The sequence below is a fragment of the Amblyomma americanum genome, chromosome 10 (genome assembly GCF_052857255.1).
Source record: "Amblyomma americanum isolate KBUSLIRL-KWMA chromosome 10, ASM5285725v1, whole genome shotgun sequence".
Lineage (NCBI taxonomy): Eukaryota > Metazoa > Arthropoda > Arachnida > Ixodida > Ixodidae > Amblyomma > Amblyomma americanum.
The window spans coordinates 44882442-44954530 of NC_135506.1; the positions used below are offsets into that span (position 1 = coordinate 44882442).

The 72089-nt window shown below is 46.7% G+C and overlaps 2 protein-coding genes and 1 non-coding gene across 3 annotated transcripts; 1 reads left to right on the forward strand and 2 right to left on the reverse strand.

The window, feature by feature from the left end:
* Positions 1–4825: 4825 nt before the first annotated feature.
* Positions 4826–14912, forward strand: LOC144107100 (uncharacterized). Its single transcript, XM_077640089.1, has 6 exons — positions 4826–5021; positions 7812–7957; positions 9516–9593; positions 10919–10957; positions 12824–12874; positions 14706–14912. The coding sequence occupies exons 1-6, from the start codon at positions 4904–4906 to the stop codon at positions 14736–14738; spliced, it is 465 nt and encodes a 154-aa protein (XP_077496215.1). The 5' UTR covers positions 4826–4903; the 3' UTR covers positions 14739–14912.
* A 557-nt stretch (positions 14913–15469) lies between these two features.
* Positions 15470–22555, reverse strand: LOC144108234 (uncharacterized). The gene is made up of 2 exons (XM_077641513.1): positions 21674–22555; positions 15470–15508 (listed from the first exon to the last, which is right to left on the reverse strand). Exons 1-2 carry the CDS (start codon positions 22502–22504, stop codon positions 15470–15472), a joined length of 870 nt encoding a protein of 289 aa, XP_077497639.1. The 5' UTR covers positions 22505–22555.
* Positions 22556–60834: 38279 nt separating this feature from the next.
* On the reverse strand, positions 60835–60906 carry TRNAS-ACU (transfer RNA serine (anticodon ACU)). The gene has a single exon. It is a non-coding gene; the product is annotated as a tRNA-Ser (tRNA).
* Positions 60907–72089: the final 11183 nt, after the last annotated feature.

Here is a 72089-nt window from a genome sequence, read left to right on the forward strand (position 1 = left end):
TTGGTTTTGCATTCTAACTGCTCTTAACATATTCGCAAATTTCATAATATTTTTGGAGAACTGCTGAAAGAGAACGTTGCCTTGATTTGTGGAAAAAAATGATCTTTACTGGCTGACCCGCCGCGGTGGCTCAGTGATTAAGGTGCTCGACTACTGATCGGGAGTTCCCGGGTTCGAACCCGACCGCGGCGGCTGCGTTTTTATGGAGGAAAACCGCTAAGGCGCCCGTGTGCTGTGCGATGTCAGTGCACGTTAAAGATCCCCAGGTGGTCGAAATTATTCCGGAGCCCTCCACTACGGCACCTCTCTCTTACTTTCTTCCTTCACTCCCTCCTTTACCCTTCCCTTACGGCGCGGTTCAGGTGTCCAACGAAATATGAGACAGATACTGCGCCATTTCCTTTCCCCCAAAATCAATTAATATATATTATTATTATTATTTACTGGCTGATTTTGAAATATTTCAATTAACATGGTTGAAGATTTACAGCTTTTTAGGAAATTTAAACCAGAAACACGAATCATCACTAACGTATAACCGCCACTGAAGGAGTGGCGTCTAATGTCATTTGTTAGAAGTGATACACCGTGACACAAGAATTAATGTCGGCCATTGTTAGAATCGAAAAACTCGAGCTAGAGCCCACATTGCCATTGTTCTCATAGCGGGAACTGCGATATTTTCACACGTCTTGGTTTGTCGCGCTCTTTATAACGCAATGTAAAAAAAATCGGGACACGTTTTGTGATACGCCAACAAAGGGCAGCCCAAGGCTGCACTCGGAGTCACAGGAAGTGCTGAGCTTCGGAAGTCAGTGCGACAGAGAACATAGTCCTTTATTCCTTTTCCACTGGGAACTGCACAACTGTTCCTCTTCCGAACACGCACGTTACTATGTCCACGATTTCATCATGAAGAACAACTTAGAACAAAGAGGTTGCGCTCTGTCACTGAGCTCTCCTAACGCGTAAGTTCATCGCCAGAAACAATACCACCTCCCTTCCGTACCCACCCTACTTGCCATACTTAGTACGTTGCAACTTACGCGATTGATTAGGAGTCGAACCTATACCAATGCATACAAGAGCCTCTGGCAAAAATTTTCGGCCCCCATATTCTTGGACGAGAGCTGGACTGTCCCCTTCAAATCGGCGTGTCATTTAGCACAGTATCGTTAGTCGCAACTTGCGTCATTCATTAGTCCACTGTCGAACCGTAAAGAAACATATGCAAAGGTGCCTATGCGAGCGGGTTCTTCAATGGATGTCCATGACATGGTCGTCTATGGGGAGCGGCCATGCTATCGCCTTGCCACATGCAGTCATGGATTGAGTGTCTCCTCATGGGGGTAATTTTTGCAGATGTACGGGGAATGAAGTTAACAAATTACTATCGATATTAAATGCGCCTTGTGCAAGACTGCTGTAATTATTTACAAGGTTTCTGTACAAAACTATGGACATTTGCGCACTTCGTGTCCTGAGTGGTACAACGGGCATTGCATGGTTAGCCGAAATATTCATCTCCTTCTCAAAGTAGTGCCCTGGATGGCTTGAGGTAAAACGTACATGGCAGGAGATAGTGCGCCATCTGTTGCTGCATCGTCAACGTGTGTTAGCAGTTGGGTGCACTCGCAAAAAAAAGGCGTCCGGCAAGGTACAGCTATAAATGGGCGTCACCACGTGAAAGGACTAAAGTTGAGGAACTTTTCTTCAGCATATGTTCGCAAACGTAAACAGCATGAGTATCTGTGTTCGTTGCGAAACTTGCCGAAAAATAGTGGAATAAAAAATCTCTTTAATCCTTCTCATTCCTGTGTGCGTCGTTTCCTTCTGCTTTCCTTCTGCTTATCCAAGTCGGGGCTTAACTTATTTTACTTTTTATTTATTTGAAGCACAAGAAACTTAACGAGGCGTCACCATCGCTAGGCGACACCTCAAGAACTTGAGATTGGCGGCCAAGAACCATGGCCGAATGTGGTGAACGCATGAGTACTTTCACACTAATACGCTTGAGGGTGGTAAATTGCCATCATGAATGACAGTTTACCAATATCCCTCACGAGAAAAATATACAACGGCTGTATCTTATCGGTACTCACCTATGAAGCAGAAACGTGGAGACTGACAAAAATGATTCAGCTTGAGTTAAGGACAACGCTGCGAGCCATGGAAAGAAAAATGATAGGTTTAATGTTAAGAGACCGGAAGCGGGCAGAGTGGGTGAGGGAACAAAGGCGAGTTAGTCGCATCCTAGTCGAAATAAAGAGGAAGAAATGGGCTTGGACGAGGCATGTACTGCGAACACAAGGTAACCGCTGGTCCTTAAGGGTAACGGAGTGGATTCCAAGAGACGGCAAGCGTAGCAGGGGGCGTCCCGGCTTCCGCTCTTTTTTTTTTTTAACTCAACGCGGTAGGTAGAAGGAGTCAACCAACGCGTCAGCCAGTCCCGTGGCGGATTGCCGCTATGCCATCGGCGGAGTGATACGTAAATCAAAAAGTCCAAGTGTATTTTTATTTCCGTGGGCCTAATTCGCGACTATATTGTCTGTGGCTGACATTGTTTATTCACAGAAACCTAAAAGACAAAATAAAAGTGAAAGCGGAGCCACCACGGGTCTGGCTGACGCGTTGGGTGACTTCGCCTATACCTATCGCGTTGAGTTCAAAAAAAGGCGGAAGGCGGGACTTTTAATCCGATTTAATTAGGGCAATCGGCAGCACAGGATAATATTTCGAAGTTTCTAAGAATTCCTGGAACGTGTAGATAGAGTTCCCGCTGTAAAAAGACGAGTTCTGATTCCTATTTAGTGCACCTTTAAGTTTCTGTACATTTTTCTGTTACTTTACAGTTGTTTATTTTTAAATTTTTAGTGAGTGTGACAGCACACCGGTAGCTAATAATGGTTTATGGGGGTTTAACGTCCCAAAGTGACCCAGGCTATGAGGGACGCCGTAGTGAAGGGCTCCGAAAATTTCGACTACGTGGGGCACTTTAACGTGCACTGACATCGCACAGTACACGGGCCTCTAGAATTTCGCCTCCATCGAAATTCGACCTCCGCGGCTGGGATCGAACCCGCGCCTTTCAGGTCAGCAGCCGAGTGCCATAACCACTGAGCCACCGCGGCGGCCCGGTAGCTAATAATTAGGCAGTATTTTCTTTTTCTTGATATCTGTGAATAAAAAATATTGCGCGCATGTGCAAGTTATTGTCGTGTTTTGCCCCGCTCTCCCGTACATCAAAACTAGACATTTTCGGTGGGTTTCTTTCTCTACACTCCTGAAAGCAACGTGTAGGATACAAAAAGAATTCCGATAAAAGGAGAGGTATCGTTCTAATCTTTTACGTGGCTCTTCTTGTGGATAATACCTTCCTAAAAATTTCACTTTTGGCAGTGTTTATCACTTAAGGGGCTTGTGGGCTATAAACAGACAGATATCAACTCTCTAAAAAATATATAAATTTGCTACAAAACTCACTACAAAAGCGGTCAAAGTCTATCCAGAAGCCACCCAAACGAATATGCTTGCTTGGAGAAAGAGCAGACGCATTAGCAAGAACTTTATCAAAGCACACTGAAAGCCATTTATTCTACTTCACTGGCTTGAAAACCAATATGATATTAAGTTAGAGTGTTATGAAGCAGTTTTTTCTTCAGAGTTACAAATTCCTGTGCGAAGTCACGTGCATCAGTGCGCCGTCAGTATCTACAACCCAAAGGGAACTTGAGCACCTATCTAAGTGAAGACCTTTCTTCTAGTCAGTTTAGGGGTGCCTCAATGCTACAGAGTGCAGGCTTTTCGTACTGAACCACTAAAACCTGCGATTTATAGCGGTCACTGCAAGTGGATGTTTTCTACCTCCGAATCAGTTATCTTTTGCTAGAGGTTTGAGCAGAAGACATTAGTAGGGCTCGAATTAAGACTGACAACCCAGTGCCACGGAACGGTCAGACTCCGACTTTCTTCTAACCTTCTATTCCCTTTCAACGAGATATAATTGTAGTTATTTTTGGATTTTCACAGATTTCAGTTGCCTCCTTATTTGCAATCAAGAAGAGATGGAATCATTTTGACCACCAACGCACTTTTTTATTTTATGCGTTCATGTAGCGTGACATGGCAGTGTCGTGACACCGAATAAGGAGAACACTCAGATAATACAGCCAGCTCATTGTTTTCCACTCAGAGAAAAAGCACGAAAGCAGCTGATACCAAAAGAATGATGCTATTCAAGCCAAAGCGTGCAGTGTACTGTAGTTGAGGCTATGGGCACGAAGAAATGAAAAAATCAGCCCTGACGAGGAGCTGAGTACGCAAAATAATTCATTCCGTTGGTACAGAATATATTGTACCCACTTTAACACCAAAATACAAAAAAATAAAAGCGAGAATAATCCCATATTGAAAAGAAATGCGTGACGAGGTAGCGTGCAACAAATAAGATGATTAGCTTCGAAGAACTGAAAAAGCGAAATAAAACGACGCCGCAGCGGTTACAAGGCAACGGAAACAAACTAGCGCACAAAACGAAAATACCGCAATGAAAATAACAGAGAAAGCGCAAAGCCAGCAGCAAGAAACGGTTCGTGCCGATACAGAATGACTGCAGATTCGCAAACGGCGCGAGATAAAAACGTCAGTCAGCTTTCCACTAAAGGCACTCTGCCATTCGCGACACGGTCTCGTATTTTATGAAACTAGTTTCCCAGAAGGCGAAGAAAACGCTTGCAACGTGAGACCGCAGCAAAGGAACACAAAGACACATATGCGTTCCGCATCCGTTGCCGGTGTGCTGGCTTCGATGGGCAGGAGGTTCATTTAAGGCGGAACGGTGCTGGGAGCCGAGCTCTTCCTGCAGCTGTGTTGAGGCGAAAAGACATCAGGGGAAGACCGGGACATGAAGCCCACATTTGTTATAGCTTTGGGCTGTGTCACGTTTGTTGCCCTCACTCGTGCTCAGGATGACGAAGAAACCGGGGATTTGGAGGGAGCAGCCAAGCGTAACCCGGATGTTGGTGAGTGGACAGAGGTTAAGAGACGCGATGGTGGGATTCGTATTTCCGAAGCAGCGCTCCTCAAAGAGTGTACAGTCAGGGGAATCTTGACCAGATCACGGACGACATCTTCATAATTCTGGTCGCAGGAAAGGTCGCGCTTATCTTCGTCTGGCTACATTCCATCGCTGTTACACCGCATGCACTTCTTGTATGCATCCATTCGGAGGAGACCTACAGTAAAGTCATCATGTGTCGCCAGCGCAATGCTTCGTTTTGGGCAGGATCATTTAATGTTCGAATCATTAAACAATTTCTTAGTCATGTATTACACCGTAATGCTTCGTTTTGGGCAGGATCATTCAATGTTCCCATCGTTAAACAATTGTGTCAAAGTCACATATTACACTGAAGTGAGAATTGCATCAAGCGGGATCACTGCAGCATGCGGAGACTCGCAGAATGCTCACAGCTCTCTGACAACGCTCCGGCATTCGTGCATATAAAGGAAACCAGATCAAGCAGATGTGCCCTCGGAGATAATCCATAACAGCGCGACAGACGGGACAGAGAAGAGAGGACACAACACAGAGCGCTGACTCACAACTAAAACGTGACGATGACGAGGAAGACGATGACGACTCAAAAGCCTGTATTCCACTCTACAATGGATGCTCTGTGATAGCAAAGAACCGCGAGACTCGCTAGCTAGAGAAATAATAGAAGCCCACCTGATAGCCAGGACCTCAGACCAATGTATCAGTACTCCCTCTGTAGCACTGTCAGATAACGAAAACCGTTACCTTGATTGTGAATGCTAACTTGTGAATGCAAATTTTGTGCTGGCTGTAGCGGTGATATCTCCCACGTATGACTCTTACCTGTTGACACGTGCCTGATGTACTGGCGTTTTTGAATGTCAAGCAAGTCAAGCGTGCTTGTTTCCTTCCCGGCCACCAGGGCAGTATTTATACTGGCTGGCGGCCAATAAACGTTTTAGTTGTAGTCAGCGCTCTGTGTTGTGTCCTCTCTTCGCTGTCCCGCCTGTCGCGCTGTTATGGATTATCGTGAGCACCAACTCACCCAACAAATGGTATTGTCGCCCTCAGAGAGCTTTACAGACCGTCCTAATTGTTTTATCGCCTAATCGAGGCACTGGAAAAGGCTTTACCAGACCGATTGGCACCGCTTCTCTCAGACGCGACAATACATTGTACTCTTCATACCCCGAAGCATATAATGTGTGATCAAAATGACACAGGAAAAGAGGTGTCGACTTCATAGTCATACTCACTAGCGACATAATATCCTCGACAAGACACTTGCCACTTTTTTTTCTGGCGTCACTCAACGGAGCCGTTCGTCCATCCCTTAGTTGTCTTCTTACAGGAAGTTAGGGAATCTGTTGGCAACGCCATAACCATTTTTTTGTGGTAATTTACTCTAAGAAGTAATCCACGGAAGTTTATGTTACACTTCAAGCAGCTTTTTGTTTTCAATTTTAGGTATTCTGCTCATTAAGGAACGTGTTAACAATCTGGAAGCGTTAAAGCATTTGAAATACTTTTTCTTCACACAGTGTAATGGCACCTACGTGGGATGCCAATATTATTTCATTAACTTTTACACATATCTTCCGATGCCTTTTCAAGGCAGCTGCGCTAAATTTCTAACCACATCCTTACCCGTCATTAAGTTTGGTGCTACCACTCATGTCAGATGCATCGAAGCAGTGTATAGGGTGAGTTCTGAGGAGGAATTGTATAATTGGTTTGGGGGGAAAGGAAATGGCGCAGTATTTGTCTCACATATCGTTGGACACCTGAACCGCGCCGTTATGGAAGGGATAAATGAGGGAGTGAAAGAAGAAATGGAGAAAGAGGGGTGCCGTAGTGGAGGGCTCCGGAATAATTTCGACCGCCTGGAGATCTTTAACGTGCACTGATATCGCACAGCACATGGGCGCCTTAGCGTTTTGCCTCCATAAAAACGCAGCCGCCGCGGTCGGGTTCGAACCCGGGAACTCCGGATCAGCAGCCGAGCACGCTAACCACTGGGCCACCGCGACGGGTGAGGGATAATTGCAAAATTAGTTTTGGGGAAAGAGAAAATGCAGTAACTGCCTCGTTATTCTGTGGGCATCTATGCGCAGGAACTATGCACAGATTGGCAGCGAGGAGAGGAACACGAATTATAGAGAAAGCAAAAGTCAGAATGAGGCCGGTTGGTTACCCTAAAATCACGTGACATTTTGCAGAAGGATTTTTATGCCGCGTGATGCTAGATCGAAATCGCTTAGCACATATCACATTTCGAAGCCTAAAAGCATACAGTAATCGTCAGGGTTATGCTGCCTCCTGAAAATGGGTCTCCAAGTAAATCTTTAAGCCTTCCTCAAACTGCAGTCTGACGTACACATCATGTTCAAATTTTGAACTCCTGTTAACTCGACGCCTCTTCAGCATGCTGACACTGGAAAAAGGAAGGGAAAATGAAATTTTTATTGCCACCAAGTGAAAACGTAAGGCAGGGAAGTCTCAGTCCGGAAGCCAGCGTTTCGACAAGACGACTTGACCAGGCGGAGACCAGTCATTTTGTCGAAACGTTGGTTGAGGAGTGAGGTACCCTCCAGCACATTGTAAATATTGTGCTAGGGTATACAACAAACATTTAGAGCTTTACGCATCCCACATTCAATTCGTGCTTCTGTTTTCTACTCAACAAGGATAGGATAAGAGCTATATGGCAGAGATTTGATTTTAAGGCGCATCTTAACTGAGCTGCTCTTCGGCATTCGTTTTTCCGGCGCAGTGGGAAATATTATATACGTCATGGGGAAACTGGGGGAGATGGTTGTGCCAGAGCCCAACGCTAGAAGGACCATGAGGGATTACCTGAGGAGAGCCGACAAATGCTTCAGGAGAGCTGATGGCCTGGAAATCAAGTATATGAATAAGGCAAGTCTCAACTTATGGCGTTTGCTGATCGCATGTATTGAGGGATGGAGAAATGTAAAAACTGAGTGCTGTTCAGAGAGAAGTGCGAGCGAATTTTTTTTATATCATCGCTTGTAATCAAAGATACCCTGATGGTTTAACGGCTAGTTTCGCTATTTTTGCGCGTAAACTAGATGTCTTAAACTCGAATTTGAGCTGCCTGAAGAGAGGTCTCTACATGAACGAATATGTTTGGGCGTGTTGGTTCATCGTTACTCAGAAAGCATAGCGCTGTAACTACAGAGGACGAGGCGGCCTCTACAGACTGTGTAACAACCTGACTGCACATACTTGTAAACGACAGATCCCTGTCAGGGAACTATGAGCCCAGCAGTAGATTCGCACAGCATCCACGCTTCCAGACTCTTTCATCCCCATCCTAGCAGCGCAGTATTAACGGTCTTTAACGCGCTGAGCTAAAGCACAAAGAGTTTCTAGTATGTATTCGCCCTCAGGTTTTCTGATGCCAGCTGTACCGCTCACATTGTACAAATTGTGAACGCAACAAGCTGAAGCGCGAAGTTCGGACTCAGCGTCTTTGTTAAATTGGCCGGCTAATTAGTTATTGACTTTCAAATTTTCTCCATGCGATATTTGTCCAAAGGCATTTGGCTACGCGACATTTTTCTTTGCGCTTTTAGCATGTCAAATCTTTACACTTCTAAATCTGTACACTTAGCTAATTAGCGCAACTTTATTTTGTTTGATTACAAGTATGTGCTCACAGTTTAACGCTTGGAGTTATTTCTAGTGTCATGAGATAATTTAAGCCTTTCAGAAAGCCACGTATGCTACACCTGAGCACAAATTTATTCTATCCTATCTGTCTAACTCTTTTAATGCGATATCATTAGGAGAGCCATGAAGGCGAAAACTGTCTAGTGGAGCGGCATCTGTGTGAAGCCCCCACCTGCTAGGTGATGTTTAGGGGCATTTGCCTCTCTCCACATGCCACCTGTCAACCGTCCTCCTCAGACCTCTACCCCGCTCCCTCTCTCCACTTGTAGGAACGAGGAGTAAGACGCCAGGCGAATAATGACCCAGCAAAAACGAGGACTTTGACATCAGCAGGCCTACGTGCAAAATATACAGCACCCCGGAGAACTATACGCGCAAAAATGAGGCTTACGGGACCTTTTAAGACTCGCTTTGCTCCGGAAGGGCAACCCGGGTTTCACAAGCCCCACAGCTGGCTGTTTTGCAAACAGCTACCTGCCAGTGCACAGGGGCATCGCTTAACTACTACGTCACTGCGCCGGTAGTGGCATGAGGATTAGGCGCGATCTAACAGTGTAACGCATTTTGAATATGTGAGTACACAGAAGGGGGCTTGCATCAGCACTAGAGTAAATTGGCGAGTTGAAAACAACGTACCCAGACCTGGATCAGAATCACGATTTGAATAGAAACCGACCTGGAATAGTCTGCCGAGTGAAAGAACAATGATATATAGCATTTCCTCCGCATCAGTTGAGTTGAGCGTCCCTAAAATGTTTGCATTTGATTTCTTTTTCTACAGTTCGTCCAAGGCATTCCGAAAGCAATGGACTGTCAACGAATGACCTTCTCTGCGAAAAACCGAAAGCAACAGCAAAAGGTAAGTATTTATAGAAAACCGTGCCGGAAAGGAATGAAAAATTCTTGACGCCATAATTGGCGGCAATGGCTACAAGGACAGTGTGTGTTCAGAATTGCGCAATACAACAAGAGCAGAATTTTAGAACAAATTTCCTGCGCTCAAGAATATATGAATCAGCGAGTAATGTCATTCACTGGGGATGAAACTATAAGGGTAAGCCATGGTTCATCTGCTCTATTAAGTATCAGAAATTTCTAAAAGAACCACCTTCCTACAGAAATTCTGCCTCTTAATTAGGAGCGGCTTTTCGCCAGTCTTGAAAGAAACAGATGTAGTCAGGCGAAAAAAGTAGTTTTTAAATAACAGTACAAAACACTTCGATGATATTCTTTTTCGACGTTAATTTTCCCTGCGAGCGCTTCACGCTGAAATGCCATAGTGTCTATCTATATCTATATATATATATCTATATATATATATATATATATATATATATATATATATATATATATATATATATATATATATATATATATATATATATATATATATATATATATATATATATATATATATATATACACTATGGCATTTCAGCGTGAAGCGCTCGCAGGAAAAAATAACGTCGAAAAAGAGTATCATATATATATATATATATATATATATATATATATATAATAAACACTAACTGAAACACATATGTGCGCTCATCGCTGCGAGCTTACTTTGTAAAAATGTGAACGCGAGCTTTTCTAATTTGTCCTAAGGAACAACGCCAGAGCTAAAGACTCTTAAAACTGCAACCACGAAAAAAGTTTCCGAAAATGCAATGTAACGTTGAAAACGTTAATATGACAGTTTGCGTCTCACCTAAGGTGACCATCGAAGCATTGGGTTTGCTCTCCGGATCGATGCTCTAGTAGCGACCAATTCAGCGGGTTCAAATCAAATCAAATCAAATCAATTTATTCAAACATCCTGGGATGCTTAGGGATGCCCTCTAAATACAATAGGTCACCCGTCTTTTGTGAAGCGTATAATTATTAATTAATTAATAATAATAATGAATCTCACTAAAACCATACAGTCATGTGAAAGATAGAAAGCCTAAATTATCCTATTGCTTCCGGTTTTCTAATACGTAGGTGGGTTTCGAATTAGAAATCTTTATTCTTGAAATCAAGTTAAAGATATCTCTAACACAGTCCGGACCTGTAGCCGTAGGCAACCAGTATTAGGGTTACTTGCTAATCAAACATCAACCACGGTTGCGCGAAATCAAATCGCTTGTTATTGATTTTGCCGCTTATCTAATCTTAACCTGATTTTTCACTTTTCCATAGGCCGTCCAATGCTACGTCAAGAAACTTGTCCAATTCCAGGTAGACAGTCTTATTAACTATCAATTTATTCCTTTAATGTCACTAAAACAGGCGTGCTCTACTTGAATGTTAGCCACTAATAGTGGGCTTGTTTTATTCACATTACAAGCAATTAACAGGTTCAACACAAATTTTACGAAAAAAAAAATTGATTCTGCAATCTGTTTTAGAACAAACTCGCTGCACGCGGAATAGTAGTACCAACCGAAAAATATAAATTATGTGTGCTTTGCTAAGAACAGGAAGAGTAAATGCATATCTCGAACCAATAATAAAAAAATGAACTTTTTGCAAATATCATACAGAATGAGCTGGAAGCGCCCCAAAAAACCTCAAACTAATATTTCAAAAATCTATCGAACAACTCACTATTGATGAAGCGCTAATATTGAGTTTCCCAGACAACGTTTGAAAACAAAGTTTACACGGAAGCTAGTTGTTGTAAGACTATATTAGTAAATAAGTTAGTGTGATGCTTAGAAATGGCTGGGCAACGTAATTGAGAGAACGCGGTACACACTACGGTTTTCAACTAGCAACTCCCCGCTGCAAGATCGTGAAATACGGGCGAGAAACGAGATGGCGCCACCGGTGCAATCGCTGTGACAACAGCTTGTTTTGTGTCGTCATCGCCGCAGACAATGCATATATTTCATTTATTCTCATCGATTCAGGCAAGTGCACCAAGCAGTTGTAACCTAAAAGAATTCTGCCGTCCAAATGCAACTTCTGTGTAAAATTTGAACTCAAACAGTTTTACAATTTAGCTTAGAGAAGCATTCTATGGAGCGCGTTTAATTGCGTAACAGTGTGTATGTTTATACGTGTTTGAAGTGTTCCACGCGTTCCTCGATACCGCCATGGGCGACGGAGTGAAGCAGATAGTTGCTAATTGCGCATCATTGTGTGTACTTCGTTGTCTCATTTACGTTGCCCAGCGATTGATAAGCGGCGCACAAACTTCTTTACCAACTTGCCGAAAGAAATCCATTCAAGAATGATGTAGTAAGATAGTGGTCAGAATTGCAGGGTAAGTAAATCACGCCGTGACTACTTGATATGCACCAACTTAACGCTGTGCGATTTGTGTGCAGGGCTCCGTTCTCAAGACAAGTAGTTTTAAACTGCTGTGTGTGGCAATGGTGTTCCCCATTCATGAAGAAAATAAATAATTTTAGCATCAACTGTGGCCCGTAAAAACTCTCGCAAGATGCGTACTCCATGCTCTGGAAGTTATGGGAACGAATGAACCTTGAAACATTAACGAAAAGCAAAGGAATATTTTTGTTCATATAATGCAGGAACTCTCATTCGTGCAAAAAATCTTGCCTTGAAATTGAGGTCCAGAGAAAATTTTATTTTTCACGGTTCTCGTGCAATGCAAATTTTTGCGGCCGGATGCTCATACACGGTAACATTCAGTCGGAATATGAATGTTGAAGAACCCTGCCGAGATTTGTGAAGCAAGACAAAATAATGCAAGAATTAGAATATACCTAGTTTGCTGCGGCGAGTAAATTTGGCAGAGAAACAATAAACAATTCCATACGAGATATGTTTTGAAAAAAAAAAAAACGTTCAGCAGCTGCTGCATAAGAAGAAGCTACAATTTTGAGCCCCTTGGTAAAGTCTCAAGAGAATTAAAGAAAAAGGAGAGTCAATTGATTTTTACTAACTAACATGAACCTTTCTGTGCAGAATTCGGTTAGAATCTATCACTTCCCGTATTAAGCGGGCGTGTTTAATTCGCGCGTCTATATAAAAAATTTTTGTCATACTAGCACATTGAAGGGCTCCTAATATACACGTCTAATATGTGTTCAATACATCACGATTTTATTTCTTGTCCTTGCTTCTCTTCAACAGAAAAGCAACAAAATGCCAATGGACCAAGTCAAGAAGCTGGGTGACATGGTTGTACGTACAATTTTATTACATGCTGTTTAAATGCTATGCTCGTTAAGGAAACAATGATAATTTGGCCCCCGATTTACTCTTGCCTGTCAAAGGCATCGCATGCTTTGCGCCCAAGTTAGAAACAGTTAACGCGGCATTACGCTCAATTACTTAATGCCTAGTAGAGCCGGTACAAGATTTCTCTCACAGTTTTGCAAGACAAGATTTTTTTTTATGGTTGTGCGCATGAAGCACTGAAGGAGAAGACACACTCGTCCTTATTGTTTTGAGTATCTTACCGTATCAGGAATTACCACATCACAATTTTACAATAAATCATTTGTCACGGTCTTAACAGATTTTGGGAATTCAGGTGGCCTTATATAGACAACTGGGCATACCTGATCATGTTTAGTTTAACTTCCAGTTCTCATTAGTTTGCAGCAACTCTTTTTTATATGTACTAACTTCGCAATTCAGAGTATAAACAGCGACAAAAAATAAGAAAAACTACACATGAGAATGCGCAATTGTTTTCTCTTGATTATAAAGAAAAATGTTCGCCTCACTAGAGCAGTTTTCTTCGCCATTTTTTTTGTTCAGATGTCCTTTGTATTCATTTCAAATTATATTCCCATTATCTGCGTTCCTGTGAGATTCGTGCCTGGTTTTGTTGTTATGACGTAGCGTGTCGCTGCAGCCGTTAGTGTTACTACGCTGCTTAAGCCTACCTACCTTACTCTTGTTTGGCTCCGTGTCTTCATGCGTAAAGTCTCTGAAAATAGCAGAGTGAAATATATGGAATTATAATATTAGGCCTGACCGTAACTTCGATACAGCTAAATGATAAAACTAATACATTTGCATGCAGATAGCAATTACATAATTCATAAAGCAACGACTATCGCTGCCTTTTAGCTGTGATCCGTGACGGTGGTATATGCATAAAAAGTGTGCGAATCAGAGTCGAGTCGTTGCCTGTAAACCTTATTTCCCTCACGACAAGAAAAACCATTTAATTCGTCTAGCATTGCCCGTATAATGAATTAGTCTTGACTTCCCAATGGCACAACATTTCCTTTCGTCTCCGCCTTTGCTACGTTGTGCTGTCTTGCATGCAACGCAAGGGATGAGTGGACTCACCTAATAGCAGGGAAAGTACCGAGCTCACAGTTATAAATGTGGCGTCACAGGATAGAAAGCAGCAATCGGTTCAAATTAGGCAGGTTTCGAGGCACATTCTTACTGCGTTATGTTGATAAATGCGTGCCCAGATTCCATCCTTGATTCAAACAGAAACGAACGAACCATGCTATGGGCAAACAGCATCAACTTGATTGATGCGAACAGTTGGGCGAGTCAGTGAATGTCGATCTGAGTCGAGGGCGAGCAAGCGCGCCTGTCATGTGTCATTTTTTGTTGTGATCAGCACTCTACGCCCATGAAACCACAACCTGATTCGTTAACGTCTGTTCGCCGAAAAGCAGGGATGAATACATATGCAAAACTATGTCAGCTTCGCATTTGGGCGAGAGACTTACGCTTTCCCGAAGTGATATTTACTGTCGTCAAAAGCATGGCTAGGCGATTTAAAAAAATTGTTCAGAAGACGCAAACAACACCCGACAGGTGACTGAACTGAGCCATGATTGAGTTTTGTATGCTCCATTAGTATCGACAAATAAATAATTTAATCAGAGTAGTTTAAATGACTTCTGATCTCCCACGGTATAGCCAACCAGTTTGCTATTGTAGACAAGGATTCCTAAAGCAGGATATATTTTCCAATCTTTGTCCAATAAATAAGTAACGAACTATTAAACTAATAAATAAATAACTGGTTCTCTTACAGGCCTGCTTGAAAGAAAGCTTCCTGATGGTGTGAACATGCAATGCTTTTGCGCTGTGGTGAACTCCTGCTGCACCTGGAACGAAAAGAAACAAAGTCACAAAAAGTGTGGTACGCAAGTAGGTAAAAACAGATAAGTTACAAAGTGAAAAGGGCAAGAACACCAGCAACACCGGGCAGTCAATAAACTGGCAAAACTAAAGGGCGACCTCAGGGATATGTTACTGTCGCCTTTCTTGCATGTAGTGCATGTTCACGTCCAGAGCACAAACACCTATCCTCCCGCTCAAGCTGCCATCTATGTAGTGTATCCGGTGCATACACACGTTTGCGTTCACCATTTTAAAGACCCTGGCAGTTTTTGTAGCCAGAGCTACTCTGGGCTACCAGTCGAGCATTTCGCGGTGCATGGGAGAGGCCAGTTTTGCGCATGCGCCGTTACCATGGCATCCGGAGAGAAGCAAGGTGCGGCGTGCGCTTCGCCTTCGACGCGGCCGCGCGCCCGCTCCACCGTCGGAGCCGGGCGTGACGTCACGCGGATGAGCAGTTGTGCGCATGCGCCGATATTACGGTTACCAGTGAGACCCCACAGCTGCGCCGCGTTCTTCGTCGCCGCCTCGCCGCTCTGTCACCCGGACCGCACGTCGCATGCGCAGCATTGCGTATAAAAGGCGGAAATGTGATGGGCGTCTGTATCACAACGTTTAACATGCATGCAGGGAAGGAGAGTCCAGCCGCTGCTAAACAGCGGTATAGACAAGAGAAGATTAACTCTTCCGATCCTGAGGGTGTCGCCTGGAAGTTGGCTGCTCAACAAAGAGAGAATGAGCGTAAGAAGGCGAACAGAGCAGCGGAGACGTCCGAACAGAGAGAGGAACGCCTTGCCAAACGGAGATGCCAGACTGCCGAGCGTAATAGACGGCGCATAGCCATCAAAATGGAGCCTATGGAAGGCGTCAGTCAACGGGAACCAACCGAAGAGGATAAGAAGGCCCGTCGTGTGACTGATCACACCATTCGAGTTTCCGAAAAAAAAAGCTCAACCAGGGAACGTACGTAAATCTCTCTACTTATATCCTGACAAAGCCGAGCTAAGCCGCTGCCAATTTTTATTGTTGTCCACGCGAGTTATGATGGCCTCGTTAATTGGGGGGAGCTTTGCAACTAAGATGCAGAACTTTTGCCGCTGAAATCTGGCTCGGGAACCACTGAATCCATTTCTGTAATAAATGTATATACAGTCAAACGAAAAAATAAAAACAAGCAGCTCGGTAATTGTCTCTGACATTGGTGATAGTTGAAGAGACACTGCTGGACATGGGAACGAGCTTGGAATCGCTCCTATGCTAACCACGTGACAATTTGTATAAATCGAACTAGCAGGTTTGTTTTCTCGGCACAAAAAGACAACTTTTGAGCTCTGCTGAATTTAATAAAGGCGTGAAATTCTTTAAATCAGTCCACACGTTATTAAGGGCGAGGAACTTACTCGATGCCTCAGTAACCTTTGTTTGAAAACGAACTGCAATCCCCATTAGTACTCTTGCAGCAAAAAAAAAACAATGTTCCTCTCTTGAGCTCGTTTCAATACTAAAAAAGTCAATACCTGTGAAGGCGTGAACCAATCCCCAGAATAACAAAAACATAACATGTCTCTTTTGCGCGTGCAAAATATGGCCGCCTTAAATAAGATATTCATTTTAGGCGCGATTGTTTCGTTTCATCTAACCTAGCTTTCTGGATACTGGGCAATGCCTGAAAAATATTACATCGAAACGAAATATTTGGCCAAATAGGGGGTGACGGGTCCTCCAAACATGAATTGTTATTCAGAAATAGACATCTACTGATCGTTGCAGACATTTTCTTCAACCAATGAACCTCGAGCAGTGGAGGTGCTAGAGGCTATGTGATGTCGGCGCTGGCTCGACTCGCAGCTGCGAGCTGAAATTTACTGATATCCACAACAAGAAGGTTACAATAATTATATTGTCGCCGACAAACGTAGGGCGGCACGAAAAAAGGAATTTTTTTTAATCCGAAGGCCAGAAACCCAGCAGCGCGCGTTCGAACGGGAACGTCCTCTTCTTCGCTCCCACACGAGCCCAGTAATGCCGCTCGGCCGCATGGCGGCGCTCGCAGAATGTGAGCAGTGTGGCATTGCCCCCCTCCTTTCAAGAGGCATCGCCTCGATGCCTCCGGCAAGGGGGGATAAAGAGTGTGGAGACATCGAAAGTGCGATGGCGTGTGGTGGCAGCACTGAATGTGAACTCCGGGGGGCTAACGGGCGTAATACGGTTTCATGCGGGACACGTGGACGAAATCAGACTTGGGCAGGCGAGAAGACCGGACAACTCCTTGCGGGTACACTTCATAGTTCACATCGCTGAGTTGACGTAGCACCTCGTAGGGACCGAAGTAGCGCCGCAGAAGCTTTTCAGAGCAACTGCGCACACGTATAGGGCTCCATACCCAGACGTGCTCGCCGGGTTGGTAAATCACCGCCCTGTGGCGGAGGTTGTAACGCCGGGCGTCAGTTGTCTGCTGGTGGCGAATGCGTTGTCGAGCAAGGTGGCGAGCGGCTTCTGCATCGCGAACGAATTGGTCAGCGCCTGGGACAGACGAGGGGGTACAATCCGGGAGCAGCATGGCGTCAAGCATGGTCAGGGCATCTCGGCCATACACCAAACGGAAGGGGGTGAAGCGCGTCGTTTCTTGGAGGGCGGTGTTGTACGCAAACGTGATGTAGGGAAGTATTTCGTCCCAGTTGCGATGGTCAGCGTCGACATACATAGACATCATATCTGTGATGGTCTTGTTCAGCCTCTCAGTAAGTCCATTCGTTTGAGGATGGTAAGCAGTCGTTTTTCTATGACTGGTGCCACTAAGACGGAGGACCTCGCGTGTAAGAGCCGACGTAAACGCGGTTCCCCGGTCAGTTAATACAACCACGGGGGCGCCGTGGCGAAGCACGATGTGGTGAACAAAGAACTGTGCAATTTCAGCCGCGGTGCCACGGGGAAGAGCCTTGGTTTCACAATAGCGGCTTAGGTAGTCCGTGGCAACAACAATATACCGGTTTCCCGTAGAGGACACCGGGAATGGGCCCAGTAAGTCCATGCCGACTTGTTGGAATGGGATTTGCGGTGGATCAATTGGCTTCAGAAGGCCGGCCGGTTTTGTCGGCGGTACCTTCCGTCGTTGACACTCACGGCATGTTCGAAAGTATCGTTGGACGACCGCAGCAAGCCGTGGCCAGTAGTACTTGTGGCGGAGGCGTCCCAATGTTCTGTAAAAACCGAGGTGGCCAGAAGAAAGGTCGTCGTGGCATGCAGCGAGAACTTCTTTACGAAGCACGGTTGGGAAAACGAGGAGATACGCAGTGTCCGTCGGACCGTAGTTTTTCTTGTAGAGGACTCCACCTATTAAGCAAAACCACGAAAGTCCGCGCGAGAAGAGTCTGGGCGGAGACGGAGCGGCTCCTTCGAGGTACTCGATTAGAGGCAGCAGTTCGCAGTCGGCCCTCTGGTGGTGGGCAAGGTCGGATGTGGTGACAGCGCAGAGGAAAGCAGAATCGTCGTCGGACTCATCTGGTGGGCACGGAAGTGGAGCTCGGGAGAGACAGTCTGCATCGATATGTTGCCGACCCGACTTATACACGATGGTGACGTCGAACCCTTGCAACCGAAGGCTCCACCGTGCAAGTCGCCCCGATGGATCTTTGAGGTTCGCAAGCCAGCACAAGTAGTGATGATCGCTGACGACTCGAAACGGGCGGCCGTTCAGGTATGGACGAAATTTTGTGATTGCCCACACAACAGCGAGAAACTCCTTTTCCGTTGTGGAATAATTCACTTCGGAACGGGACAAAGTGCGACTTGCGTATGCGATCACGCGTTCCACACCGTCTTGCCACTGCACAATCACCGCACCGAGGCCCACATTGCTGGCATCTGTGTGCAGCTCCGTGTCGGCCTGCTCGTCGAAGTGGGCAAGGATAGGCGTAGATTGGAGGCGGGCCATAAGCTCTCTGAAAGCTTTTTCCTGATCTGGGCCCCAGACAAAGGGTTCGAAGTCTTTTGTCAGGCGAGTCAGCGGCTCTGCGAGCTTGGAGAAGTTTTGAACGAACCTCCGATAATAGGCGTAAAGCCCCAGGAAACGCCGCAAGCTTCGTTTATCTGTTGGCTGGGGAAATGCAGCAACGGCGGCGGTCTTTTCTGGGTCGGGGCTAACGCCCTGAGTGCTCACAATGTGGCCAAGAAACTTGAGCTCCCGAAATGCGAAGTGGCACTTTTCAGGCTTGAGAGACAGACCCGCAGAACGAATTGCTTCGAAGACGGCACGCAAACGTTTCAGGTGCTCCTCGAACGTGTCGGAGAAAATCACGACGTCGTCGAGATAGACAAGGCAGGACTGCCACTTCAGGTCAGTTAGTACGGTGTCCATCATACGTTCGAACGTCGCAGGGGCTGAACACAAGCCGAAAGGAAGCACCTTAAATTCGTACAGTCCTTCAGGAGTAACGAAGGCGGTCTTTTCTCGGTCACGTTCGTCGACCTCGATATGCCAATAACCGCTACGAAGGTCGAGTGACGAAAAGTAGGTAGCATGGCGGAGGCGGTCTGATGAGTCATCAATGCGCGGCAGTGGATAAGCATCTTTTTTGGTAACGTTATTGAGGCGTCTATAATCTACACAGAACCGTAGGCTGCCGTCCTTCTTTGCGACGAGAACAACAGGTGACGCTCAGGGGCTCGTCGATGGTTGTATGACGTCGTCGTGGAGCATTTCGGCAACTTGGCGGCGAATAGCATCGCGCTCCTTCGACGAAACACGATAAGGACGCTGACATAGTGGTCTCTGGTCACTGTCGACGATAATACGGTGCTTAGTTATTGGCGTCTGGCGAACCTTGGATGTTGATGCAAAACAGTCGCGGAAAGAGTCAATAAGGCTTTCCACGCGGCGTTTCTGATTGGTCAGAAGGTCAGGGTTAACGTCGGTTCTAATGGCTGTTGCAGTGTCCTATTCAGCTATTTCGGGAGCCGTTGTTGATAAGGCACATTGGCCGGCATGTTCGCCAAGTTCTTCAAAATGGGCAATCACCGTGTTTTTCGTCAGATGTTGGGGTTCACAACTAAAGTTGGTCACTAAGAGCGTGGTACGCGCGTGAACAAGGTCGACAAGGGCGCGAGCAACGCAATCTTGCCGAGACAGTAGCAGCGACATATTCGCTTCGGCAATGCCCCGAGTACCGGAGCTGGTATCACACTGGACTGTGACAAACTTGCTTGCTCTCGGCGGTATCGTTGTGTGGTCATCAGAGATGCGTAATGGTGCTCTGTGCGGCTCGGGGTCGGTATCAACGGCTCGCTGTGTCGAAAACGATACCAATTGTTCGTGCAGGTTGATGACCGTCTGGCTTTCAAACGGGAGGTGAAAGAAAATCTCAAGTTTTTTCATGAATTATCAGATCTCGATAAAAACACACATTCCTACACCACCCGTTACACAGAACCGTGGAAAGTGGTCACTGCGCGGGTAAATTATTCCAGGCAAAAAGTGTCATACACACTGCCAACCCTTTTAAATTCATTTCACAAATCAGGTATAGATTTGCATACGATTTCTGTACGTACCCTACGCCAACATTTCATTAACAATCCTTGCTTACAATAACAACTAAAAGTGTTATCTTGCCTTTTGTTATGTTTACCTATTGTGACTATCAAGTGTGCGTGCATTAATTTTGAATATTGTGCTTTCTGCGAGTTCTTTGTTTTATTTTTTTGTTGTTGTCCTATCGCTGCCTGCTTTGTAGGGAGGCTGCGGGCTTCAGTCAAGTCGCTTGTTGTCAAGCGGCTTTTATCCGCAGTCTCCCCCATCACTGATGGAAATAAACAAGTTATTATTATTATTATTATTATTATTATTATTATTATTATTATTATTATTATTATTATTATACTCTTTAAGGAAGTCCATGCCGAGAATCAGTTCTTTAGAGCACTCTCGTAGCACGGCGAAGGAGCCAGTGAAAGTTGCACCGCGGATCTTTATACGGCTGGTGCAGACGCCAACCGGCGTTACCACATGGCAACCAGCTGTGCGTATCTGCGGCCCATGCCAAGGTGTTAGAACCTTTCTGAGGGTTGCGGCTAGGTTACTACTCATGACAGAAAAGTCGGCTCCGGTATCGACGAGTGCAGATACGTCATAGCCATCGGCGGCAACAAAAATTTCGGCGGTGGAAACAATTGTTTCACAATTTGTCGGCGAGGTTTTTGGTGCCGTCGTCGATGGGGTCGTCGCTGAGGTCGTCGGTGAGGTCGGTGGTGAGATCGTCTTTAAGGTCGGCGGGTGGGGTCGTCGCATAAAATCGTCGGATGGAGGCTGTTCACTGTCTGCGGCAGCGGCGGTCCTACCCCCAGAGGACGCCGTCTTCAGTTTTCCCGACGTGGGGACGTACCTCTGAACTGGCCAGAGGATGACGGGCGGTCGGGCGAAGAGAACCGCCTTGGGGATGGCGATCGGGACTGGCGTCGCTGCGAGGTCGAAGATTGCACGTTTTCAGCCAAGTACTGTTCGATATCCCGTGGTCTTTCACCGTAGCGTGGTCGAGGTGAGTCAGGTGAAAACCCCCTTAAACCCATCCTGCGGTAGGGGCAGTGGCGGAGGATATGGCCAGGCTCTCCGCAGTGGTAACAGAGCGGCCGATTGTTTGGCGTACGCCAAACGTGCGCTTTGCTCACGGGGGGCCTGAACTCCTGCGGCACGGAGGGTGCTGTTGCGATTGGCTCCTGCAGGTATTGCACAGGAGCGATGGGGGAAAAGGCTCGCATCGCTGGCCCGGGACTTCGTAGCGCCTCGCTGTACGTCATAACGGAGGGCGCCGGGTGTGGAGCTGGGGGCGGCTGCACAACTCGTCGGATTTCTTCGCGGACCACGTCCGTAAAGGCAGCGACGCTGACCTGTGGAGCTTCAAAGCGAAGTTTCGCCAGTTCCTCGCGCACCAGGCTTCTTACAAGTTCCCGAAGGTCCTCGGCGGGCAGCGACGTAGGCGTGTACTGGGACTGGGAAGAGGCTGCTACAGTAGCCTGACGTCCGTAGTGGGCGCCCCGTTCCTGTAAAGAGCGCTCGATACCCATTGCCTCCTTGGTGAAGTCGGACACTGTTCGTGGCGGGTCACGGACCACTCCGGCAAACAGCTGCTCTTTTACGCCACGCATTAAGTGTCGTACCTTCTGGGCTTCGGGCATAGCAGAGTCGGCCCGGTTGAACAGTCGCGTCATGTCCTCGATGAACATCGCGACGCCCTCGTTCGGCTGCTGTGATCTCAAGCGCAGGGCGATTTCCGCTTTCTCTTTTCTTTCGCTGCTGGTAAATGTCGCTAGCAGCTCTCGACGAAAAGCCTCCCAGGTGGTAAAGGAAGCTTCGTGGTTCTCAAACCACAATTGGGCCGAGTCCTGCAGCACAAAGTAGACGTTGTGCAGCTTGCGCTCGCCGTCCCACTCATTGAAACCCGCCACTCGGTCAAAGCTGGCCAACCAGTCTTCGACGTCCTCGAACCTGTCCCCGTGGAACGGTGGCGGCGATCGAGGTGCGTGAAGGACAAATGGCGGGGCACTCCCGGAGTGCTGACTTGTCTGGCTAGCCGCGGTGGATGTCATGGCCCTTACCGGCGCTGTCAGTTGGCCGAACTCGGGTTGTAGGCCTCGCAGGCGGCGGCTCGCTTTGTGGACGGGTGTTGTGTCCAAGCGTCGCTGATCAGCGTCAGAGTTGCCCTCGGGGTGAGCGTTCATGGAACGATACCCAGCGGCTCCACCAAAATGTCGCCGACAAACGTAGGGCGGCACGAAAAAAGGGCTTTTTTTTAATCCGAAGGCCAGAAACCCAACAGCGCGCGTTCGAACGGGAACGTCCTCTTCTTCGCTCCCACACGAGCCCAGTAATGCCGCTCGGCCGCATGGCGGCGTTCGCAGAATGTGAGCAGTGTAGCAATATGCTTCTTGTAGCCATCAGTGGAGTCACACATTGGGCGTTAACAAAACTGGCTTGAAATAAATCAAGAACAACGCTGTGAGGTGTTGCAAGTAAAATGTCAAGGGAAGCAATGAGGAACCGAAAGGTAAGAGTATTGAAAAGACAACTAACGCGTGTTAGTGATATCCTAAATGAAATAAAGAGGCAGGAATGCACTAAGGCAGGGAATATGATGCGAATATTTTAAAACCAATGGCCCGGTCGGTGAAGAAGTTAGATTCTGAAGGATAAAAATCAGGCAACAAAAAGTGATCTGAACAGCTAAAGTCAGGTGACTTGCTAACAGGTTGGCAGTGGCAGGCGCGGGAAATGAAGAATTTATCATTGAGAGAGACATTCTGGTTGCGTACTGCTGACAACGCAACTAGGCTAGTAATGAATTCTATTGAAGAGGCAATTTTCACACTGTGTCACATATAATAAGGAGCCTAAAATAAAATTATGAAGGAAAGAGGTTGGAAGAGGACGACGTGGATTAACCGAAGAATAAAGAAGATGAAGAAGAAGAATTCGGTGAAGTGGAGAGAGATGATCGGTGGAGAAGCATTCGGTGAGGTGGAGAGAGATAATTGGGGGAAGAACAGAGAAGCGGAGGCTCTGGCGGGTCAGGGACGCTTCGGGTGGAAGAGAGCGACGCCGGCTACTGTTCCGGTGAGCTCGCGTTCTACGGCTTCGCTTCCTGGACTTCCTGCCGTTCCTGAGCCCATTCCGGGGAGTTAACTGAGGACGCTACCATCTGCTACGACCAGGGGTGTCTCCAGCGCTGTTGCCATCCATCCGGGTGGCGCCCCCAAGGCCAACAACACCGGCATCACCTCCACAGGCGCTTGGACCGGGAGCTTATACGACGCAGCCAGCGAAGCCGCCAGCGACGCCAGCCTCAGCACGTCGAACGCCATCTCCACGCCGGCTACTGGACCCATACAACGCCGCATCCGCACCGAATCAACCGTGAGCACGAACGCCGACCTCTAGCAGTAGAACGCTAGTAGCAGATGCTAGTAGCAGTGTTACCGGGTCGTGTGTATTGATAGTCTTTGTGTTTTGTGTTAGTTTTGCTAGTTTTGTGTGCTAGTGTGTGCGTCATGTAGAGTGCATTAAATGTGCATCTGTGTGGGTACACCTGTCGCCTAGTCCATTCTTTCGGTCCGAGTGTTCTCCGGGGAGATGCATGACACACTGTTCATTAGGACTGGCTCATTGTCTCCTTAGGGGGGCGGGGTTATGAAATAGCTCTGAATTACCGACCAATAACGAAGGCATTGAGAACAACTTCACATCAAAACAGCAGCGGTGAAGGTATCTCGCACTCAGCTCACCAGAACATGTAATTTCGCTCTCAGTACATGGTTCTACAGCCATTGACAACCACCACTCATCGACTGCGTGCAAGACTCATGTCCGTCAAGAAACCATTTCTTACTGTCCTTGAAGCAAGATATGAAATCATGCATTCTTCACGAAATTTTTATCTCCTTCCTTGTTTACTATCGTTATCACTAGCAGTGGCAGCCTGTGGCGCCATGGCTGATAATAGCCAAGTCAGCCGCCTCCTGAGGCAATAAATTAGTCATTAGACGGACTGAGGCAAATGATCTCACTCGGAGAGAATGATTTCATCATGCGACCCCAAGGTTTTCTTAGCGCACCCATTGCGCCTACTCCTTGAGGCACTCAAAGGAAACAGCAACACCCTCTTCTGGGACAAAAAGGTCGATGTTCCCACATCGGTCCTTTTGATCGTTCTTATCTGCGCCTACTTTCAGAGCGTGTGGAAAATCCTCTATGCGCAGTAGGACAACGCCTGAGTAGTGCTACACCGAGCTTAACGTCATCGTGGTCATTTTTCGGCAATCTCTCAAAGCTGTCAACTGATCTGGGGCCATACCATTGGGCTAGCTCCCCATTGATGCAAAATTACTTAAAAAAGAAAGCGCTTCAGCAAAGTTAAGTGCTAGTTATGGCTACAAAATTAAAGTCAGCCTCTGCCTTAAAGCTATTTATTTATTATACATCTCTGAATGAGCGCAAGAGCGTAGATAGCAAAGAATGGTTACTAAAATAAATTTTGACGCAACGAATAGGATTCGAGCAGAGGCACCGGGCTTTTTGTTTTCGTCCCGTATTTACGTGCTTAGCATACTTTTCAGTTTGGTTTAAAATCTAAAACAAACCATCTTTATACGATACATAATGCTGTTGCGAAAGCGAAGCCAATGATTAATCATGGATTTATAGGGATGACCAAAGAGCCCTTTTTATACAAAACCCTGAAGTGCAGAAATAAAAGATCAAAACCCAAAACCAGGAACAACGCCACTACACTTTCGTCAAGCATTGATTGAAAAAAACATATACAACGTAACATAATACATGCGCGAAATAAATATTCATATAAAACGTTTACACCAGATGTCCCCATAATCTCTTGTAATGAGGAGCCTAGCTTTTCAGAATGTAGAACGAGCTATGCCTTTTAGAGTTGTAATAGATCTCGTGGCCCTCTTCTGCTTGAAAAGACGTAATCATTTAGCAAAGGACTCAAGACACAGTGTCATTGGTCATGTGATCGGTGGTTCTACGGCGCTTTCCAGTTTATTTCTTTCTTGTCCTGTGAGCTCAGTGGCCTTAAGACGTTAACACGTTTTGGCGGGCTAGTTGGTTAAGCATCTTGAATAAACAGATTTGGTTTTTTTGCACTTTGTAAACCTTTCCCTCATTGCCGACATCTATGTATTTATACTTGTGTGATCAGCAATAAACCCTCAGTTGTTAGTCAGCGCCGTGTCGTTCGCTTTCTTGTCTTTTGTGCTCGTCTTTGTTCGCGCTGTTTATTCAAGAGGCCTTAAGACGGGAGTAGGTTACATCAAAGGTACGAAGAGAGCGGAAAGAAATTAAAAAAACGCAACGGAATTTCTTTTTTGGATAACAGTCTTAATTACGGGTTGCGAAAGGTAGAATCAGCAGCTAGGAAAGACCAGCAACAATATCATCCATATGCATCTTGAACAAGCAATAAAACGCAGTAAGAAGCATTCTCAGAAAAAGAATACAAAAGATGGTGCCGGCTGAGAAACGATCAAAACTGCAAGAAAAAAACAACCTACGAAACGTCATGAAAAGAAAAACGCCAATAAGAAATGAAAGCTTTCACACACTATCAAAGACGTTTTGTAAAAATGATAAATAAAGAGTGTGAGAAAATCAACGTCGCCCGGGATTTCAGCAATGAAAAAAGGCAAGGGATTCTACCTGGCGGAAATGCTTGGTATGAAAGATTATTAAAACATTTAGTGCTACGTGACGGAATCGCCAACTTGTGACGGCGATGTTTGCGTGATGAGATGTCGGACGGTCGGATTAGAAGCTCTAGTTTGAGATTTAGATTATGGCAAAATTTTTCTGCAGTGCACATACAACCTTTGTCAGTAAAGTTTCGAGACTGATTTGTTGTCTTCTCTCGAAATGATTCCCTAAAACAAATGTTGGTGCGTGTAGCGCCATCTCTTCGGGCTAACATGAGCTATTTATGCTAATTGTTGTGGCATCCGCTAGATAGCACTACATGTAGAAAAAGACGTTGTCACTAATCGTCTGCGCATTCTACTGTGAGTGAATGTGGAGAGGCGGACGTCCACTTCAAACAGCCTGTAAACATAAAATTCTGTGTGAAGCTTGGCAAGACAGCCACACAGACGTATGAGCTCCTTCGTGACGCTGACGGCAACGAGACATTATCGCGGGCGCGAGTTTTCGAGTGGCACAAGGGGTTCATTTCGGGGAGAACGTCGGTGGAAGAAGACACAAGGCAGGGGAGCCCTTCAATCTCACGGAATGAAAACAACGTGGCTCGGATCAGGGAAATCGTACAGCAAGACCGCATCATTAGAGTCTGCATGCTATCAGATGCTCTCGACATTAGTAAGACAACATGCCGCCAAATTTTGCGTGATAACTTAGGGAAACGAAAGCTGAATGCCAGACTTGTGCCGCACTCCATCACACAGGACCAGAAGGACACGCGGACATCAGTGAGCGCTGATTTGCTCTCCGAGGCAGAGAAGAAGAAGGATTCTGCATTCGTCGACAGCATCATTGCTGAAGACGAAACATGGTGTTTTCAATACGATCCACAAACAAAGAGGCAGAGCACCGAATGGAGGTCCACAAGCTCTCCGGCGTCGAGAAAGGTGCGGCGACAGAAGACCAAAACAAAAACGATGCTGATAGTTTTTTTCGACACCATACGTGTCATACACCACGAGTTCGTCCCACAAGGGCAGACGGCGAATCAGGAGTTTTATAATCCGCGTGCTCCAACACATCAGTGATGCACTGCAACGCCGTCGCCGTGACTTAAGGGCCTCTGGACAATGGAACCTTCTCTACGATAACGCAAGGCCGCACACTGCTCTCTGCGTGACAAAATTTCTCGCCAAGCACAGCATTACTGTACCTCCCCATCTGCCATACTCGCCTGACCTCACCCCATGCGATTTTTTCCTGCTGCCTCGTGTTAAGAGAGTCCTAAAATACAACTGGATGCGGAGCGTGGAGGCTATTCAAGACACCACAACAAAGTAGCTGCAAGCCCTGCCACAAGAAGCGTTTTCCAACGGTTTCCAAGACCTCAAGAAGCGTTGGAAGCTGTGTATAGACTGCAAGGAAGACTATTTTAAAGGGGTGCTACACAAATGATTTCAATGTTAAAGACATTTTTAATGGACTCAGTCTAGGAACTTTACGGACAAAGGTTGTAGATAAGCCGCCTTTTCAGTTGCTCAGGGACAGTAACAGGCAGGAATTTGAGGCATGCAAATTAGAAAGTATAAAGACAGACGCGTGAGGCTTGAGTGGACGCTTAAATCCCAGACAGAGGCCACTTACCGAAGTTTTGAAAGAACCAGGCTGAAGCAAAATGAAACCTTCTGGCAGCCAAGCGTGCGGGTAGAATTAATTACTGCATGATACCAAAGACAACCTATTAAAAGCGCAAATGCCAACATGCATATAAGGGTATAAAAGCTAACGGCTATTATTCTGAAGGCAACAAGTATGATCTGCGGGTGACATGCGTATGCTTACACATGTTAAGGTTCAGTCGCATATACCACAATTCCCACATTACGAATATTCGGTCACCATGACACCGCAGCATAGATGCATCACAATTATATTTATTTTTACTATAAATAAGACAGTCATTCTCAAAGAGACCAACTGAATAACTAAGTTCGTAAGGAAATAATTTATGTGTAGAAAAAAATGGAGACCCAAGACTGAGGTGGTGAACTCCTGAACTAATAGGAAAAGATGAGAAACCAATTTATTTGCTGACATAAACTGAGGCCCGTAGTCAGAGAAAAGTGTGACAACAAAGAGTCATTAGCGTCTATGTTTATTCAGTTCAGTTCATAAAAGAATAGCTAATGAAAAACATAAAGCCTTTACCATACATGTGACATTGTACGCAATCTGCCAGAGACCATTTCCAGAAAATTAACAGGAGTTCAACAATGAAAAAGAAAGCTATATTTTGCTTCAAAATGTTTTGAAAAAAAATCGTGCTGAAAATTGTTGGAGAAAAACATTGGTTTTAAAATATTTCAAAGAAGAGAGTAAATTACGTGTTCCATATGATCTTACGCTGAATGGTGTGAGCGGGACTGCACAATGATTATAGAGTAATCTTTATAGCGAGAATGGTGCCGAGGCATCACCTTCTGCACTTTGGAGTTTTTCGGTATGCAGCGGTCGTTCGAATAATTTAGCCACGAATATGCAAAGTTAAATTCCACTGAAAACAAAACTTTTAAGTGTATTTATATTTTTCTTATCTACAAAACAGCTACTGTGCGGAAAATGCTTGAGTTCATTAGAGAAAAATGAAGGATAGGATAGTGGCGATAAATGCTATCTGCTTATTTTGAAAGGAACGAGGGAGTAATGTTTAAAATGAAGGTACGTTGATTTACATGAAAAGTTACACCATCTTGATATTTAATACGTGCATTAGGAACATGTTTATTGTTAACGACATAACAAAAATGTTTTGTTATTTAACCAACCTCGACTTTACAGTGCGGTTATGAAATGAGTAGGCAGCGTTTTTTAGGGCTGTTCAGTGATCTTCAGCAGAACACGAATACACCTAACAGGGACGGTGAGAATTCGGCTGCTTCGTAGAACAAAAGCAACTTTTTTTCGTTTAATGATTAATTAAATAACAGAACTTACTTATGAGGTATTCCTCACGGTTTTCAACTGTACAAATGTGTGAGTGAGCTAAAGAATCTTGTCGTTAAAGAGATTCCAGTTTGAAAGAAAACAGCGTTCAAAAAATTTATTTATGTACCCATTTAAAAAAGCATATCCCATTATTGTTAGAGAAAATCGGCCCTTTTGTTATCTTTCATATCACTTTATGTGTTTTGCTTTTTATTTTGCGCTTAATGGGTTTGATGACTCATTTAATTGTCCAGTGACCCATTAAATGTATTTTTTTATGTATAAGGATTGTATGGTTCACTCGATTCCTTAAATGCTTTCCACATCCCATGACCCCACTCCCCGTAAACGTACATGACCCACATGACCCCCACGACTCCCTTACATAACAGGATACCCTGAACATTAAACGCAGGAACTCTTGCCAGGTTACGTGATCATTTCTTCAAGTCTTTTTTGTGCTCACTACATAAAAAAACAGAGTGCGGCAAAGCATGATGTGCCACAATGACCACACGTAATTTTGTTTATATATAGGGCTGGCAAGTGAAGCTAGAAACCAGCCCACCATTCATTGGTGGTTGTGAATAACCTTCTAAAAACACCTTTCCATATCTGCCCAGAAACGCCTCAATACAAGTGGGAACGGAAGCACAGGCCTCAAGGAGCAACTTCTCGCCGTTGTTCAAATGTTGAGCGTCATGCGGTTTCCGTTATCCGCGCTGAGCGCCGACTTCCCGGTTCCACTGACCTGCGACTCCTGGACTCCACCCTTCCGCTGAGCCCAGCCTCGTCTCAGCCACTGCCAAGATGGAGAGCCGCCAAAAAGTGTGCGATGTGACGTCGCGCAACAAATGGGAATTGTCTAAGGATATCCTGCGGAAAAAACAATGGGTTTTGATTCACGCTTCCTGCCTTGCACTCCTCTGGCGGCTGTATAGTTTACGGTTACGCAACAGTACACTTCAGGCAAATTTCAGCTGAATTTTGACTAATGTCTTCACCTGCAATCTCACACTATATCTTGCAACACCGATGGAGTCGTCAAGAAGTTGTCCAAAGACACTGCAGTGATTTTGTTGTCCGTAGATCTGTTTATCATGCTATGTAGCGTCTGGAATCACATGGAAGTGCCACGGCCTCAACGCACGCACAAAAATATCGTCAACTGTAAAGCGCAGCTTTTATCACGTGCCTCTTGAGACAGCACATGCAACAAACACATGCGCGCATGTTGGCGCACAGTAAAAGGTTTATAATTTATCTCGCGAGGCCACAATACGAGACATTTTCCTGACGTCGGCAGCGGCGATCTAACGCCGTCTTGGTTGCAATAACACGAATGCCCTTCAGCTCGTACCCACACACGCGTGCGCGCACACACGCTCACAAACGCACACGCACACGCACGCACTCACGCACACACGCACGCACACACACGCACACGCGCACACACACTGAAACAAATGTACCAAGCGCTCAGAACCTAGAAGTGAAACTCAATGCGCTCTGTGTTGTACGTAGATTACGAAGAACGGCGTGCTGTTTTTGAGCATTGTTCTCCTGGAAATACTCATACCTATTGGTGCGCAGTGCCTGTAAACGTGGTGTATTTTTTCATGGCGCTCGAAAGCCATCTACGATAAGGGGGTGGTAGTGTTATATATGTCCCCTGAAATTTTTCTTCTAGACTGCACCGAAATATCTCGACGTCCGAGGACGTCAATGAGAACACCCTTGACAGCAGTCAACAAATAACTGCCCAATACTGTTGTCGGGGAATTGGGCGTGCGTGGACGCTTCCAATTACAATGTACTAAGATGGCGACACTGGCTTTACTGTCTGTTTAAAATTTCCTCTATGAAACTGCTGTATTCTGTACAGTTTAGTGTATCGATTTAGTTCTAGCTTCTTATTGAGTATATAGTTTCCAGCGAAAAAACAACGATCTCTTTGTCACGTAGCAGCGATTTTCAAGCGTCTCCTTCGTCTCCTACCTCCGGGCTGCCCCGACGACGGTGTCTTGTTTCAGGAGCACATACTAAACTATCAAAAGCACGCCCACCGAAGCACCGAGACATCACTGATAACAGACATAGCAATAACGCTGTGTTGATAGAAGCAGAGCTTGTAACTAGCAGAACTTTAGGTCTCATCAAGGATTCACTGTCCAGATTGTATTCGCCGGCCATGGTACTGCTTTGTTTCTCCATTGCCGGGGAGCTAACATATAGCTTTGCTCTTTTTACGCGACCCTTTTGGTCGTAAAGCTGGCACATCGTTCCGAACCGAAGAGAGTAGAAGTTCACCCACGTTCGCGCATGCATCACCGGGTGAGGTGGCTAATGCTAAAGGCACGACATGTGGACGTAAACAGGTGAAGAGGTGCGCGCATTCGACTTCTCGAAGGCCTAAGCTCGGCTATGAGAGATGGTCGTTCCGGAAACACGCACACAAGAGCTTCGCCTCCTGGATGATTTCACATCTCGTCTGCGTAAGAAAGCCGTATATGGGCATATTCAAAATCCTTCGGCCCTGTGCTTTCAAACAATAGTTGTTTGCGGTCGGACTTTGCCTTGTAGCGCCAGAGAAGCTCCCAAATAATTTCCAGCGTCATTTGTTGCTTCAGTGGACCTCGCGAAAGCCAATACATTAAAACGAATTCGTCTAGGCAGTTTTCAGGAGTGATTCGGTATAAACTTCAGATACTGCCCTGATGATAAAGGTATTGCTGATTATTCTGATCCTGAACCTGCTTGACCTTCAGTCTAAAGGACACTCGCATTTGTGTGCGAAATCCTACCAGCCTCAGCCCCAGTCTCAAGATGTGTCTGAGAGGTACATGTGCATTTTCAAGAAGGTGGACGACATCGACTACAACAGGATTCCTCAGAGGATACCCACCGCCATGTGCAGATGTCCTCCTTGTCTGTGCAGTACTTATGATGACTTCTGATGCCTAGAGATTAAGGAGACATTTCAGGTGGCCTACAGAAACGCCTAGCCGGCAACGTCCTTACTTCGCGTGGAGACTGTAAACGTGACAATGTATTGCGTCTGTGCCATCAGCCAAACCTTTCAGGCCAAGAATGTAGGCGGCATGAGGCCACTCTTTCTACTTTAAAATCACTGCTTCTACTGCAACAACGCGAACTGAAGTCGGACTAATTATCAATTCTGGAAACAGAAAAAAATATGGGCCGCCGTCTGGAAGACGTTGAAGTAACGAGCGTTAGCTGTTCGGTAACGCCATCTGTCTTCCATGCGATGCATTACCGCGTGATTAGGCTACTTTTCCATACCTCACGGCAAGTTTCTCGGTTTTTTGGGGGGCCATTTTTTCTTACCTCAAGGCGGTAGGTGCCCGGTCGCCATGAGGTATGAAACTGTGAGCTGCGGAGTGCTGACTTTATGTCCGCCATGTTAAGCCTATCCATACCTAAATATTAATCTAATTAGGTGATACTGCTGTCCAACATATTCTACTCATCGAGCCCGCTACGTATATGCCATTAGTAAAATCATGACATCAGGTAATTAATTATAAGCAATTAATTTAAGCAATCTATAACTACATATAAGCTTCATTAGTTAATATTGGTGTCTAAAGTGTTATACGTATCTAGAGGATTCCAAATATGTAACTTGTTTTATGATTACCGCATTAATCACTGAGGTATGAGCAATTAAACATAGTCACGTGACTATTTAATTATGCCGTCACAAAATCATTGCCATCACCAATAAATAACTAATTCTCAATGAATCAATCACTAATCATACTCGCAAGGGTCAGGGCAAGGCGAGGTGGGTGTAGCGTCGAAAGTTCTCCTCGAAGCCGAGCGCTGAGCCATAGACAATAGCATGGTCCCTTAGAATCCACTAAACCTATATGAAAGAGTTATGGCTTGAGATAGCAAAGCAAAATCATTTTGGAGGTACTGCAGGGCCCAGTAAAGACGTACTTTCTGATCAGCGGCACAGGAAGGAGAAGTCGTAGTGTGTGTGAACACTAAAAGCGTTGACACCATCATGGCCTACAGCATTCCCGCTAGCCGCGTTCTGGTGCAATTTATTGAGTAAAGAACTGCAACTGAGGCACGTTCCACAAATTTCGCACACATACTGTGATAGCAAGGAATGGCATGTAAGTACACATGTGCATTATAATTTTTGAAAAAAAAAATCCCACAAGGAAAGCTTCAATGGATAAGGGTGCGGCGCTGCTTAAGGAGGCGAAAAGAATTTAACAGCGCTGAGACGGGACATAGTTATTTACGCTCTAAACAGTAATAATCTTTCTTGACGTATTAACATAAACAGATATATCAAATACAATAGACAGGTGAGTGTAGAACATCGTAGGGTTATTGATAACATTATCATGTATTCTTTTCATCGAATAAGATGTTTTCAAGGCTTTGAAAGTTGATAGCTTCTTGGGATAATTATCACACTGGGGTTTCACTTGTGCTAGTGGGCAGCCTAGTTTATTAAGCAGCACTTGGGAAGAGACATTATGAATATTGCATTAGACCCTCCGTTAATAAAGCAATTAAGATGAAATTAAAAAAAATGCTCTCAGTTGTTCCACACGACAGTAAACAATCTGCCACTCATTTAAACTGCACAGGCTACACAACTTTTTTTAAACTGCTGAAGTTACGTTTCGCCCCATTTATATATCAACTGTCAGTGCTACACGGCCTTCAGCAGTGCTTATTCGTCATGGCAATATAAAGTGTATATGACAATGATGATGAATTTTTATCGCGCAAGGGAAGCTATATGCTAAACAGCGCCATGGCATGAAGATTTTTTAAATTCTCAAGGCGGGGACAAAGATTCATTTTCGAAGCATTGCACCCCAGGCAAGAGAAACGTTTCTTTCCCTGTAAAACCATGTGGGTATGCGGCGGCACTGGGGATCGAACCCCGCACCTCCGGTAAGAAATACGACAATTACAGGAAGAATTTGAAAGCGATGACCGGTCGAACAAACCAAAATTCGCTGCATAATAGGCGAGAAAACTGAAATAGCATGAGCTCCCCGGTTTTTGTTCATTTCCGGTTTCCTGATAGAGCTTAAAACTACGTTCTTCTTAGAGCCGATCACAGATATTACCGCAGGTTTAGCCCCTTTCGCCATTCAGGGACCTGTTTTGTTTAGAGAAAAAAAAATTTAGCAGAAACTTCAAGAGCGAGAGATAAAACCAAATAGCCATTATATATACTCATGGTGCTCGGTTATCTAGCGCAAGTATAACTTCAAAGTACGCGTCGGCGTCCTTTATTTGCACTGAATTTTCCGCAACAAGTTTAGAGCAACACTTATATGCTTCGGAATGTGACAAGCATATTTAAAATCAACAATACCGTATGAAAAAAAAAAAATCACTTCAACTCAACTGACACGCTTTAACAGAATCGATCTGAAACGAGACGAATTAAGGAATGCAATCGCCCTTGGTTCATCATATGGTGTATAGATCGAAGCATTTGCACATTTGCATAAATGACGTCGCTTAAGACGCGCCTCAGCGCATAGGCGTACCTTTTTCTTTACTGCCTTTCTTCACCTCCGCTGTTTAATTATGCACTTAGAAGGCACCGCACAATGCTTTGAGGCGTATCGCGACCGCGAACATATCCCGAAAGTCCCTGCAGATTTAGCCATGACCAGTTCTCAAATAAATGCCGGCTGATGCCAAGCACTACACCTCGAAATGTTTCATACAGGGAATTTCGCTCAACTCAGGAAGCCTGATTAAAGACTCCACGCACCACTCAGACGATATATTACACCTACATGTTCTTGCGTCAACGCGTCGAATAGCTCACTTGAATTGTGCTGTGTCGTTGGGGATAGAGCGGGCTAGATTCGCAAGTCTGTTTGGAAGCACGAGTGGAGTCACAATAGAAAGTATATTTAACCCTTCGACTAATGATGACCTCTGTGTTTACGTGATAAGTAGAGTTTTCTCATTTTAGTGATGCAGTATTGCTTTGACAGAATAATATGCGTTAAACGTTTTCTACTTTAATGCAGAAATGACAAACAAATCGTTATTATGTCTAAAACGGCAGCTCCATTTCCTATTTCAGCTTCCTACTTATCTTGAGCAGCCACCCAGGCGATAATCACCAGCAGTCACAAGATACTCCGTAGCGAAAGACCTACTGCTTCCTCTTCTAGCTTTGCTGCTACTTGTCTCTCCCTGCCGGGAAGCGAATGTTGAGTTAACGACACAGACTTACAGCCCCGGAAGCAAGAAACATACGCCAGAAAGACTAGCGCACGCCATTGTTTGTTAATAGGGCGCGTCGAGGAAGCGAGGAGCCCCCAAGCCATTCATTCATGCCCGTGGATTATCTTCGAGAACATGCTCAGATTGTTTGACCAGCCACACCTCCTTTCGATGTCAAGCTGGCACACAAACCACAAAAAATAACGTATTTCCGCTGCCTGATAGCTGCGTCTCTTGATTTTCCCCTCATCCGCTGTAACCCTCCTCACTGCACTCCCACGCGGGTCGCTAGCTTCAAGACTGCGTCCTTCTTCTCGGCCCGGCCTTGTCACTCAAAATGCTAGTATGGAACGACGCCATGTTTCTTGCTGTGCTACAAATACCTGATGATCATTACGAATTTTTATGGCGCAAGGACATCTATGGGCAAATAGCGCCATGGCACAAGGTATTTTCGACTTCTCAACGTTGGGTGAAACACCCATTTCTCACAGGTGATAAAATGGGCACAAGCTTTAACCTGGTCTGGTGCTCAGTTTATTTAGGGTGAAATGGTTCATGTACCTGCAGTTAGAGGATGTGTAAGCTATGCTGTTGAATATGAAGTGACCAACTGCAAACTTTTTTTTGCCCTGTAAGTTGCATAAAGAAGCTGTAAAAGGGCCACTAGTTTACAATGAAGTATTGAGCAAGTCTAATGTACTTCAGCAAGCAAGAAGCAAGCAAGAAGAGCAGACAAGAAGAACGTGCAAGCATCCTTCCGGCGTCCTTACAAATTATAGTGTCCCCTTATGAGTGACGCTGGTTTCTGCCACTTTGAAAGGACCATCCCAAACTTGAACGTTGACATGGCCGAACTCGCCTTACCGACGTAGTTGAAGAATATGGTGACGAAATATGAATTCTTCTCGCGCTCTTCTCCTACAACGGTAGCAATGTTAAAATAGTTCACACAATTTCACGTTCTCAGTGTCGCCGACCTATACGGATGGGGCAGCGACCCTCTTTTTCACTCTGCGCAGGAAGCTCAGAGAGACGAAGCCTGCACAATGAGCATCCGAAGCGTAAACTTGGGCAGCACGTGGAAAACAGAAGCGCCAAACATGCACGCACACATAGGTACGCAGAAAGGAGCACACATAAACATCACCTTTACAAAAGATATCGAAGCAAAGGCAGAATTCACCAAACGCGTGTATGCTGAAATAATTTAGTATTCGCACACACTACGACGCACCCTTCTTGTGCCGCTGTTCAGAAATTACATCTTTATACAGCCCTGCAGTACCTCCAAAATAACTTTCTTTTGCCCTCTCGAGCCATAAGTGTTTCAAATAGGTTCAGGGGAGTCAAAGGGACCATCCAAAAGATCGTAGTAGTAGCACAGTATTAGATTTCTTGCCGCCATAGCTCATTAAAGAATCGCACCCCCCCCCCCCTCCCCCAGAAAAAAAAAAAAACCAGGACTGCAAGAACACTCTGTTTTAACGCAAATGAAACTTCGCTTTGTTCAACAATGGGGTTGAGGATATTCAATGCTGTATATTCAAGTCACTGAATTCTTGGTATATCTAGAACTTCGCCGTCTACAGAGAGAAGGAAGCGGAGGGTGCCAAATATCGCTCGAATGCTTATTCGTCTTGATCGCAGTGAAATGTTTTGCAGATTGGTTTTTCCCTGCCGCGACGATAAAGAGCCTGTGATACCTGCACGTTGCTCTGCGCCATGAAAGCGCATTTTCAAAGGCCTAGATGGGTCAGAAGCAACTGAATTCCTTGAAACCCTGGTTGACATTCATGAAAGCACCCATTTCCCATGTAACTGTACAACACTGGCCTCGAATGGTCGGTGTAGGTGGACATTGACACTCCTTTCTTACTAATATGGTGATGCTGGCTGCGTTGTCTCATAGTTTACCTTTACAGCTTATATTGTAATCATGCGGTTGACTTGTTCAATTCTAAGATTTAAGACTACGTTTGGAAAACGGAGCAAACAGCTTCCAGCAAGCGAAGCAGTATAGTGGTATATTTGCACCTACTTGCAATCCAGTCCCTTCCGTTCCAGAGCGAAGCTATCACACAAACGGTGTGTGTTATGTCCCGACCATGACAAGCGCAAACGACGTACTGATGGACAAAGTCATCCATAGTTACAAAACAGCAAAAACGCTGGGTTGATACGGAGCGAACTTGTAGAAAGACGGGCGTTCGGTTTTAAGGAAGATGTACACTGGAAGCAACAAGATCGATTTTGAGTACTACTTCTTTCTATGCTCGTTTAGAGTAAGCTATTGTTTAGCACTGCTTCAAATTGACTGCACTATTTGTCATGAACCAGTCACATCATTCGAGATAGAAACCACTGGCCGCCCACACACGTTCAGTCATACGTCACCAGATGAGCAGTCGCTAACAAACGAAAGAAACCCAGAAGCCAACAGACAAAAGAATTTGAGGCGTGGGAGTGTCTTCGACTACGCAAAGATATGAGCTAGCCTATAAGAGATGTCCATATCGGAAAAGGCGTGCACATCAGCTCGGCCGCTAGAAGGTCGCCTCACCACGGCTCACAGGCAGGCCTCAGATTCACGCATTTTTTATGGCGCTCATTTAACGGAAATTTAAAGTGCCACTTTGTCTCAAGCGCTGACGACCTAACTGGCAACGCGGATATACGATCGAAATTTGATCAGTTTCAAGCGAAGAGGAATTACGCTGCTCCTGAACACGAAGAGCCAAAGAGGACTTTGAAGCCAAAGGTCCAGGAGGTATTCAAACGTAATTTCTTCCGCAATTCATCTAGCTCTTCTGAACACTACACGGCAGGAAAGCCCTGGAAACGAACGCATTCAGGCGCACTATTTAGCCGATTCCTTCGAAGAATCAGCTATCATCATAATGTCAGCGGTGCTGCCGATTCTTCTTACCCTTAGCCTCACTGCTTGTCTAGCTATCGTACTTTCGGCAACATGTCGAAGATCCTGCGAGCCACAGCCCCAGTCTGAAGATGTTGGCGACAGGTCCACATGCACGTTCAAAAAAGTGGACGACATCGACTACAACAGGATTCCGCAGAGGATACCCACCGTCATGTGCAGATGTCCTTCTTGTCGGTGCACTCTTTATGGTGACTTCCGCTGCCTAGAGGTCAAAGAGACGATTCAAGTGGCCTACCGAAACCCCAAGCGGAGGACATCCTTATTCCGCCAGGAGACTGTGAATGTGACTGTGCATTGCGTCTGTGCCATCAGCCGGACCTTTCGGGCCAAGGATGTAGGTAGAATGAGGCCTCTCTTCCTTCTTTAAAATCGCTGCATCGTGTTTTTAAGTTGGGTGCGTTCGAATGCGATATTAGCATTAAAATTCAGTTTTTTCCTCCGAGTACTCTTTGGATCGGTATGTTTTTGCATAGTAACAATTTCTGGCTTGCAAAACTAATATGGGATCATATTTTACCACCTGCCTGCTATTTTTCGTCTTCTGAGGAGATGCGCAAGGTGTTAAGTCATCAAAATTCTGAATGTCGTGCCTTCGTATGATTGGCGAACGAAGGGTGAGTGCTCATTTTTAAATGACTGCGAAGGAGCACGTTATTTAAACCCGTTTGGTTGCAAGCGCACTACCTGGAGTCAACATGCTTTCACGATCCGGTTCTTTGAAGACCAAAGCTTGCGTTTTTGCATTATTTGTCTGTGTTAAAGCGTGGGTTATTTTCGTGTGCCATTTGGGCAAATTTTTAATTTTCGAAAGATGTGTACGAATTCGTGCGCAAATTTCTGACCGCGAACAATAATTTCCATTGGTGGCTTCAGAATAGAGCTACCGCTGTAGTTGGTTGGCCCACTGGGCATTACGGCTTCAGGAGTTCTTCTTCAGCGGTGTAAAAGTGTCGTGTAAAAGTGGTGCATAGTGTACCATGTGTTTCAGAGAACAATGTGATTCTCAAAAATAGGTTTTTCCTGTAAAAATATGGCTTTTGCGGCATAGTATTCCCCATGTTGGCGGACATCAGAAAGCCGGTGAATCGTTCTGAGTAGTAAGCTGATTACTTAACTGTTAATGAGTACCGTTTTATATATTATAGCTGAGCGCCTAGTTGCAATTAGAGATTTGGATCCTGTCGTTAGTAATAGCTACATCATCTTCCAGAATTTAGAAAACGCGATAGCCCTTAACGCTGTGGCTCGACAATATGTGTCCTTTTAGACTAGTTATGTGCACTGTAAATGTTACGTTGACTGCATGCTTTTCTAAAGCGCATGTAAGCATTTTGGTACAATGTTGCCAAATTTTGTGTAACCACAGCGCGGAGGATAATCACGTTTTGGAAACTCAAAAAACTGATATCGCCATTACTAATGACCGGTTAAAAATCTCTGAATTCTAAGCAGTTGCCAAGCTGTGATAGTTAAATAGCAAATTGTGAGGAAGTAGTCAACGAGCTTACTACTTAAGACAATTCACCGGATTTCCAGTGTCCAACAACAGTGGTAATACTATGCCGCAAAAGCAATATTTTTACCCAAAAAGCATTATTTGAAAATTACTCTTCCCTGAAAGACCTGGTATATTGCCGCCGTAGCCCTAATCTTTCTATCGCTCACCCTTTCTTTCCCTCTCCCGGTCATCTCCGTGTCCATTTTGTCACGCTAGCCGCAGCCTAGGTGCTTCAGGTTTCGATGCCAAATGTCGCGGCCTGCAAAATCTTTTGCTTCTATTGTTAATTTATTAATACTCAGCCAGTAATTTAATGACTAAATGCAGACGCTGACTGTCCCATGCGGCTGCCGCTCGTGACTACTAGATGCGATGACGAAACATTTGACGTCTACCTCGCCGCCATTTCCCAATAGTTCCCGGATCTTGGCGATTTCGAGACAGCACAACACAACAGTGAGAACTTCATGTTCCTTTTTGAAGAAACGCGTGATCCGGCATTGGCGAGTTTTTTCTGCATTCACTGCGGCTTACAATGCGAAAGGAATCACTACTCTGGAAGAGCACGCGTTCTCCTCTTACTTCTGGAAAGTTCCCTTTCTTCGGCTCTACGAGTAATGTGCGATCACATGAGGTGTGGATACCAATAATTTTCCAGGACCCTTCACTACACAAAAGAACTTTTAACTGGCAAAAATGCACCACATAACCAACAGTTACTAGGCGAGCGGCGCGCACTGTCAGCGCTTCAAACGTGCGACAAGTTCTAGGCAGGGACTCTTGCAGCCTGTGACACCTCCAAGAACACTGTATGAATAAGTGGGTACTGGCTTCCTAGGCCTGTTCCCCCTTTCATTCGTGTAGAAGAAGATGCTCTGCATATTGGTCTTCAACTATTCCCTTTATTCGGCGTCTGTAAGCAACGCGTATGTATACCGGGTGTTTCAGTGAACACTTTCAAAAATCTTTCAAAATGGGTATTTTGGGGGCATACATATATGAGTGTTTTTTTAATTAAAATAAGAGTAAAAAGGAAGGGAAAGATTTTTGTTAGCCCCAGCATTTGCCATCGATACTGTAGCACCTGAGCTGGGGCAGCGCAAATAAAGGATAGCAGGCAGAATGGAGAAATGAAATGAAAGAGGTGAGGGGACAGGAAGAGAGGATAGGGAGAGATGTAATATATACAAACTATTTACACAATAAGAAATGTGTCCAGGTTGTGCGCGTGATTAGTTCATGTTGGAGGAAATAAAACACACGCGCACAGAACTGTGTTGGCTACAACTGGAGTAAGGTGTTCAGTTATTAATCGTTCAAGGTAGAACTCGCGGACCGTTCGGTCACTTTTTGGGGTAAAATACCACATTTGCGGCATAATATTACCAGTGTTGCCGGACACCAGAAAACTGATGAATCGTCTTAAGCAGTAAGCTGGTTAAGCAATTTTTAATAATGAACTTTTTAACTATTAGAGTTAGGTGCGCCTAGTTGTAATTAGAGATTTGTAGTCGGGCGTTAGTGATAGCCATATCAGTTTTTAGAATTTCAAAAATGCGATTTCCTTCGCCGCTGTAACTCGACAAAATCTGGCTGCATCGTGCAAAAATACATGCGCTTTCGAAGGCATGCAGGCAAAGCAACCCCTCGAGTGCACGTAACTAATAATAAGAATAATAATTGGTTTTGGGGGAAAGGAAATGGCGCAGTATCTGTCTCATATATCGTTGGACACCTGAACCGCACCGTAAGGGAAGGGATAAAGGAGAGAGTGAAAGAAGGAAGAGGTGCCGTAGTGGAGGGCTCCGGAGTAATTTCGACCACCTGGGGATCTTTAACGTGCACTAACATTGCACAGCACACGGTCGCCTTACCGTTTTTCTTCCATAAAAACGCAGCCGCCGCGGTCGGGTTCGAAAAAGCCAAATTTTGTCGAGCCACTACGCCAAAGGTAACCGTGTTTTCGAAATTATAAAAACTGATATGGGTATTACGGATGACCGGCTACAAATATCTGATTCCAACTAGGCGCCAATCTCAATTAGTCAAATGTTAATTATTAAAAATTAGTTAAGTAGCTTACTAATTAAGACAATTCATTAGTTTACTGGTGTCCTGCAATGCTGGTGCAATGCATGTAATGCTGCATGCTGCATGCAATGCAACGCAAAAGCTATATTTTGACGCCAAAAAGCCTACTTTTGAAAATTTTGAAACTGTTCGCTGAAACACCTGGTGTATAAAACACAGAAAGAAAGAGGCCTAACTGAAAAAAAAAATATATTAAGCCTTGTAAGCACACAATGTATTCTGTAAGGCAGACTGAAATAATGAAGGGTTATAATTGGTTACAACCGGAGAGTTAAGCCAGTTTTAGCGTCACGACCGGTTGTGAATGGAGGGATCGGAGAACATTTCAGCACTGCATGAAACCGGGCAAACTTTGTGAAAATGGTCTAAGCACGATGATACATACAGATGTCGAATGAGCAGCTCATCGTGCAGAATATCGTGGTAAAACAATCGTATCAAACAGACATACAGCGTGAGGTTTCGACGGTATACAAGTGGTACAGTCGAACCTAGATATACGTAACCAGACTAGAAATGCCAAATACCTCGATATATCGATAGTTCGAGACATCAAAAAATGCGAGTAGCTAAGCTCATTTATAATATGAAATCAAGAACGCATTGCTTCTACGCTAGTGACGCGTTTCTTTAAGTGACGTGCCGGCCGCCAGCAGTGTACCGCTCTCTGGTGAGCTGGTAGGTCTAACCTGCTTCAATCGAAGCTACTGAGAACGGCGCTTGGAACTATTCATTGCCCGTCATCAGATGTTTAGTCCCGTTGCTAGTAGAATACAAATAAAATATTCCCTCGTTGAAATTTAGGTACAGTTCGCGTGTGCAGCACCTTCGGCAGGGAAGCACGCCATGCGTGGACCGCCTCTAGGCTTATGTTGCGTAGGCGTCGCAGCATGACCGCGATATGGCGTGCAAAATTGAGTACAAGAGACCCTAAGGCTATCTTGAAGCTCACGTCAAGTTCACCGCATCACGCGTTTTGCAGTGCCCGCTTTGCCAACAGGTGCGAAAGGCTGCGCAGCCGACGCGTCTCAAGGGGTAGGGTGGTGGATCCAAAGCAGCGATAGGTGTTAGGGCATCACCTTACATAGTGTATGCAGTATGAAAGGGGCTGGTGGGCGTCGATTTTGGAGCATGAAGATAGAGGCTTCTCGCTTGGGCTGGAGGCTTCCCTTCAACAGACGTCAAGCTGGTTGGAAAGTGTTGCTAGCTAGAAGGGCTTTCGCAGTACAAGGAGTACTGTATGATTGGCTGCATTTAAGCCTTCGCACATACTGCACGTTTCAGCATGCTCCAAATACGACTGAAATGCGTGACCGACGCATCCAATGAAATTTTGGACATGATAATATTTTATGCTGCGTCAGCGATAGCTTACTTATAGGAGCGGGCAACCATTGCCACACCCGCTGTAGATAATTCCTCATCCATAATGCCCGGCAACCTCACGTCAACGCGGAACTCACGATAGTTTTCGCTGCTTCGCGACGTTATTGTTGTTGCATGCAGTTGCAGTTATCAGCAGCAATCGAAGGCTCCCGACTCCACTGATCTAAACGTGGAGGTTGTGTTCCTCCTTTCGGTCCAGCCTTCACGAGGCCCAGATGCACCATCGCCAGAAAGTTTACCGTGTGATCTTACAACACGTGAGAAAATTACACATGTATGTTCTCGAAAAAAAAAGAAAAGGACAAAGTGAAAATTATTTTGAATCTTTCAACCTTATGATGTACAGCGACATGTTACGCCATAGTCCACTGCTACGTACACTTCAAAGTATCCACTTCGGAATCGCTAAAACCACTTGAACGCAATGGCCCTAGAAAGATCTTGTTTCTCAAGATCCTGGTGAAATTATACATGACTCGCAGGATAGGACTGAGACAAGAGGAAAATGGTATACTTAATGACTGTTGCTTTTTGCTCGTTCAAGACCTTCAGCGTTGTACTAGCACTAATTCCAAAGTTGTTTATACTTCTAGTCAGCATACATTCTTATCTGAAAAAGCAGTGTGAAGCGATTATAGTTGCAAACTCACATAAAAACATCGCTCAAAAGCTTGACACCACAAAAAAAAAACTTCCTATGCAAAAATCTACCGCCAAATTTCAGGAGCCTGTGCACCACCCCCGGTGTGTGTTAAGTACTCATAAGGCGTGGAAAGCCTCGTAACATCACGCTTACGTGTGGGCGTCAGTACACTTTTCAGCGGCAAAGTTGCGCATCAGAAGCAGGCATTCTGCAGTCTTGGAATCTCCGGTCAATTGCCACAAAAGCTAAACACGCGCGGTAAATCACCCATGCACAGTTGTTTCTGGCATCCTTTTGGCCAGCGAAGCTCATCTGTTTCTGCCGCAGCGGGTTCGAATCCTGGTCGCAGCAATATTTCTCTTCATTTATTTGTTTATGGTTTTGCCAAGGTCACCCTCAAGGTAAAGCTCCACGCAAACTCGGTGAGCCCGTTTGACCTCGTGAAGTCGTGGTTTCGCAATAAAATCCCACTTTTTATGCACTAGCTGCAGGTGGGATGCCTACAGCAGCCATTGATAGAGTGATTAGTCAGAAAATGCGGGCTGCCTGCACTTTCCCGACGTCAAATTCAGCACACTAACAGGCGGGCTGCCCACAAATGTCCTTAGATACGACCAATTCTTATATCAGATATCCGCTGGCTGCAATGAGCCTTACTGCGGCACGTTGGGCGACAATAGTGCACGCTCATATGTGATCAATTCGAGGAACCAACATGGGCTGAGTAATGATGTGCTTACCAGACAGATCAGGACTCGAGTGGGCCGCAAAAATTGGGCCGGCGAAGGTTCGCCCGACCTGATCTACCTGCCTCCGACGAACATACGCTGCCGTTTTTTCTGTTGCTACTGCGTACCGACCTGTGATACCAGTGGTTAAACCACATTCAGCTCGTGCAGGTCGAATCTGACAAATCGATGCCTGTGTCACACGGGCTGAAGGTCGAACAGAAAATTGTCCCCGTCTTAAAGCCACCTTTCTGCTGTGTAATAGTGCTAGCATGAAAAGCGGTTTTGCGTGCAATCATACAGAACTTAATGGCTTTTTGTGCAGAACTCCTCGAACAGGACGAATGAGGCTCTTCTGCCATGTTCACTCGTTCACAAGTTAAAGTGTGCCAACCGTGGGCATGCGATAAAAGTACCTGTGAATTGGCCAAGAGGCGACGTCGTTCGAAAGACATCGGAAGAGAGTGCAACGCTGCATAGCTCTCACGTAATTTTTTTCTCTTTGGAAAAAAGCAAGACTATTCTCTTGCCTAAGTTCCAACGTATTTTTAAATGTCAACTTTTTAATGAGCACATGAGAGCGCCATTTTTAAGAATAACGATTCGAAGTATTCTCTCCTGTCCGAGAATATTTTCTCTTCCAAAAAAGTAGAAAGGCACAATGTACTGGGAACATAATTTCCTATAGAGTTGTCCCCATAACTGTGCGGCTTCCTTATCTGACTCCACGGCACCAATACAAGCACTTCTTTGTATAAAAGCGCATAATTGCGCTTCTATCGAGCAAGAAAGCCGAATGTTAATGGAGACACATCTCCGATTATCACGGATTTCCATGGGCTCTGAAATCTGGGTTATCGGACTATCACAGCAGGTTGCAGGCTGCCACCTTGAAGTAATAGACGGGCTGACAGCAACAAAAATAGGTGCATGGCGGAACGAGAGGCATCAAGGGACAAAATACCAAGACTGTTCCACAGACTGACATAGATCACAATAGAAAGCAGTGCATTCAATCCCAACAAGGACCGAATATGGAAGCTAATTCTTTTTAACTTCACCCAAACCTCCTCTCTGCCGCTTTGTCGAATAGTCACATTTTGTCCTATACCCACTTTCTTCGATCATCGTCGTATCTCTCTCTGCCACTTCCCACGAAATCGAAAGTAGAGTCGTCGCCCACCCATGTTACCAACACGGTACAACATGACGTGGTTGGCCGTCCTCGTGCAAACCAAATAAACACGGAAGCACAGAGACAACACAATGGAGGCAAAGGGGAACCATTTCCGCTATGATCGCCCTTATAAAAGATGCCACTCCGTGAAAAAGCTCGTATAATCCCTTGGCCTCTATTTATCCTGCCTATGATTTAAATTGTTTCTGTGCGACGCTTTCAGCCAGAATTATTCGTTCCATGTTGCTTGAAGCACGGAAGACTGCTACATTAGAGATATCTTATATACCTGACTATAATCAATTGTTAGTGCGTTCGATCCGAAGAAAAGGAGTCGAAACGAGCAATAACCTCGAGGATTCAAAGCCATACTTTTCTCCGTCTGGGCTTCGTCTGTAGTGTGAAGGCACTGAGCGGAACGTAAGGCACCGAACCCAAGGCAACCGGATACTTTCTAGAAAAGGCTCCCCCAAAGCGTCAAGTACGACCACGATGACAGCGCTACTGCTCACTCTTTTGTCACTGCATCTCGCTGGACAGTGGGCGCCTGTATTCTCCAGAGGTTGCTCGATATCCTGCGATCCAGAGCCGCAGTGTGAAGCTGCACAGGGCAGATCCAAGTGCACGTTCACCAAGCTGCTTGATATCGACACGAGTAGGATCCCTTGGGTGACACCCACTGTTCAGTGCAGATGTCCTAATCACCTATGTTGTTCTCACGGCGACTTCCACTGCGCGGAGGTAAAAGAGACGCTGCAGGTTGCCTACACAGACTCCATATCACCGAAATCTTTGCTTCGCGACGGCCCCTTGAATATCACGATGCACAGTGTTTGCGCAGTGGGCCCTAGCCGTCGAACTCCCGACCTGGAGCCTATGATGGTGTGAGCCCTGTGACGACAGTCAAGTTAATTACTGGAATTACGTAGAATGAGGTCACACGTCACCTATTCAAGTCACTAAAACTGAAATTGTCCAAAATGCATGTTTGAATTGTGCTTGAATAAAATGTTTCTCTCTCAATTAGGCACAACCGGAATGCAATGTGCACATTAAATTTTAGTAGCCTCTGTTATTCTCATGTTATCTCGTAGGAGCCTCTCTTCCTTGTATTCTGAGGAAGTAATTCACTCATAAGAGTGTTGGAGTTTGTGTCTTTATGCTAGAGGCTAAAGAACACAGTAGGCGTCCACATACTCAATACGTAGACTCCATTTTTTTCAACCTTTCGGTCTTTAGCATCCCACTTTGTAGCAAGGTGCTTCGTGTTGCTTACTGCTGGCGGAAGTAGACATAGCACCGGTCCATTAGCTGACGGTAACTCTGAGGCGAGGGACAAAGGGCACAATAAACAATATTTGCTTGACAGCTTTTCGGGAAATGAAATCTCTGCTTATAAGTTTTAAAGAACAGCTAAGCACCCTTCAGAGTTGCTGCTAGACAGCCTTGCTATAGTTCCTGGTTTCTGAAAAGTAAAGATATCATGAAAATTATCAGGCAAAATTGGAATTCATGATGAACATGACGACAGTGATTAAGTTGTGAGAGCTAAGATATCAAGGAAGATATGTATCCGATTGTCCAGCATTCAAGCAAGTACAAGAAGGAAAGTGCAAAAAAGTGATAGTTACAGGTGCAAAAGCAAGATAGATAGCAGCTAAAGCGCAGAGTACCCAAAGATACGGTAGAAAGACATGCTACCTCTACCATTCGGTAGCAACGATGTGTCGGCGTGGAGATGCATAAGATTACAATGATCGCCTTCTTTGTAGACTTCTGAGTACCGCTCAGGTTAATTTTTAATTTCTTAATCTCATTGCCAACCTATCTTTCTGTCGTCCCTTGCCTTCTCCTGGAATCCTCTGTGTTACTGTGTTACCAGCGCATATGTACGCATATATCTACACAGCTGTACGCATATGTGCACTTTATTATAGAAAGCGCTTTACCGAAAACGGTTGGGGCTACTTAAAGAAAGCTTCTTTAACATGTTGATTAACATATTCACCAGCGATATATATATCACATGAAAGCTAAAACGAGCTTGCCAGCAAGCTGAGTTACTAAAATATAACTAATGTTTAATTAATATTGCACTTACACGCCATTTCAGTGTTAACAGCTAGCAAATTAGTACTAGTCATATAACGTTTTAGCCTTTGGAAAAGGCAAATCTCACCTGCGCTGCAGAGCAAGCAATTTCGGTCCTAATAAGGGAGTAATTACTCATTGGCATCCACCCAAGCGCAGCCATACGGCTACAAAGGAAAGCTATACAGCTTTCTCAGAAACTTCGTAGTTAAAGGAAAATTCGTCCTGGTCCTGGGTCGAATCCGAGACCACCGCTTCACCAAGCAGTCGTTATACCAACTGAGCTAACCGGTACAGCAAGCTTATGGTAGGGTGAGAGCGAATTGATCAATAACTCGAAGTGGGAACAGTGTTGGTCAAACTGTATTGGTCTCCTAAACATTTGGCCACGTCTGGTCCTGCACACGCATACGTGCGGCTTATATGGTAAATATGACATTCTCTACTATGATGATTCATAAGCTTTAGTGGAAAGTAGGATCGTCATTTGCCCGAGAGGCTAACATTCATCATATGGGTCTGCCTAAAAAAAATTGTAAAATAAAGGCCCTCAGCCTACACCGCATACACACAACAGGCTTAAACCGATTGAAACATAAAAAAATTCCAATTGAGAACAAGTGTTGTTTTTGCACCCTTAGGCAAACAATGAAAGAATTCGGGGAAATTGCTACGCATAGCCGCAAATTTCCATTCCGGGGTGCTGGCCCGGGCAGACTCCCCTGATCTGGCCTGAGGAAAGGATGGGATGGAATCTGGGAATGAGACATGGGCTATCAGGGTGGGATTATGAGACTTGAGTAGAGAATGGGACAGTGTGGATTTTCTCAAGTGATTCTGATATAGTCGAGCTCCTTTTCAGAACTCCGCTAAGGAGGGGGAGGAAAAGAACTTTAATGGAACAGGAGATGTGTGCCTGGTTGTCGACCTGTCATGCTACCCCAAGTGAGGGTGAAGAGAATAGTAGAGAAGAGGTTGGTGAAAAAAAGTAAAAGAGAAAAAGAAAGGGTGAATGGTGAAATTTTTGTCTATATTTGCCAATAGTGTGGTCCTCTGGATCTAAGGGTACTTCAATACCACAGAGAACTTTGGCAGTGTCTACGACCTTCCTAGACAGATTAACCTAAGAGGGGCGACGACCAAGGTCCACTCTCCCAAGACAGGTTCCATCACCCCGGCCGTCCGGCTTTCGTCTGGCGCCACCCATTTTGTGACAGCTTTTCAATGGCAGCTGCCTTCTTTTCAAGCCAAAAAACACTTTGCATCGCCGCAAAGCTATTGTGTACCGCAGAGAAGCCAAGAAGTGCGCTACGCTTGGCACTCCTGGAAACCCGCCGATTCAGATACACTCTGTGTAAATTGCGGGATTTTGTCTTAGACCAAGCTTTCAACACGAGGCAGTTCAGGTTATAAACGAAAGTTTTAGCCATAAATTATCGTATGCATTCGAAAAAAAAAAAAGATTCCTTTGATTGGAAGTGCTGGTCTTAACAGACAACAGATGGCGCCACAACATTCGAGGGAGGGTTTTTCGTTGCGAATGTTTCCAGACAGCCTTGGTGCAGGCGGTTCCCTAGTAGCAAGGTTGCGCACTATTAGCGATAGTACTGTGCTTGCTCTTAAGTGCAGTCCAAACGGCCAAAGCAAGTGGATTGAACGAACGCCCTGTCTACCCGCGGCGCCCGGCAAAGCTCCAGCTTGCAGCGGCAGGGGCTTTCTCTCATAGCTTCCAAACTTTGCAGAGAAAGGCTATGGACTTTGGCGCTACTTTGTGGACGCTGATGTTCCGCCGCCTACCACATCCCCCTTAAAGCCAAAAAAAAGACGTTATTTCCTGAGCCTGGCAGTTTCAAACCTTGATATAGCTCTACGACACGATTCGCGCTATCGGAAAGGATTCAGCGGGGAATATGGCAAACTCACAAGCCAGTTTCAGCGCTAAATATTCCACCTCTCACAGTCTTCGGTCCAAGTTGCGCATTGTAACACCGCGAAAGCAACTGTTTTCGTAATTTAATTTGCTAGATTTTTTTCAGGAAACCTTATGTTTTCCCTTCGGGTACTCAGAGTTTACCCCTCAAAGGTCGGCTGCCTGCAAGGCCGGTGGAGCTGTGTCTTGACCATTTGATTGGAAACGCATTCTGTAGGTCGCGTTCCTCATGGTGGCCACTGAAGTGCATATGAATGCGACAGCAGCGCCTTATGTAGATATGCTATTCCAGTGTGGCATATTAACGCGAAAGCATTAATTGGCTATGCCGGCGATGCCGTGTGCGCAAAATGTGTCGGCAGCTGTTGTGTCGTTCTCAGAACAGCTAAGAACAAACGAATAAATGAAATCGATAGACCAACTTGTGAGCGTGATATGCGACAATTTTGGTGTTGATAGGATGATTAGTTAATTAGAGCCAGAAAAGTCGAAAACTGTCGAAATAGCGCTGACGTCGATATAATGAGTGGACGGAAAAACAACCTTGGAAGAAAAAATAGTGGGAAAATATGCAAAGGAGTCGAAATAAAGTGAAATAGATTGACATGTGTTCGATGAGTGATAATTGATCGAACAAAATGTTTGATTGACATAGAGTAATTAAATATTTAGAAGCAAAAGCCGTTGGGCGACTGAATAGGCTGGATGGGGATATATTACGTGGACGGGAAAGCAGCATTGGGCGCGAAATTTGAAAAACCAAATTGTGTGATTCATCTAAATAGAGATTTAATTACAGTAACTGTGTGAACCTTCTTATGAAATGCATCATAGAGGAAAAGGAGGAGCAAAGAGAGGTGAAGAGTTATCCTCAAAACACACGCGTTCGCATTCCTCTAAGTAAACATACTTAAGTGCCCTCAAAATTTTTCAACGACAAGACGAATGCACGTTTGTTATGTTGATTCGTCCAACTATAGGTTATCTTGTGAGGTTGCATCGAATTAAATGAAGTAAGCCCTGCAGCAATAATTTTATTAATTATCGAAACCCGCTCATTGCTTTTTTAAAAATCGCTTCAGTGGGCCTTAAGTCCTCCCATCGCATTCACACACTGCAGCGTTGCGCCAGTGTTACTGAGTATGAAAATTTCGCAGCTGTTAAGATGGGGCAAGCAACAGAGAATTTTTGTAAGACGCGAGGCGAAAACCGCTTTTTCTTACTCTGAGACCTTCTAGCGCAAGAACAATATATCTCAGCGCTACAGTCATCCATCCATTTTTGGAAACGTCGAGCAGGCCCCTAGTGCCCGTTTTCTTATGTAGAGTTTGTCATTCGCCTACTTGATTACTGTGAGTGTTGCATTCCATGTGGGCGCTCTATGGCTAGAAGGCTTGACAAAAGTTTTGAATGCTTCAGCTTGTAATTCTTTATCTCCTGCTTATTATTGCACGAACATTTTCCGAGAGCCCAAATTGCATGTCGCACAGATTAGCGCGCCAGCAGTCTTGCGTCCGAAGTCAGGAATTAATTGTCGGTCGCATTTCAAGAACTCTGTATCGGTCACAGTTGGTCGAATGCTTATTCTGCAGCAGATAACCTCTTGTACTAAATCGAGTTAAGCGAAATACGTTTTTTTCAGTGTTTTTAGCGTTCTGTCTTCATTGAACCTGTCGGCGTGTGAGTGATGACCCGATCACGTTGACGAAACATTTTGCAATGCCACGGTTTGCAGAAACCGTGGTATTTTGAAGTTCTTTGAATTATTTTATCCGCTGATCTATATCAATGACCCAGCTTCTGATGGCTTGCTAGTAACGATCACCGTTTATTTTGGAATATAATCTGCGGGAAATTCCGTACAGTTAAAAATCGCGCATTGCTACACATAGCATTTCTGCCCATATTGTGCACCTTACCACTGAGTATTGCGTGGTGAAGGCGGAGAATCTAGGAATTTTTTCCGCCAGAGCTGATCCCTCACGGTGATACACCTTTGCGAACTACAGTCATATGAAGGACTTCCTGCAGGCTAATGAATGATGACAATGGTGATCGAAGACCGCCATCAGACATTCTCGATGCTTGTTCAGAATAGCCACGAGGAAGATATAGAGGTGCATTCTTCGCTGCACTCTTAGTGAACTTATAAGGGGGAGGTGGGAGAATTGATTTATGGTACCCTGTGAGATAACAACGGGAAAAAAATTTGAGGCTCATTGCACCCCAGAACTTTTGCGATTAACGTTTAGTCCGTAGAGATGCGGAATGTGCCTGATGTTTCTTGCAGTTAGTCTGAAGTGATTGTTGGTCTTTTAGTGACTAGCGGTTCGAGCAACGCAATTAGTCTCGATAAGGATAATTTCCGGCCCTTTTTTAATCCTTCGTTGCCTAGGGTATAATACTGCATGTCTGGTGACAGCTAAATGTCTGCGTTTATTTTTTTTCCCACTCCGTTACACTTCCTCTCAGCATTCTGCTAACCACTTACTGTAATGAATTTAGGTCATGTTTTATGAGGGGTTGACTAAGGTAGCCGACGTGGCAGAGTTGAGGGGGACGCGAGTTCAGAGTTTCCCCTTCCCAGGAGGGTTTTTTTTCCACGCTCCATGTTAACTCCCATGTTCACCACCTTGTTCACCAATTTGTTGAAAGCCCCCGAATTTTGGGACCCGTGTCGTCCCCTGTGAACGTAGGAATCATATAGCCTAGCATTAGTGCACTAGCTCCTAACGTTCCGTCGTGAGAATTCTATGACTGCGGTAGCGACATGTTGGTCCTTTCTCCTCTGGTGCAAGGGTTAATGTCTCGCACCACAACTTCAGCAAAATCCCACCGCTGCCACCACTCCTGACAACCCTGCCTGTCCGGGGTCGGTCACACAATCTGCGGGCCTTGCTGAAGCGAGGAGAATTGAGCCAACAAGGCGGTAACCCGGCAAAACATTATTTATTCCCCTCTGCCTGAAGGCGAAACTGGTGGTATGCTCACCGCTGGCTTTTAGAAGACCTGGTTGTTGGTCCGGCAGTTCGGGGCTCCGCTCCGCTCGTCTTGCATCGGCGGGCCGCGGCTGCTTCGGCTCTACTGTGGTCTGCCTCTCTTCCCAGCGTCTCGGCTGGCAGTGCTGTGACGGGTCGAGGGCTCAGGATTCTTGGGCGTCTCAGCTGGCGATCACTTTGCTACGGTCCCTGAGGTCTGGCTTCGCTGACTGTAGACCAGCGCGATATGGCGTCCGTTCGCCTCGCCCGTCTCTGCTCGACATTTTTCCCGTTTTCCCTTCTGGCTCCGCCGCGTCTATCCTTGAATTCCCTTTCTCTCTCTCGGGTAATCCTCGCCCAATGGTTCTTCGCCGTCGCTGCTCATGCAGCTGACCAAGGCCACCCGCCAAATTCCTAGGAACCCGTGGCCATTACGATGGTAAGGCCAATGGCCTCGTTGGAGATGTGTCGAAAGGGATCAGGTGTCCCTCTGAGGGCGACGCTTCCCTGGAGTCAATGTCTCGCCTCCTCTGCCAGCAGTCGTTCGGCGCCATCTGCCAGCCTCTCCCGCCACCTCGAGCCGTTACGCCGTCTGTCGTGTCCGCTGCAAGTAAGGGTCTCTGTCGGCCTGCACACACAAGTGCACAAACGTGACCGTCTAGGTCGATAAATTTGAAGACAGGCAAAATTTCTTTGGCGCTAGTCGGCGGAGTGAGTTCTTTTCAGCATGCCTGGGCCTTCCGTATGCAGCCCTTCACACCCCGCAGATACAGCAAGGCGGTTGACAATTAAAGAAAGATGGAATGCTCAGGAGTGACAGTTTGCAAGAGGCAGTACATGGGCAGTGGCCGAGACAGCGGCTAAAATAAAGCTGTTTGATAGCCTACAGTAATGTGCCTAACGATTGAAAACAGCTAAGAGGTGCCAGTTATTCCCACTCTGAAATAAGAAGAGCGACACAGTGCAAGTGGAGTTGCATTAGGCTGCAAATTCAAATTCATTTTCCAGCTCAACAAGCACAGGAACAAGAGTTGCAGTCTGATCAGTGCTGCGCCTGCATTACCTTTGCTAGAATGCGTGTGGGCTGTGCCGGGTTCTGTTTTCATGCATACACAGCAAGTGGTGTCAATAAACAAACCCTTATAGACTCATTACGTTGCATCATTATAAGCACTCTCATGGTAACAATGGTCTATCAACATTATCTACTTAGTCTTCTGTTTTTGCCTTCTCAGCTCGAGCGTCCGCGTATTATTTTTAGCATCCTCTTTTCAGTGGTGTGCACCATTACATGCGAGGTACAACAGGCGGATATAACAAATGGCTGAAGAGTTGGAATGAGCACAGGCATTTATTGTATACACTACGACAACCAAGTATCCTCACAAAAAAAACTGTTCCACAAAAAGCGAACAGAACATGGACACTATAAGCATATGAGAGAGTGGACAAGAGCACGCATGAAAAAGGGAGGCCACTAACTTGTGATCAAATGCTTGGGTGGCTTATATGTCCATGCAACGCCACCACATTCATCAGGTGTACACTGCTACGTACCAAACCACAGACCAGATCTCTTAGAACAATTGATCCAAGCATGTCATCAAACTTTTCTGTTGTGTGAACAATGAAAAGAAATGAGCCCTAAGGCATTTCCTTTCTTACGGTACTATGCAGCCTACGGAAAACTCACTTGTTGCGCCGGTGCTGTCAATTTTGTTTCTACAAAATTCTATCAAATCATTATCACCGAGAAGCATATGCTGACATAGAAATCGCCCCAAAGTGGCACCTTTATTGGTGATGTCCTTAGGCTTTCCTCCCTTCTAGTGCTTTGTTATCTAGGATTGTCTTTTTAAAATAGATTTGAAACTGCTTCCTAATGAGTATTATAATGTTCATGGTTAGTTTCAGAACTTTGTTGCCTGCTCGTCTGCAAGTTCCGCGACAAACACGCAATATTTTGGAACGCTTTATAGGAATGAAATGTCTTTTCTTGAACACTAACACAAAACAGAAGCCTGACGAAGTAAATCGCCTGATTTCACGCTCGTTGAATATTATTTCAAGTTTGGCCACTATAAAAGTAAATGTCATTGGCACGAATCACTATTCGCAGGGTGCGAGACACACGTGATAAAAGGGTCGGCATACAGCGAAGCGACAATTACCTCGGATTAAAGGGGAGGGAGCCTGAACCCTGTGTAACTTGGCGATGGGAAGTGGCGACGAATCCGGGCGACGACGCAGGCGGGCAGCACTACTCTGTTGCCTCTTCCCAGCCTGCCCCAAATCCAGTTAGTGAAGAGGCGGTACGCGACAAAGCGGTTTTACCTGAAAATAACAAGCGTTACAGCGAGTCACAAATGCGCGTACCTTTCATGCGACGCTTCCGCACTGCTGTAGTTGACCTTAGTGAAACACTGCCTACTTGTTCATATCGTCGTCATGCTTTACGTTGTCTTCGTTTTCATCAGCCAGAGCTATGTACACAGCCCGCAGTACTTGCGGCGTGCAGCATACGCTCTCGAAGGCGGGGTGGCCGATGATGCCGCCACCGCCTTGCTCATTCACCACCTGTGGTACGCTGCGGCAACAAAGCTGCTCGTCGACCGTCGGCATGCCCTCACAGCAGCCGCAACTGCACCTGCGAAAGCGCCGATGCAAACATGAAACAGAATTTCATGAAAGAAGTAAACTTATGTGCCTTGGCGCGCAAACTAGAAATCCGCTCGTCACGGAATGCGCCATGGAACGCTGTCGTCTTCGATTCCACCGGAAGAATCCGTGAGCCCGCCGACGAGTCGCTGTTGTCGTCGAACTGCGGGTCTCGAATTGGTGTGAACGCGTATGGCTCGAAACCCATCGTGGCGGTAGCTTCACGCAGCCGCTTTTCGAGCTCCGGATCCATGGGAAAATCGCAAAATTGCGGACTACGTTGATGTGCGTAACAGAGCGGCCGTGGAAATACTGGCTCGCCACCGGAAGTAGGCAAGCCGAGCCGACCGACGTGACGTTTTCACAGGCGGGGCCAGCAGGGCATAGTCCCGCCCTGTTTTCTTTTTTTAGACGGAGTTTCGGCGGCCATGAGTTGAGGGGAGATAAGAGGGGAAAGGAGGAACATTACTTTTAATCACCGATATCTTCGGTGTTAGTGAGGCTGGCGTAAAAAAGCTTGCGGTGCGGTGACGTGTGGTGGAACCTTGGTGGTAACCTTGGTGTTTAGCTTTTTTCGGCTTCTTTAGGATCGATGACAAAAGAGAAGGGGGTGGGGCAAAGGGACGACGCGGATCTCACTTCATATTTCTACAGAAAAGCGACGCAAGCAAGGGTTTTTTACTCATGCTCAAAGCTCTTACAAAAAGAAGGATGAAAGCACATTACCTTAAACCTTTCCGTTCTAGCATATATTAAGATTGCTAAAGCAGGCTTCCAAATACGCTGCCAGTGGCGTAGCATTTTGGACGCAGGCGGCGATGTGCTACGTCACACTTGCGATAATCTGACAAACAGACGAGGTTAGTGAACTGTGTGCTTGTCATGATGTAGATTAATTGTTAATTGTTTTTTTCTTCAGATGAAAGATACTGTGACGAAAGTAGAAGAAACGACAATCACGTGCCACCGGCGAGGTACGAACCCACGGCGACCACTATAGACTACGATGCTCCACCAATTGAGCTAAGGCGAAGATTGTTTGACCTTCTACTATTAAGCTTATCCGTGTCTTAAGTGTGCCTATCCTTAAATGTGTTTTTCAGCGCCATCCCCAACGATATTAGTGAACGTTGAAGCGCTCACTATAACTCGTAATTCAAGTGAAGAGGGGAAAAGATGTGCGAGAACATTTTTGTTGCAAATACATTCCACAATGCAAACTCAGAAAGCCTCCTCTAAGCTCAGTTGATGTAGCATTGTACGTGATATTCGGAGGTAATGGATTCGGGTCTCAACAAGCAAATATATGGCTATCTTTTTTTCTAGTTCATTATTAAACAGGTTTCATTTAAAACTGACTAGACTAGTATCCCACTGATTCACACCACTATTTCAAGAAATTCTCTTACGTTGTCGTTGGCTTCAATGGCTGTTGGCTTCTTTCATATGCATTACTTGACAAGTTAGAGCCGGACCTGCCTTCTGACGATTACAGGTAGACAAAACTGATTACGCAGAGAATAAATACGCATACAAAAAAGCGCAGATCAGTAGAAGTTAATGCCTAATGCGAACGATGCTGCAAGTGCAAGTCTCTTGAATACCTTTGTAACAGCAGTTATTTGATAGCACGTACACTATCCTCTCCTGTATGACCAAACACGCTCCGCCTCTTATTCTTAGGTGCAACTTGATTCCTGATGTTCTGGCGTCATGTGATCTATCAGCGATCATATAAGTTGCCGGATCCCAACACAACGTCACCTGCAGGGCGCTCTTTTGATGACAACACTGCTTAAAGTTAGAAGGGGAGGGGGTTCTCAAGCATTCCCGAGGACACCCCCCACCCCCACCCCCCCGGACCAGTATTGACACGAGATCTGATACCGCCCGTGCTAGAATGTAGGGACTGCATGAATGCGAGGGAGGTAACAATCTTTATTCTTCTTGTTAGCTGTTGTCGGAACATTTCTTCTCTATCTTTTCTCCATCGAAGAATCATTAACATGTTTCCTGAACTTGAGAGCAAGAAAAATAAAAATTCGGCAGTACCACACGAAGGCTCTAAGAAAAAGGGAAACCTGTGCCCTCACACCACGAGTCCGTCCAGAGCTGGACACCCAGCTCCATTGCTAACAAACAACAACAAGCACACTGCCAGAGGGAGGGGATCGTTTCTTTCAGGTCGGTCATAAATTGAGCAAACAAAAATTTTTAACCAATATTTCTCTCCCATGTATAAAAAGATGTGCAAAACGGGCTATCAGCCCGCTTCTCTCTCTCTCTCTCTCTCTCTCTCTCTCTCTCTCTCTCTCTCTCTCTCTCACTATTTTCATTTCCACCTGTGCTCGAATCACTGGACACAACCCTTCGATGCAGCCAGAGTTTAAGGACTGGGTGGGAACCCCACAGAGGGCCTATATAGGGTTAGAATAAACCATTGCTATTGCACTGCGAAACCCGTTTGACTATCATTTTTGAACACAAGAATCGCAAACGCTACTACCTGCAGTTAATCATGGCCACTATCTGGCGGTTCCCCCCTGTGGAATCGGAGCCGTCCCCGTCCTTTGCGGATACCTGACTCGTCTTCTTGACTTTCCTTTAATGATGATGAAATAACTTTATTTGCACCCGTCAAGAAATCAGAGGGCGAAAAAGACGAGTCTTGACCGCCGTCATCTTCCTCCCCTTTCAGCAGGCTGGGATCCCTTGGGATTCAGCGGTGTCCAGGGCCTTTAAGGGAAGTCGCAGGCTGCAGCAAATTCCGACTGGCTTTTTGCAGTCCAGGCAAGTTCTAGGGTCATTTACTTGTCTAGGAAAACATGTGCCATGGTAATTATGCTGCGGGTTCAATAACAGTTAACGTAGAGGCCAACAATTTGCGACAAAAATTCTTAAAAATTGTTCCGCTAAAGATGCGGTGTGGATGCGCAGTACGGGTACAGGCAAGACGTTTTAAATAAACCTAGCTAATTCAATCCTGCTTCACACCTTTAGCGACTTCAATCATATTTCACACTGTTGCCGCTGCTCCATCAGTAAAGTGAAGATACTGGCCACATCATTTTTGTTTTCAACCTTCGTCCATGTTCCACCGTTCATCCGTGAGACCTGCACGGAGTCTCGATGCAGCGTAATGACGACGAAGATATAGAAGAATAACACATAATGAACCTCCTGCATACTACGCTTGTTAACGATGAGCCATCCGCAGCCATTCCGCTTAGTGCCTACGCAAGGAAAACCCGCCATTCCATGAATGCAGTGCAATGTGTGGGCACCGCGGCTGCAGAGTGGCTCGAGGCCATTTGTTCGGGAATTGAGTTACCGAATAGTAGGGCCCTATTCGATGCATGGGGCGTGGCTTGGGGGATGAGCCACGCTCTGCACTGCTTTGATGAGGCCACATATCTTAGCATATTTGCCGATATCTTCCCAGTTGCCGTTTGCTCAGGCTCTACGACGCAACATTGGAACTGTTAGACGACTGCTACACATCAGTTCAAAATGTAGTCGTGAAACTCCATCGCTTCTAGCAGGGGCGTCCTTGGGCGCATATCTTGCCTCATTGCAGGAACTTCGGCTCACAGTGACGTTGCTGCGTGTGTGGATGACTACCACATTGCTAAAACAAGCACCGAAGCTTCGCGACAACCCTTGCTTATGGAAAGTATCTCTCTCAAGTGGTAAAGCGCTCTCACTGCCACAAGAAGCGGAGAAGGAGCGTCTCGGCTAGCCGATTAATTATCCGCCTGCAACATCTATAAAAAGCTCAAGACCTCAGCGCGGCAAACAGCCACGTTACGCAGCTTTCGCGCAATAGTTGTTTTCGACGCGTAATAAAGAAACACTAAGCAATCCGGAAAACCACGAGGCAAGAAAAAGACATGCAGGAAGCATCGTAAGGTAAGGTTAGTCGTTGCCAAACGGTGTGCAAGTACTGCCCCTATCAAACGTATACAGCCCAAGGGGTTTGCTTGTGCGGCCTGCGGCATGCAACGTTATGCACCCTCAGCGACCGTAATCTATCGAAAGGGGATTGGCTTCGCTTCCCCAATCCTTCTGCGCTTTGGACTGCTATAGATGTGCTTCAAAGCCCCGATAAACAGCTTGGAAGCAAACCCTTTCGGCTGTACACTTTCGACGGGAGCTGTACGCCCCAGTCTACAAGCGCAACGTTCCAGACTATAAGCAGAATGAAAAAGTGCTACAGAGGCGTTGAGGGCTTCAAACATATCCAAAAATCTGAATTACCTTTATACCAAAAAGATTTTTAGGAATTGATGTTTGATCTGTACTACGCGTTGAGAACCCTGTTTAAATGGTGTCCTTTACAGCTTACTCCGAACTAAAGCGTGCTAATTACAGCCTCCTTCATCTGAGGTTTCCATCACCGAAAGGTACAGTCTTGGTCAAAAGTCTTAAGGCCACAACGTTCAGCTGCAGCGAAATGATTGTTCCTAGTATGCTCAGTGCAGCAAATCATTCAAAACACAGGTCAAGCAGCAATCCTCTCTACCGCACGAAGAAACCGTCTGCTAGCATTTCAAGGTCATTCTGTCTTTAATAGTGTCGTACTGGCTCTGTTATGCGGCTGAAACGAACATCCTTTGCCCTGCAGACATTTGACAAAGACTGTACTTCGCAGCATCGGCACTGTTTCGAAGCCCATCATGCTGAAGCGCTGTTATATATGGTCTCATGGCAAGAATACTCTAAAGACTGGTCTCCAGGCGTCGGAGGTGGGCCCTACCGCCTTGCAATGATTTCATAATACGATGGCGCCACATGGACTGGCACCGGGCTTGCACGCTAAATTCTTTCGCTTTGTTTGATGGCAGATGGGCCCTGCCAGAAGCATAAGGTCCGCGTGCGGGTTGGGGGAGCCGTGCTACAGCGGCTACTCTTCCCAATGAAGAATAGAGTACCCAAGAGTTGCAACGTGCCCAAGTACAACGCTGGCATAGACGTTTCCATGCGAGCGATGTTAGGCGTATTGAACGTACTCACCGGACGACATACGAGAATGTTGTAGCACTCGGAATGAACCGGCGACATCTGCATGAGGCAGGTTTCCCCATCGGCGGACGCTGGGTTCACAGCCAAACTGTCGAATATTCGTGACCTTGAACTGTTCACGGCAAGGCCTTTGCAGCTCGGCTTGGATTGGCTGGGGATTTTCCTACCGTGTGAAGCCTCCGTCTCAAGGCGCCAGGCTGACAAGCTGTTGAATATGCGGCTGTGCGTAATAATAATAATAATTGGTTTTGGAGGGAAAGGAAATGGCGCAGTATCTGTCTCATATATCGTTGGACACCTGAACCGCGCCGTAAGGGAAGGGTAAAGGAGGGAGTGAAAGAAGAAAGGAAGAGAGAGGTGCCGTAGTGGAGGGCTCCGGAATAATCTCGACCACCTGGGGATCTTTAACGTGCACTGACATCGCACAGCACACGGGCGCCTTAGCGTTTTTCCTCCATAAAAACGCAGCCGCCGCGGCCGGGTTCGAACCCGGGAACTCCGGATCAGTAGTCGAGCACCCTAACCACTGAGCCACCGCGGCGGGGTCGGCTGTGCGGAGAAATTTTGGGATTCGTCATTAGGGGACCCACCGGGGAGACTGCTACAAGCGGGAGAGTATGTCAGCGTCAGAAAAAGTTGACTAGAAAATTGAAAATTGGTTTTTGCGTAAAGGAATTGGCGCAGTATCTGTCTCAGATATCGGCCGACACCTGTACATCGCCAAGGGATAAAGGAGGGAGTTAAAGAAGAAAGGAAGAAAGAGGTGCCGTAGTGTGGGGCTGCGGAATAATTTAATAATAATAATTGGTTTTTTTGGGGAAAGGAAATGGCGCAGTATCTGTCTCATATATCGTTGGACACCTGAACCGCGCCGTAAGTGAAGGGTAAAGGAGGGAGTGAAAGAAGAAAGGAAGAAAGGGGCGCCGTAGTGGAGGGCTCCGGAATAATTTCGACCACCTGCGGATCTTTAACGTGCACTGACATCGCACAGCACACGGGCGCCTTAGCGTTTTTCCTCCATAAAAACGCAGCCGCCGCGGTCGGGTTCGAACCCGGGAACTCCGGATCAGTAGTCGAGCGCCCTAACCACTGAGCCACCGCGGCGGGGCCAGAATAATTTCGCTGGAAATGAAAAATGAAACGAAAATTGATTTTTAGGAAAGCGAATGGCACAGTATCTGTCTCACATATCGGCGGACACCTGAAGCGCGCCGTAATGGAAGAGATAAAGGAGGGAGTGAAAGAGGAAAGGAAGAAACAGATGCCATAGTGGAGGGCTCGAAATAATTTCGACCACCTGGGCATCCTTAACGTGCGCTGACATCGCACAGACGTCGCTGGAAAATCGAAAATTGGTTTTTGAGGAAATTAAAGGGCGCAGTAACTGTCTCACATATTTCGGGGGACACCCAAACTCGTTTACGCATTCTGAATGCAAAGGCTAAGCACCACCCCATACCTACCCGTAGGTTCGTGAGGTCTTTCGTTGTGTTGCTGCTGCCAAGACCTGCATGTCCCTCTCATTTCCTTGGAATTGCCAGTGAAAACAATAAATATATTTTCTTGCATCACAAACGCGAGAAGCATTCTGTTCGTCCTCAGCTTCTTCTTCATTGCATTTATATTTCTCAGTGTCAGAAACAATCGTCAAGAAGAGAGCGTCGCTTAACTGTTGATTGCATCGCTTTAGGAACCGAGGTATCAACTTTTTATGAATGGGGACAATGCCGGATCTTGAAAAGTACAGGATGGAAAGAAATCTCATAACCGTTCTCTTTGTTTGCTTACGTGGCACTTGGCCCATGGAAGTGAAAGAAGAAGAAGGTAGAGCGCTGCGTACGCAGGAGCACAAAAACACTAAATTCACAACACACGGAGAAATCTGGGAGATAAAAGATAGTCTTCGACTGCCTAACTCTAATGCCCTTTGCAGAGTAGGCAGTATTTTGCTTCTTGGAGGGCTAGGTGAAGCTTTTGATTCCCAAATGGCCGCAAGTTGGGAGGACGGAGCCTCCGAAAAGCTTAATTAAAGCTCTCAGGGAAAATTATTGTCCAATGTGTTAGCCTGCAAGGATGGGCCACATTTGAAGCCTGGCTGTAGTTACTGCCATTCCCACTGCTTCAGCAGGCTTGACTGTGGCTATGAATCATAGCTGATTGTAATTACAACTCCATAACACACCGTGCGATGTGGGCATTCATTCCTTCACCCCCGAAGTCTACCTCTCGTCCTGGAGCGCAGAACTCCCTGCACTCTTGTTCTGTAAATGATTAAATTACTACAACCTGCCCGGCGGCACCCTGTCATCTGTAATTAAATTCTGGAGCGCACGCGGACTCAGCTGTAGAGAGATGACCCTTACTTGATAGCTATTTTACTCGACGTCGTGTCTACACACTTCCCCGATTCGAAGCAATGCTGACATGCTACAACTAAGTGGTGCGTGTTATCCATGACGCACAATCAAAACGCTAAGAGAAAACTGTGCTGGCTGTTCCGGTTGACCACCACATTAACCTGCCGTTTCCTCCACTCCGTCGTAAGAGCGTCAATGGGGACAACAGGTTTAAGAGTGATGTTTTCGTTGAATAAAACAGCAAGCAATAGCTAGCAATCGCTGGGGTGTGTTTAGGAGCTTGCAGCGTCAGTATAACTGTCTCTATTTCCAGAGATTGGAAAACTAAAAGACACGCCAGTCGCTGTATTCCTGCTAGCTCATAACACCTAAGAAATTCGTTTGAATTTACGCAACAGGCTTATGTAGAGCGTTCTGTCTCTCTTTTTTCATCGCAGTTATCGCACCAGGATATCCACGACCCGCTACATTTCGGCCCATTGCACACATGGAGGCATCTAACCTCTAAAAGCAAAAATAAGGTGACATGGCCGTGAGTATATTATATAAACAAAATCCGCAAACCTCAGGCTTACTGCCGTACGCTGCAATGTAAAAACAACGAGCATACGGCTATATTGATTTAAATTATATATTTTTACTAAGAAATATCAGAAATTTCTCCCTACAGACAAAATGCGTTCAAACTTCTTTCTTCTCTTCTTCACAATGAATTTTTCAAAAAACGAATTATTTATTGTGAGAATATTATAAAGACAGCATTACAGTATACCAGTCATTTAGGTACAAAGGTGCTTGTTCACCGCCATCTAGTCGCTTCGTTCGCATCATAAAGCTGCTTGATTGCTTCGTAATAGCGTTTGAAACGCTCCATCTTACCTTCGGCACCAAATTTATTCTAGAGGCCTTTTCTTCCTTTTGCCTTCTGCCTTACTATTTTTCTGTCAGTTTTGCGGGAAAAAAAGGACAAAACGACGCGAACGATAATTATGAAAAACAAACCTACAACGCTTTCGCGGTAGACTGTGAAACGCGCAATATTGCGAGGACGCGCAGTATGGGTGGTGCTTGGCAGACAACGCACAAGTGGTCTTCCACACTCGGCTGCGCATTTCTTGCAGAGGATTTCAAAAAAACAACCTGAATCCCATTGCTGGGCCAGCCGCACCAAGGTGAAGTTTTCCTTTCCAAATGGAACGAAGAAGAGGGCTGTGAAGAAACGCGAGGAAGACGAAGTGAGCGGCTATAAAAGCGGGAGCGAATCGAACGCCAGCGTCAGCTGTCCGGGAGCCACGGCCGAGACCAGTTGGGTGGCCACGTCGGCAGGCACCCTTTCGCCATCCAGCCTTCCACCGGTCGTTGAGATGTGCTTTCTTTAATTCTTCTCCACCTGTGTCACGCTTATAACATCCCCATGATTTGACACCTGCTTCGAGGAAGCCATGAGCCAGCGTTCGCCGTGGACGACTCCGCGGGAGGATGGACGATCCTTGCGGAACTTGGCCGGAGCATTGAGGGGGAGGCCCCGAAGACGAGCCTTGTCGTGGCTTCACAATAGGCTCCGCTCGTCCGCTTCTGACGTCATGGCATCTCACTTCCAAGGACGCTGCAACACAAAAGAGCTACAGCCGTTGGGCCGACCAGTTTGGCTGTTACTCGCCACAACAGAGACCATTCCTGTCCTGCTTCACCTGCAGAGCTTCCAGGATTCCTCCCCGGTCCTCCTACGACGCGTTGGTTCGGGTGACCTCTTGAGCGAGAACCAGCCGGTGCGCAACCTGCCTGACGGTCCCGGACGCTGCAAGGTCTCTCCATGGAAGTATCCAGGGGCGTCGAAGGGGAGGCCCCGAAGACGAGCCTAGTCGTGGCTTCACAATAGGCTCTGCTCGTCCGCTTCTGTTCATGGCCACATTCCAAGGGCGCTGCAACACGAAAGAGCCGCAGCAGTTGAGCCGACCAGTTCGGCTGTTACCTGCCCATAGCAACGACTGCCTCGTGGCGCATATTACTATGGACGCCGTCGAGGAGCGGTAAAGGGATCCTCTCGCATTGCTACCGCTGGGACTTCCGCTAATCTTTGTGAACAATCCAGAGACACTGGCACCTTCTGGGCGGTCCTGATAACTGCCTTCGCAGCGGAACTGCAAGGACTCACTTCAAGGTGTGCGAAGTTATGGTGTGTTGACAGTGTGCTTGTTGTACAAGTGAACTTGTTCGTAACCGTCGTCCCCAGCTCTTTCCTGCAGAACAGGCTTGACGGCCCTCCAGCCGGTGCGCAACCTGCCTGACGGTCCCGGACGCTGCAATGTCTCTATGGAAGTACCCAGGGGCGTCGAAGGGGGAGGCCCCGAAGACGAGCCTTGTCGTGGCTTCACAATAGGCTCTGCTCGTCCGCTTCTGTTCATGGCCACATTCCAAGGGCGCTGCAACACGAAAGAGCCGCAGCAGTTGAGCCGACCAGTTCGGCTGTTACCTGCCCATAGCAACGACTGCCTCGTGGCGCCTATTACTATGGACGCCGTCGAGGAGCGGTAAAGGGATCCTCTCGCATTGCTACCGCTGGGACTTCCGCTAATCTTTGTGAACAATCCAGAGACACTGGCACCTTCTGGACGGTCCTGATAACTGCCTTCGCAGCGGAACTGCAAGGACTCACTTCAAGGTGTGCGAAGTTATGGTGTGTTGACAGTGTGCTTGTTGTACAAGTGAACTTGTTCGTAACCGTCGTCCCCAGCTCTTTCCTGCAGAACAGGCTTGACGGCCCTCCAGCCGGTGCGCAACCTGCCTGACGGTCCCGGACGCTGCAAGGTCTCCATGGAAGTACCCAGGGGCGTTGAAGGGGGAGGCCCCGAAGACGAGCCTAGTCGTGGCTTCACAATAGGCTCTGCTCGTCCGCTTCTGTTCATGGCCACATTCCAAGGGCGCTGCAACACGAAAGAGCCGCAGCAGTTGAGCCGACCAGTTCGGCTGTTACCTGCCCATAGCAACGACTGCCTCGTGGCGCCTATTACTATGGACGCCGTCGAGGAGCGGTAAAGGGATCCTCTCGCATTGCTACAGCTGGGACTTCCGCTAATCTTTGTGAACAATCCAGAGACACTGGCACCTTCAGGACGGTCCTGATAACTGCCTTCGCAGCGGAACTGCAAGGACTCATTTCAAGGTGTGCGAAGTTATGGTGTGTTGACAGTGTGCTTGTTGTACAAGTGAACTTGTTCGTAACCGTCGTCCCCAGCTCTTTCCTGCAGAACAGGCTTGACGGCCCTCCAGCCGGTGCGCAACCTGCCTGACGGTCCCGGACGCTGCAAGGTCTCCATGGAAGTACCCAGGGGCGTTGAAGGGGGAGGCCCCGAAGACGAGCCTAGTCGTGGCATCACAATAGGCTCTGCTCGTCCGCTTCTGTTCATGGCCACATTCCAAGGGCGCTGCAACACGAAAGAGCCGCAGCAGTTGAGCCGACCAGTTCGGCTGTTACCTGCCCATAGCAACGACTGCCTCGTGGCGCCTATTACTATGGACGCCGTCGAGGAGCGGTAAAGGGATCCTCTCGCATTGCTACCGCTGGGACTTCCGCTAATCTTTGTGAACAATCCAGAGACACTGGCACCTTCTGGACGGTCCTGATAACTGCCTTCGCAGCGGAACTGCAAGGACTCACTTCAAGGTGTGCGAAGTTATGGTGTGTCGACAGTGTGCTTGTTGTACAAGTGAACTTGTTCGTAACCGTCGTCCCCAGCTCTTTCCTGCAGAACAGGCTTGACGGCCCTCCAGCCGGTGCGCAACCTGCCTGACGGTCCCGGACGCTGCAAGGTCTCTATGGAAGTACCCAGGGGCGTTGAAGGGGGAGGCCCCGAAGACGAGCCTTGTCGTGGCTTCACAATAGGCTCTGCTCGTCCGCTTCTGTTCATGGCCACATTCCAAGGGCGCTGCAGCACGAAAGAGCCGCAGCAGTTGAGCCGACCAGTTCGGCTGTTACCTGCCCATAGCAACGACTGCCTCGTGGCGCCTATTACTATGGACGCCGTCGAGGAGCGGTAAAGGGATCCTCTCGCATTGCTACAGCTGGGACTTCCGCTAATCTTTGTGAACAATCCAGAGACACTGGCACCTTCAGGACGGTCCTGATAACTGCCTTCGCAGCGGAACTGCAAGGACTCATTTCAAGGTGTGCGAAGTTATGGTGTGTTGACAGTGTGCTTGTTGTACAAGTGAACTTGTTCGTAACCGTCGTCCCCAGCTCTTTCCTGCAGAACAGGCTTGACGGCCCTCCAGCCGGTGCGCAACCTGCCTGACGGTCCCGGACGCTGCAAGGTCTCCATGGAAGTACCCAGGGGCGTTGAAGGGGGAGGCCCCGAAGACGAGCCTAGTCGTGGCATCACAATAGGCTCTGCTCGTCCGCTTCTGTTCATGGCCACATTCCAAGGGCGCTGCAACACGAAAGAGCCGCAGCAGTTGAGCCGACCAGTTCGGCTGTTACCTGCCCATAGCAACGACTGCCTCGTGGCGCCTATTACTATGGACGCCGTCGAGGAGCGGTAAAGGGATCCTCTCGCATTGCTACCGCTGGGACTTCCGCTAATCTTTGTGAACAATCCAGAGACACTGGCACCTTCTGGACGGTCCTGATAACTACCTTCGCAGCGGAACTGCAAGGACTCACTTCAAGGTGTGCGAAGTTATGGTGTGTTGACAGTGTGCTTGTTGTACAAGTGAACTTGTTCGTAACCGTCGTCCCCAGCTCTTTCCTGCAGAACAGGCTTGACGGCCCTCCAGCCGATGCGCAACCTGCCTGACGGTCCCGGACGCTGCAAGGTCTTCATGGAAGTACCCAGGGGCGTTGAAGGGGGAGGCCCCGAAGACGAGCCTAGTCGTGGCTTCACAATAGGCTCTGCTCGTCCGCTTCTGTTCATGGCCACATTCCAAGGGCGCTGCAACACGAAAGAGCCGCAGCAGTTGAGCCGACCAGTTCGGCTGTTACCTGCCCATAGCAACGACTGCCTCGTGGCGCCTATTACTATGGACGCCGTCGAGGAGCGGTAAAGGGATCCTCTCGCATTGCTACCGCTGGGACTTCTACTAATCTTTGTGAACAATCCAGAGACACTGGCACCTTCTGGACGGTCCTGATAACTGCCTTCGCAGCGGAACTGCAAGTACACTCTTCAAGGTGCACGAAGTTTTGGTGTGTGGACAGTGCTTGTTGTACAAGTGAACTTGTTCGTAACCGTCGTCCCCAGCTCTTTCCTGCAGAACAGGCTTGACGGCCATCCAGCCGGTGTGCAACCTGCCGGACGGTCCCGGACGCTGCAAGGTCTCCATGGAAGTACCCAGGGGCGTTGAAGGGGGAGGCCCCGAAGACGAGCCTAGTCGTGGCTTCACAATAGGCTTTGCTCGTCCGCTTCTGTTCATGGCCACATTCCAAGGGCGCTGCAACACGAAAGAGCCGCAGCAGTTGAGCCGACCAGTTCGGCTGTTACCTGCCCATAGCAACGACTGTCTCGTGGCGCCTATTACTATGGACGCCGTCGAGGAGCGGTAAAGGGATCCTCTGGCATTGCTACCGCCGAGACTTCCGCTAATCTTTGTGAACAATCCAGAGACACTGGCACCTTCGGGACGGTCCTGATAACTGCCTTCGCAGCGGAAATGCAAGGACTCTCTTCAAGGTGCACGAGGTTCTGGTGTGTTGACAGTGTGCTTGTTATACAAGTGAACTTTGTTCGTAATCGTCCTCCCCAGCTCTTCCCTGCATAACAGACGTGACGGCCCTCCACAGCTTAGAAGTCTCATCTGGAACATTCCAGGGGCGTTGAAGGGGGAGGCCCCGAAGACGAGCCTAGTCGTGGCTTCACAATAGGCTCTGCTCGTCCGCTTCTGTTCATGGCCACATTCCAAGGGCGCTGCAACACGAAAGAGCCGCAGCAGTTGAGCCGACCAGTTCGGCTGTTACCTGCCCATAGCAAAGACGGACCTGTGGCGCTTTCACCAGCGCTGTTGGGAAGCTCGTGGGAGCTCTCTCGTCATGCCTGCAGGAGTTCGAGCTGGGCGAATTCTGCCATACCATCACAGGTCTTCACCGTGGCTCCCGGACAGCTGAAATAAATACGCAAAAATTGATGTGGTGTCTTGTTAATTTCTGGTTTTCTAGCCGCGCAGCTTTGAAGCAGTAACTTACAGGCTGGTCACGAAGTCTCCTGCTGAGAAGCTCTTTAATATCGAAGTGAAGGCAGCGGCTGTTTCCGTGCTATTTTGCTTCTCAGTTGAGTTCCATACGAGGCGGTTAGTTAGACGACCTCCACTGCGGCGACCAGGTGGTTGGAGGCCGTGCGTTGGACGCCCTAACGATGCGGGCCTTTAGGAAAGCGGTTTGGCCTGTAAGCACGTTCGGCTGCTGAGCACGGCGACGCCGGTGAAATAGCAGCCATGAGGACCGCGTTTCGATGGAGGCGGAACGCAACAGCTGTCATGGTGCTGTGCATTGTCAGCAGACGTTAAACATGCCAACTTGAATCCTCCCGAAGCCTGCTTCTACAGCGCCTCTTTCCTTCACTACCTCTTTCATCCATTCCTTCGCAGCGCGGTTGAAGTATGCACTGACGGTAAGAGAATTACCACGCCTTCATTGCCCGGTGAACAACTTAACAAGAATCCACTTTCACTCTTGCTGGCACTTGTCACACTGTTCGGTCAATTACTGAATCTCCATTGGATAGCATCAGGCAACACTGGCATAGTCAGCAGCACAATCTTCTTTTGAAGCAGTAGTGAAGAAAATGTGTAAGAAGTTGTTTAGCTTCCATCACCGTGAACCTTTCCTTCTGCTGAAAACAAATATCAATGCTAGTTCGTTTTACGTGGGTTGTAACAATGGCAGAACACCACACTGAACCATGCCGTGAAAATGAAGAGGTGCCATTGAAGCGCCCGGTCGCAGAATGAAAAGGTACAAGATAGAACGTCACCTCATCTTTTTCCTTGTTTAGGCAGACTTGTTTGGCCTTGTTTACGCAAAGGTAAGCGTTGTGCATTTCAGAAAAGTTCGCACTACACTGTTACAAGTTGGAACTCGACCGCGGCGGCCCCGTTTCCGTGCAGGCTAAACGCAAAAGACGCCCATGTGCTCTGTGATGAATGTGCACATTAAAGATCCCCAGGTGGTCGAAATTACCCCGAAGACATCCACTACTGCTCGTGCTCCTTTCTACTTTCACTCCCCAGCTGCCGCGGTGGCTCAGTTGTTATGGCGCACGGCTGCTGATCCGAAAGACGTGGTTTCTATCCCGACCGCGGCCGTTGAATTTCAATGGAGGCGATATTCTAGAGGCCCGTGTATACTGTACGATGTCAGCGCACGTTAAAGAACCGCAGGTGGTCTAAATTTCCGGAGCCCTTCCATACGGCGTCCCTCATAGCCTGAATTGCTTCGGGACGTTAACCCCCCACATCTAAACCATTTCACTCTCCCCTTTATCGCTTCCCTTAGGCGCAGCTCGGGTGTCCACCGATATATGTGAGACAGTTACTGCGTGATTTCCTTTCCTTAAAAACAAATTTCAATTTCAACCCAATTTCGCTCTCCCTTTTCTTACTCTCTTCTTCAATCTTTCTTTCATGACCACCTTTTGTATTTCGCCTCCATCGAAACGAGGCCGTCGCGGCTACCTGGGAACTTCGGCTAGTCCCCTTTCGATGGAATAGAAAGGCAAAAGGCGCCCGTGTGCTGTGCAATGTAACTGCCCGTTAAAGATCCCCGCGTGGTGTAAGTTTTTCCGGAGACCACCACTACGGCAGCTCTTCACTATATTTCTTATTTCACTTCCATCTTCCTCTCTTCCCTGTTTGGATTTTGGGGAATGGAAATGGCGCATTATCTGTCTCACATATCGTTCGACAGCTCAACCGCGTCGTAAGGGAAGGAATAAAGGAGGGAGTGAAAGAAGAAAGAGCTTCCTTAGTGGTAGGCTCCGGTATAATTTCGGCCACTTAGGGATCTTTAACGTGCACTGACATCGAACAGCACGCGAGCGCCTTAGCGTTTCGCCTCCATCGAAACGCAGCCGCCGCGGACGGGTTCGCACCCAGGAACTCCGGATCGGTATCCGAGCGCTCTAACCACTGAGCCACCACGTTACGGCGCGATTAGGATGTTCAGCGAGATGTGAGACAATTACTGCTCCATTTCATTAAAAAAATTTGCTGCGGTTTTACAACTACTGAGCCTGGTTAGAGAGCAAAAGCTGTAGTCTATCGGGCAAGTAGACGCGGCATGGTGTCGGTAACGTTTAGTGCGTTCCGAATACTGGATAGGTACCCCCGCGGTGGCTCAGAGGTCAAGACGCTCGTCTATTGAGCCGGAGTACCCGGGTTTGAACCCGGCCGCGGCGGCCGTGTTTCCATGGAGGCGAAACGCAATGGCGCCCGTGTGCTGTGCGATGTCAGTGCACGTTAAAGATCCCCAGGTGGTCGAAATTATTCCGGAGTCCTCCACTACGGCAGCTCATTTCTTCCTTTCTTTCGTCTCTGCTTTATCCCTTTCCTTAAGGCGCGAATCAGGTGTCAGCCGATATGTGAGACAGATACCACGCCATTTCCTTTCCCCGAATAATAATAATAATAATAATAATAATAATAATAATAATAATAGTAATTGGGTTTGGGGGAAAGGAAATGGCGCAGTATCTGTCTCATATATAGTTGGACAGCTGAACCGCGCCTTAGGGGAAGGGATGAAGGAGAGAGTGAAAGAAGAAAGCTAGAAAGAAATGCCGTAGTGGAGGGCTCCGGAATAATTTCGACCACCTGGGGATCTTTAACGTGAACTGACATCGCACAGCACACGGGCGCCTTAGCGTTTTGCCTCCATAAAAACGCACCCGCCGCGGTCGGGTTCGAACCCGGGAACTCCGGATCAGTAGTCGAGCGCCCTAACCACTGAGCAACCGCGGCAGGTTTTGCCCGAAAACGAATTTTCATTTTTTAAAGCTTCATTTTAACATAGTATATTACACCCTGTCATTGTGCTTTTTTACTATCGCTCCCCCTTTTCTTTCCCTCTCTTTGTCCCCTCCCTGTCCTTTTATTCCCGCTGATCGCAGGGCAGCGATTGTCCGTACCCGTAGAGAATCTGTTACGGGTCCAGGATGGACTTATTTTTGGAAATGTGGCGGAGAGTTTGAAGAATTCTTCACTCCCGCCACCGGTTGGCCCGTTATTGCACTACCTCCGGGATCGACCTTGTCTTTAGCGCGTCTTTAATATCCTGTATTTCTATCCCATCTTTTAACTCTCCTACTATCTGCCCGTGCTAGCGATTGTGGCTTGGCTTGAGCCGGTGAGCAGGCCTGTGCACTTTCCTTTTCTTTTTTCC

Coding starts and splice junctions, on each gene's coding strand:
- LOC144107100 (XM_077640089.1), top strand. CDS start 4,904: ATGAAGCCCACATTTGTTATAGCTTTGGGCTGTGTCACGTTTGTTGCC. Junction 9,594..10,918: donor ACCGAAAGCAACAGCAAAAG/GTAAGTATTTAT, acceptor ACTTTTCCATAG/GCCGTCCAATGCTACGTCAA. Junction 10,958..12,823: donor AGAAACTTGTCCAATTCCAG/GTAGACAGTCTT, acceptor TCTCTTCAACAG/AAAAGCAACAAAATGCCAAT.
- LOC144108234 (XM_077641513.1), bottom strand. CDS start 22,504: ATGAACGCTCACCCCGAGGGCAACTCTGACGCTGATCAGCGACGCTTG. Junction 15,509..21,673: donor TTCGCTTTGAAGCTCCACAG/GTCAGCGTCGCT, acceptor TTTGTTGAGCAG/CCAACTTCCAGGCGACACCC.